At 26.8% G+C, this 72,089-nt stretch overlaps 8 protein-coding genes across 10 annotated transcripts in view; 1 reads left to right on the top strand and 7 right to left on the bottom strand.

Annotated features, from left to right (window-relative positions):
• Window positions 1-772, top strand: part of LOC105247764 (proto-oncogene tyrosine-protein kinase ROS-like) — an 8,265-nt gene extending 7,493 nt beyond the window's left edge. The window contains exons 10-11 of the mRNA XM_025413470.1: window positions 1-103; window positions 334-772. The exon at window positions 1-103 is cut by the window's left edge and continues 371 nt beyond it. Coding sequence (XP_025269255.1) covers window positions 1-103; window positions 334-681 — 451 coding nt within the window. The 3' untranslated portion in view covers window positions 682-772. The remainder of the gene's footprint in view (window positions 104-333) is intronic.
• A 1,419-nt stretch (window positions 773-2,191) lies between these two features.
• On the bottom strand, window positions 2,192-10,405 carry LOC112639475 (proto-oncogene tyrosine-protein kinase ROS-like). The gene is made up of 10 exons (XM_025413512.1): window positions 9,995-10,405; window positions 8,452-8,593; window positions 7,786-7,879; window positions 7,323-7,646; window positions 6,786-7,112; window positions 5,086-6,563; window positions 3,979-4,083; window positions 3,587-3,804; window positions 2,847-3,320; window positions 2,192-2,617 (listed from the first exon to the last, which is right to left on the bottom strand). Exons 1-10 carry the CDS (start codon window positions 10,139-10,141, stop codon window positions 2,270-2,272), a joined length of 3,657 nt encoding a protein of 1,218 aa, XP_025269297.1. The 5' UTR covers window positions 10,142-10,405; the 3' UTR covers window positions 2,192-2,269.
• Window positions 10,406-22,313: 11,908 nt separating this feature from the next.
• LOC105253995 (proto-oncogene tyrosine-protein kinase ROS) lies at window positions 22,314-33,834 on the bottom strand. 2 transcript variants are annotated; one of them, XR_003123526.1, is made up of 11 exons: window positions 32,614-33,834; window positions 31,235-31,373; window positions 30,563-30,656; window positions 30,097-30,423; window positions 29,583-29,885; window positions 27,924-29,359; window positions 24,469-24,573; window positions 24,071-24,285; window positions 23,594-23,810; window positions 23,337-23,522; window positions 22,936-23,113 (listed from the first exon to the last, which is right to left on the bottom strand). XR_003123526.1 is itself a non-coding variant. In XM_025413513.1 (10 exons), exons 1-10 carry the CDS (start codon window positions 32,815-32,817, stop codon window positions 22,766-22,768), a joined length of 3,645 nt encoding a protein of 1,214 aa, XP_025269298.1. In that variant the 5' UTR covers window positions 32,818-33,831; the 3' UTR covers window positions 22,314-22,765. The 2 variants fall into 2 exon arrangements, 1 of the variants encoding a protein (XP_025269298.1); XM_025413513.1 differs by having other exon boundaries at window positions 22,314-23,113; window positions 23,337-23,810; window positions 32,614-33,831.
• Window positions 33,835-41,042: 7,208 nt separating this feature from the next.
• On the bottom strand, window positions 41,043-46,376 carry LOC105253994 (proto-oncogene tyrosine-protein kinase ROS-like). The gene is made up of 6 exons (XM_025413518.1): window positions 45,703-46,376; window positions 44,769-44,910; window positions 43,454-43,547; window positions 42,965-43,321; window positions 42,441-42,751; window positions 41,043-42,217 (listed from the first exon to the last, which is right to left on the bottom strand). The coding sequence occupies exons 1-5, from the start codon at window positions 45,727-45,729 to the stop codon at window positions 42,604-42,606; spliced, it is 768 nt and encodes a 255-aa protein (XP_025269303.1). The 5' UTR covers window positions 45,730-46,376; the 3' UTR covers window positions 41,043-42,217; window positions 42,441-42,603.
• Window positions 46,377-47,210: 834 nt separating this feature from the next.
• On the bottom strand, window positions 47,211-48,824 carry LOC105249879. The gene is made up of 3 exons (XM_011255646.3): window positions 48,694-48,824; window positions 48,355-48,454; window positions 47,211-47,566 (listed from the first exon to the last, which is right to left on the bottom strand). Exons 1-3 carry the CDS (start codon window positions 48,752-48,754, stop codon window positions 47,452-47,454), a joined length of 276 nt encoding a protein of 91 aa, XP_011253948.1. The 5' UTR covers window positions 48,755-48,824; the 3' UTR covers window positions 47,211-47,451.
• Window positions 48,825-51,603: 2,779 nt separating this feature from the next.
• On the bottom strand, window positions 51,604-61,698 carry LOC105249880 (proto-oncogene tyrosine-protein kinase ROS-like). The gene is made up of 11 exons (XM_025413514.1): window positions 61,388-61,698; window positions 60,776-60,879; window positions 59,166-59,301; window positions 57,514-57,607; window positions 57,052-57,378; window positions 56,477-56,785; window positions 54,825-56,254; window positions 53,444-53,548; window positions 52,998-53,209; window positions 52,252-52,725; window positions 51,604-52,021 (listed from the first exon to the last, which is right to left on the bottom strand). The coding sequence occupies exons 1-11, from the start codon at window positions 61,443-61,445 to the stop codon at window positions 51,674-51,676; spliced, it is 3,597 nt and encodes a 1,198-aa protein (XP_025269299.1). The 5' UTR covers window positions 61,446-61,698; the 3' UTR covers window positions 51,604-51,673.
• Window positions 61,699-63,984: 2,286 nt separating this feature from the next.
• Window positions 63,985-67,846, bottom strand: LOC112639476 (protein sevenless-like). The gene is made up of 5 exons (XM_025413515.1): window positions 66,769-67,846; window positions 65,758-65,865; window positions 65,357-65,571; window positions 64,620-65,090; window positions 63,985-64,388 (listed from the first exon to the last, which is right to left on the bottom strand). The coding sequence occupies exons 1-5, from the start codon at window positions 67,712-67,714 to the stop codon at window positions 64,041-64,043; spliced, it is 2,088 nt and encodes a 695-aa protein (XP_025269300.1). The 5' UTR covers window positions 67,715-67,846; the 3' UTR covers window positions 63,985-64,040.
• LOC112639477 (proto-oncogene tyrosine-protein kinase ROS-like) lies at window positions 67,608-71,887 on the bottom strand. Of its 2 annotated transcripts, XM_025413516.1 has the most exons (6): window positions 71,616-71,887; window positions 70,075-70,216; window positions 69,415-69,508; window positions 68,957-69,286; window positions 68,436-68,768; window positions 67,608-68,214 (listed from the first exon to the last, which is right to left on the bottom strand). In XM_025413516.1, the coding sequence occupies exons 1-6, from the start codon at window positions 71,760-71,762 to the stop codon at window positions 67,755-67,757; spliced, it is 1,506 nt and encodes a 501-aa protein (XP_025269301.1). In that variant the 5' UTR covers window positions 71,763-71,887; the 3' UTR covers window positions 67,608-67,754. The 2 variants fall into 2 exon arrangements, with proteins under 2 accessions (XP_025269301.1, XP_025269302.1); XM_025413517.1 differs by lacking the exon at window positions 67,608-68,214 and having other exon boundaries at window positions 68,688-68,768; window positions 69,009-69,286.
• Window positions 71,888-72,089: the final 202 nt, after the last annotated feature.

Below are 72,089 nucleotides of genomic sequence, written 5' to 3'. Positions count from 1 at the left end.
TCGTAATTGTTTAGTATCTTCGAAAAATCGCGAGAATCGTGTCATCAAAATTGGAGATTTTGGACTAGCTAGAGATATCTACAAGGATGATTATTATCGCGTGGTAAATACAATTATGAAAAAAAATTAATGATTAAGAAATGAATTCTTTTGAAAATACTTTTCATTTTATTATAATAGTATCCTGTATTGTTTCATTAAGTAATATATATAGAATATAAATAGTTTTTATTTATATATATATGGCAAGAGATATTTGAACGTTTATTTTGCACATATTCTCAAAATGAACAACTTGAAGAAAATTAAATTTTTGTTAAAATCATGTTTTAGAAAGGACAAGGTTTGCTTCCTATTCGCTGGATGGCACCCGAATCTTTGATGATTAGAATATTTACTTCTCAAAGCGATGTTTGGTCATTTGGGATATTAATGTGGGAAATTACATCGTTGGGTGAGCAACCTTATATTGCCAAGACTGATGAAGAAATGATAAATTATGTTCGTGCTGGAGGCAGGTTGCCGATAGCTCTTAACTGTCCGTCACCATTGTACCAGTTGATGCTACGTTGCTGGAGTGCAGCGGATGCTAGACCAAATTTCAAATTTTGTCTGGAAAATATTATAGCATTAAGAAAGAACATAGAAGATACTTTACTGAATCCAGTTGATACTATTTAGCTGATATAATTAAATTAATGTTTATCTTCTTTTCCGAACGATTCAATAAATCTTAATGCAGGACAAATATTTCTAAAATATTTCTAAATTGATTCTGTTATTTTTAGATTTGATCTTAATATTAGATTTATCAATGAAGATAAAAGAAATTTTGTAATCTTATCGTCCATAAAATTTTGATTATTATTATAAAATATTACATTCATTTTCATGATTGTACAAAATCGAATAAAATAATGATATATACCTAATTTGTGTTTTTGAGTAATCGAAATTTAATGATTGATAAAATAGAAAGATATAATAACATTTTAATGATATGTATTTGCATTGATAATGCTAATATAATTCAAGTTTGTACTAAAAATAAATAATTAACTCTATTAGTAATCTACAATTTCTACATAATAATTATTGCAACTTACTTTTTCCGGTACCTTAGCTTTTGTTTATTTTAGATTTCTCACGTCTTTATGCTGACAATAAAGATGACATTTTACTTTTGCATTCGTCTGTCGAGTGGTTTTTTCATTCCATTCCATGTTGAACGCTAGTACGCACTTAAGTGTACTGGCGACAATGACAATGCAAATCACCGATGCTTGTTGTGTTATTTTTATTTGTTTGAAGCCCGTCCAAACGACACGTGTTTTCCTCGCGTAACATCTTTTAATGTGGCGTAGTAATACCGACAAGCGACGGGACGCAACTCATCGCGCAAACATTTATGTTACGTTTGAATATTCGGTGCGAGATTACGGCAAAGTAGCCAGATTTTCTCCTCAAGCAACATACAAAGTAGTGGAGGGGGGGGGGGAGAGGTAACGAGGATGCAAGCGTAAGGCTGATGGCAGAGAACGGTCATAGTCGTGGACATAAAGTAAGACAGAGAAAAACGTATACGTAAGTAGCATGTATATTTGGCTTTGCCTTATTTTACATCCAATACTACGACAGACGTAAGTGTTAACAGCTATATATCTAGCGGAAAGTACGAATTTTAAACTAATAGCGTGGATAAGGCACCTGATTAGTACGCTGCGTGTCATTGGTTCAAATCTTACCTCAAACTTTTCTTTGTTTTATTATTGTGCTATATATTTTTATTATTTTAACAGACAACTTAATATTTTATATTATAAAATATACTTAAAAATCATTGAATTTAATTATTTGCTATGCAAAAAAATTTAATTAAATAATGGTTACTTCAAAAAGTAATAAAGCAAAATTTAATAATTGCGATTATACATATATATATATATATATATATATATATATATATATATATATATAATCGCAATCATTAAATTTTGCTTCGATTACTCAAAAACACAAATTAGATATATCATTATATTATTTGATTTTGTACAATCATGAAAACGGATGTAATATTTTTTAATAATAATCAAAATTTTATGAAAGATAAGATTACAAAATTTCTTTTATCTTTATTGATAAATCTAATATTAAGATCAAATCTGAAAATAACAGAATCAATTTAGAAATATTTTAGAAATATTTATCTTGCATTAAGATTTATTGAGTCTTTCGGAAATAAAGATAAACATTAATTTAATTATATCTGCTAAATAGTATCAACTGGATTCAATAAAGTATCTTCTATGTTCTTTCTTAATGCTATAATATTTTCCAGACAAAATTTGAAATTTGGTCTAGCATCCGCTGCACTCCAGCAACGTAACATCAATTGATACAATGGTGACGGACAGTTAAGAGTCATCGGCAACCTGCCTCCAACATGAACATAATTTATCACTTCTTCATCAGTCTTGACAATATAAGGTTGCTCACCCAACGAGGTAATTTCCCACATTAATACCCCAAATGACCAAACATCGCTTTGAGAAGTAAATGTTCTGATCATCAAAGATTCGGGTGCCATCCAGCGAACAGGAAACCAACCTTCTCCTTTCTAAAACATGATTTTAACAAAAATTTAATTTTCTGGTTCAAGTTGTTCATTTTTAGAATATGTGCAAAATAAAAAACGTTTATTTATCTCTTGCTATATATAAAGAAACTACTTACATTCTATATTACTTAAAGAAACAATGCACAATACTATTATGATAAAAAAATGGAAAGTATTTTCAAAAGAATTCATTTTTTAATCATTAATTTTTTTTCATAATTGAATTTACCACGCAATAATAATCATCCTTGTAGATATCTTTGGCCAGTCCAAAATCTCCAATTTTGATAACACGATTCTCGCGATTTCTCGAAGATACTAAACAATTGCGACACGCTAGATCTCTATGTACGAAACGCAACTCTTCCAAGTAGCAACAACCTCGCGCAACATCTTCGCACATGGCGAGCAAATCCTGCAAACGCAGAGCAGGCGAATCTGACGCTTGCAAATTTCGACAATCTCTCAAATATTTTAAAAAATCACCAGTTTCCATCAATTCCAACACTAGTAACGGAGAATCCCCATCTAAGCAAACAGCCAACAATCTTAATATATGTTTATGTCGAAAATGATTCATAAGCTTGGCTTCCTTTAATAAATTCTTTTTCTCACGGGAAGAAGCATTTGTCCGAAGCGTTTTTATTGCAATGGATATCTCTGTGCTCGATCCTTCTAAGTTCTTCACCTTTCCTTGAAACACCTGCGAAATATTTCAAACAAATTTACATGCGTCCGTCATTAGAAAATGTATAATTTAATGTCAGGTAATTTTATATTTTACTTTATATTAAATAATTCAATAAAAAATATATAATAAAGTGCATGCTTGTTGTCTGATCTAAATTTTATATTACTTATAATATATTATAAAAATTCATGTAATTTATATCTTTATTTTAAAATACATATCTGTTTTGTTGATCGAGAAATTATTTTAAAACATTGCTTGAAAAAATTAACTTTTACCTTTCCGAATGCGCCGCTACCAATAAGTTTTGTAAATGTAATTTCTTTACGTGCGATTTTAGTTATCCCACATTCATCCGGGTTATTATGTAACATAGGACTATAATTTGTATTGAATTGGGTATATCGGCAAGGCACTTCATGTTGAATCTCCAATTCTATATCGGTCATTGTTGAAGATAAAAATCGTTCATTATTATCTCTGCGTTGACGATACACTGTAAAATTTCGACTTAATTATGTAATAATATGTATTATAAAATATACTATTTTTAATTAAATTAATTCGTTTAGTTTTATATAAATACATTTTCAGTAAATTTTTAAATATTATATCAGATATATATGTGTAATCTACCATTCAAGTCGATACCTATATCAAATATACTTACAACGATAAAAGTAGTAGACGCAGATTATAATAACTATAACGATAAAATTTAATATCAATAATAAGTAATATTCTCTCGCTATTATTCCAGGAGTGCTCGAAATATCTATATTAAGCAAAAATATTAAAAAAAATTTTAATATTTTTAATATTTTTGTGTGTGTATGTTTTTACAAATTGATTTTTAGTTATAATCTTATTACAAAAATTTAATTTTTTTTAAATTTTAGGCCTATTCATATTTAAAAAAATTAGCACATAATATCTAAGCAGCACAGAATGTTACCATTACTTGGTAACATTAATGCAATATTACAAATTGCAATGCAACATTACGGAAACATTGTAGAAATATAAATTAACAAAGTATGAATTAAACATAAGCAAGATTTTTATATTTTAGGAACATTTTAAAACTATAACTCTTTTTAATTTATCTCTAAAAATAATATAATAATATATTTTTTTATATTTATATATATGTGATGAATTTTACATTTTTGCAGAAGTCAAATGAAATAATGATAGAAATAATATCAGTCGAATAAATATAATTCTAAGCTAAAGATAAGCATTGCTATTTTCTTATTAAAATATAGATAACATTTTATATAAATGTTATAATGTATTTTGTGATATATTTCCACTTCATGTACGAATACGGTATTAATCTTCAAAGATAACATATCTTTTTATTATATTAAATATATAGATACTAATATATCTATCATTATATTTTTCTATGTTTTTTATGAATTTTTCACATGCAAATACATATAATTATAACGGATCTTTAAAATTTTTAAATAAAAATATAATTACTAATGTTTAATTAATTCTATAAATATAATGTCATCAAAAACAAAAATATTTTATACGTAATATTATTAAATGGTTGCAATAGCATTGTATTCTTTCCAATATATTACACTGTAATATTGCTACAATATTTCATTGAAAGGAGACATCTTAACTACATTACAATCTTATAACAATAACTCAGCAGAGTTTCGCAATCGATTTGCAATATTACAATGTTTTAATGAAAGTATTCTTCAATATATCCATGCAATCTTATTGTACTGTATGAGTATCTTCGTATGCTTACCAAGTGTTGAAAAAATAAATCTTTCATCAGCTGGCCATGTAAAATTTTCTTCATATTCGGGATATCTCAATATCAAGCGAAACTTGTATAAAGTTCCCGATTGTAAATTTTCGATATGGTATATTATTTGTTTGTTATAATTCATTTTAATATAATTTGTTGTTTGCCACTTTTCTGTTGCATTCTCTTTGTACTCTAACGTAGGAGAGACCGTCAGATTGATGTTTGAGATCCATGAAATGTCCATGCTATTTATTTCGACCTCGCTCAAAGTAATATTGTTTGGTTCTGAATATATGTAAATGATCTTGCTTAAACTCTCATTGTAGAAATCGCTGAAATTATTTGGATACACACGCACGTATATCAAATAATCTTGTACCGGTAGCGACAAGTTAATCTTTGTGAAAAATTTGCCGTTTGCCATACGTTTCGGCATATTGATCAATTGTTTGCTCTTTTGTAGAGTGCCGTTCACTAATGTAATTGACTTCCAATGCACTTCATAAGTCATGACCACGCATTCCGATTCCTTGGGTGGCATCCAATGAACTGCTGCTATAGTAGGCGTCAAAGCTAGGACACTTACGTTTTCTGGTGCATTAAGGTTCTGGTGTTTTACGAGATTGCCCGATTTAGTTTTAATTGGTATCACATTCGATTCGAATGGTTTTACTGATAATTGATCAAAGTAAAAATTGCTTAAAGTATACTTCAACTTATACTCTGAAAATGGTATTAAGTCCTTAATTGTGTAATAATATCCCTTCTGAAGAATGAAATTGAATTTATCAGTTATGTTTAGATTGTTGAGATTGTCTAAACAGCTTACGGAAGTAGTATATGTAGTTGTTGGTAAATTATATTCTTTGCATCCACTCTTTACAACCGCCTCCGGAAAATTCGACATATACATGGTGTTTTCCAGTCTATCCATCCCTGCTGTTTTCTCAAAATTATAATCTTTTTCCTCAGGTGTCAGACATCTCATTGGAGGATATGGTTGTAAAGATTTATCAAAAGCGTAAATTTTATAAAACATATTATTATCTGAACTTATTATTATCTTTTCAACATTTTCGGCTGCATTTACGCTCTTGAGACTTGCATATTTCTTTTTCAAAACGTAGAGTATATATGGAAACGAATCATTTACTAAAATGTAAATGTTTGTTTTATCAATCGTCATAGATTGGAAGTAAAAGGTATCATTAACACTTATGTTTTTCTTGTGTAAAATTGCATTGCACATAGAAATGTTAACGTCTGTTACAACTATGTAACTCTCACTTAACCAGTAAATTAACAGCTCATCATTATTCATGTCATCAATTATCATATCACGAAAAGAATCTATAAAATGAAATATGCAAGACGATGGATTTATCTGAACAGTTTGCACAGTTCTTCCATCGAAATGATGTTGCCTCATATCATATACCTCATTCGTTAAACTGCGTGATAGGGAATATAAAATTCTAAAAAATATATAATTATTTCACTCATTATAAATCATTATTTCAATCAAACCAAAAACTTATATGTAGTGAAAATTCGAAATTATTATAATTATATTATAACTTTTTATTTTTTTTACTTATATCTTAATAATAAAACCACGTAAAATTATAGAAAAATTACAAATTTGCACAAATATTTAATGGAAAATTATTTTTTCAGGTGAACGGTAGTAAACGTACCCCAAAGACGGTGATACACTTAAACCGAGAATATAATTTTCTGATTCGAAAATCTTAAATTCAATTACGGTCTTTAACAACGTAGCCTTTTTCCACGTATTTATCCACATTGCTAAGTCGAATTTTATTATATAAAAGTTGTCGAAGTCTTGAGAGATTATATATAGATTTCTTGCTACCCAGTCAATGCAGAGATTATATGGATACGTATCAAAGGTAGCTATTTTTGTGATATTATTTTCATTAATCTTCAATGTCATTAGGTCATTTCGTGATAGCCAATAAATTCTATGTTCCTGTATCGAATAAGTGGCATGTGTTACTGATCTGAAATTAAAGAGCTATATTCTATTACTGATCTGAGAAAAAGGAACTATAATTGTAAAGCAAAAAATTATAGTTGAGACTTCTAATTTTATAGTTATTACTACTATGATATTGATAATAATAAACCTGTGCATAATAACTTTAATATTATAGCTAGTGTTAAAAATAATTTATGATAAATATAACTATTTTTTTTATCAGTATACGTACTCTGACATTACGAAATTAGTAATGTTTAAATCCACGTCCAATATGTGGATACCTTTTCTCGATGTGACTAATAATTTAGGTATTGGATTTTCATGCGTAGTCGACACTTTGATTAAATCCGTGTAAGGGCCAGCAACAATTTTAGTATGCGCACGTACTCGAAAATAATATGTCGTGTTAGATGTTAGATTGTGCATCGTGTGCTCCAATTTTGTAGTTGTGTTATTTTTATCGTCGCAGGTTTGAATCTCTTTTATGTCCTCGAAAAAACATTGCACTGTGTACCCTTGTATTATTTCATCGGTAAATTCAGGTTGGTTCCATCTGTAAAAAAATAAAATTTTAGCTATTTTATATTTAACAAAATTATAACATAATTAACATTTTTATATATTTATGTCCTTAAATTTAAGAAAAAGAGAAAAAAATGGAAGAATACAAATTAAGAATTTAGATTTCTTACCTCAATGTCACAAAAATGTCGTTTACTTTTTCTGTAAATTGACTGTCGAATTGTACAAATGCTCTGAGAGATGTTGGCTTGCTCAAACTGCTTTCTAGGGATTTTACGATCGTACATATTAACATAATTATATATAAGATTAAGGGATTGTTTCAGTAAATCAGAAAAAAACGATATAATATGAAAATAAAGGAAAGAGAGAAAATAAATATAAACTACAAAATACAGAAATTAGCACAGTATTGATCTTTAAAAAAATAATATAAGAATTTTTTGTGTTATTTATGATTTAGAAAAGTAATCGTTAATCTATGGCAAAAACGAATAAATAACTTTTTATAAAATGACAAGTATTTTTCAATAAATTAAAATAGCTTAAAAAATCATAAGTATAATATTTGTGACTGCTTCAAAACAAAGTATCAAATTAATAAAATTGACTTTACCTTAAATTAGGACAATTTTTATGTACACAGTTATATTTATATTGCTTTATCTGTTATATTATATGCTTTTCTTTTTTGGACAGAATAAAATTTATATTCTTCTGACTACTGGAAGATATTTTTAGGTTTGAATTCCACTCTCTCTTGAATTTAAATTATATTTACACTTTTTCGTCATAGATTTTGTTATTAATGTTTTATGCATTTTTTTGCAACTTACCGATAGATTCTGGGATGATAGAAATATTTGCATGTGTAACTTCTACGTCTTCTCGCTTATTTCTCACGGTACTATCAGAATGACTCCGGTCAGATTTGAAATTTAGTATATGATGATCACTTTTCTCGAACATTGATATATCCTTCATAAAGTATAACATATGAAAATAATTAAGTGAATATCGTTGAAGCGATTGTTTCTGATGCTTTTAATGTTAAATTATATAAATTATAAAATTAAACGAAAAATTACCATTCGTTTTGTGTTTGCTTAATAATACTAATTTGATATATACCATTCCTAAATGATATATATTAAATGCAATATAGTTTTATTCATATTGTAAAATTTATTTTTTATTTTTTTTAAAGACATCTTGTATATCAAATATAACTCATATCAAAAAGAAATCAATTAATCAATATAGGTTAACAAGAGTCAATGAGAATTTATAGCTTTTAGTAAATACTACAAGCAAAAGTGTAGCTCTTTGCAATTATTAAAACAATTTCTTCTATCGATTTGATTCTTTCTCACGATAAGTTAGTTAACTCGAATTTCTTTTCAAAAATTTCTCAATATTACTAAAGTTTTATTAATGTTTGTACTTCAAGAATAGAAAGGTTAAAAATATTGTTTCTTTACAATTATTAAATATTAGCCATAGAATTATATAAATTCTTTTATTTAAAACTTTGTTAAGTTTTTTTTTTGAATGTCGTTATATTTTTAACACAAACAAATCCTAGAAATGATAGTATAAACCGATAGTATGAACCGATAATGCCTCGATAAATATATGTGGATATAATTGTATATAAATGGATATATGTACAATGAAAATTAATATAATTTCTAGCGATGTTATTGAATATATTGTCGATCGAAATATTAGCGTTAACAGATGCAACTTGAAGAATGTTTGATGAATGATTTCTTTATTAGACAGATTTTCTATTTCGATGTTTAGTAGCTCTGATCCGTTATATAATTATCCTAAACACGAAGAAATGATGCTAACTTTCTAAACTAATTTCATAAAATAAAATCTACATTAGTATAAAGCTTATTATATATCACTAAATATTATTATATATATCTAGGAAAATTAAAAAATTTTAAAAATTGAAGAAAAATAACATAAAAATCTGTTGATGTGCCATCGTATGTATATATTAATGTAGCAGATAGTAGACAGAAAACTTCATTAATTTTAATAATTGTTATTATTAGAAATAATAATCATATATATAGAAAGAGAGAAAGAGAAAAAATAATATAGTCAAATTTTAAAATACCGTTTTAATTAAATTTAATATACTATATAACATCCATTTGTAAACAAAATTTCGAAACTTTATCCATCTTTTTTTTACAACATCGTACATACTTTTTTCTTTTATATTGAATTGTTTTATTTTATTTTATCTTATTATATAGATAGAATATATAATTTATTATCATTCATTTTTAGCTACTAATACTTAGCTAACAATGCAATAACATTCAATTGTCTTTTAATCAAGCAAAAAATATTTCTTACCTGCGTGAAATTTAAATTTGGACAAATGGAAACACTTTCATTCTGAAGATTGTTTGAAGTGCTATAATCCTCCGGCGTGATAGTTGCCTTTGTCAGTACTAAACTTTTCAATAAAACACATAAAATTATTTTAAACATAATTTGCATTTTTCGTATACGTTTGCACTCAATAGGTTTCCGATGAATCCTCAATTAGTTGTTTTCATAACTTTTTGTGATATTCATATAATGCAGTTTGAATCAAACGATAAGTAACGCGGTAGCGTATTTTGGCTAACGATTATAATAGTAACTGACTTCGAATAATCAATCTGATCATGTGTTGCCATGACTCAGAAGCCGGATCTTGCTGCCGTTTTCCTCACTCCATGTACATGCTAGCGACCAACGTCGCAAAAAGCAGTAACCGTCTAAGCCGGTCTTAGTGATGGTAGCAAAGTAAGCAGCGTCGCGTAGAAAAAGAAAATATAATAATTTATTATATTTTTTTTTATTTTATATTTTATATAATATATACATATATATTATTTTATTATATTATTTTTATATTTATTATATTATTTATTATGTTTATTATTTTTATTATTTATATTAGTTATTATTATTGTTATATTTATTACATTTATTATTGATATTATTTTATTGGATATTATTTTGTTATATTATTTTATATATTATGTATAATATTAAATAAACATATATTCTATGTTAATATATATATTTTTTTTTCTACGCGACGGTGCCCTCTTTACTACCATCATTTGATCGGTGTAGACGGTAGTGCTTTTCGCGGCGTTCTGCCGCTAGCATGCATTTGGAGTGGGGAAAACGACACCAAGAACCGGACTTTGGCCATGACGTCTTATTAGCTGCATTCCGTTGTAATTTATTTTTCTTTACGGAATTACTTGGTGTTATTCCAAAAAGAATTAAAATCTTTAAAAAATGTTCGACAAAAAGATGATATATGTATAAAACAAAAACAGTTCTATAAATAAAAATAATTATATGTGTTTATTTAATTTGAATTTTGTTAAACTTTTTATATTAATTTATTTCTCAATATCTTCTCTTTATCCTAGAGGCACGTTTACTATATAAAAAGATATTCTGATTATAAAAAGGGTAAGAATGGATTTAAAAGAGTGGTTTATGCGTTTTCTGTACATTCACATAATGCACTTTGAATCAAGCTACGTAACGCTTTTAAACTAGTATAAATAAGTACAAATTTACAGTAGCACATACATAACTAAAATAAACAATATAATTAATTGTACGAGCTATTATTATCATTATTTGCATTAAATAACCTTATAATATATATATATATATATATATATATATATATATATATAACTTATAATATAACTTTAGTTAATATTAACTTAATATAATATACTTAATATATGTAATATAATATAATAAAGAAATTTATAATATTATAATTATTTTATTATTTTAATTCTACTATTGTAATTTTATATACGATAGTCTTTATTATGCACCATTGTGCATTAGTGCATTCAATCAAATTCTATCTTTCTCCCGCTATAAATCACTTACTTTTTCCAAAAAAGTGATAAACACTTTAATTACGAGAAATATAATTGAAAATCATTTTTGTGACTTATTCCAGTCCATTCATTTATTAAATGATATACATTTTTATTTTCAAAAATACTTTTATATTATTAAAGAAACATTCTGCTAAGAATAATTAAGAATAATTCAGTGTGTTAAGAATAATTAAACAAGTATATAATGGTTTCTTTTTTTAAATTCATGCACAATAGTAAACGTATTTTCAAATATTTTATAAATTTATAAAAATTTATTTCCTCCGCAGCAATGATATATGTATGTACAAATATTTATATGTACAGTTTGAAATAAGAAAAAGTTTTAAAACATGAAATATGAAAAAAGCTGGAAAAGGAAATTACAATTGTGCGTTAACATTTATGAATTTACAAAATAGTTAATATTACATTACGAAGTGCAGATCTTATATAATATATAAAATACAAAAGTACACATGTTGAATATCTAATAAGTATCTTAAGAAAACAAACATTCAAGTATTAATACGTGCATAAAATTGTGTCGCAACGATTGATCTTAAAATGCATATTTAGCGATGTGTACAATTTAATCAAAAATCAAAGTGATAGAAATTTAAGATAATAAATAATCATTTCATTGAAATCTTTACGGACAATAATTATTACTTTAATGCTTAGAGTCACAAATATATTTCATCCATGTTACTTTATCATTCTATTTGACAATCTAAGTATAATTTGGGGGAGGGGGATTATGAAAGAACACGAAGTGTTCAATTGAATTGCAAATGCAAATAATTAGCATAACGAAAGACTTCATGATGAATAGTTTAATAAATAATCAATTAATCTTAATCAATAAATTAAAATACTTCTATAATTTAATATTCCTCGCGCAAATATTTTATATTACAGAAAATATTTCGGCAACGAGAGAATTAACACCATATTTGACCCTGATAAACAGTATGGCGCTATTGTTAACATGTTACACGGCTTTATTATCATTCGCACAGTGAATAGTGATGTGACAAACGTTTCACATATTATCAAATTTCTTTATAGTCAACCTTGGCGATATAAACAGTACCGCGATAATGTTTTTGACTTACGATCATTCGCTCAGTGGCTCTTGAGTGAAAGTAGTGATGTGAAATGTATAATATATTATCAAATTCTTTCTCTGAACATAATTGCAAGTGCAACGAAGAACTTTTCGTGAATGAGCTTTTCGCGATTCTCGGCCGCTAGCATGCACTTGGAGTGGGGAAAACGACACCAAGACCCGGACTCTGGTCATGACATCTTATTAGACGCGTGTGTGTGTGTGTGTGTACACATACATTTGTATTGATATTTTTTAATTATATTAAATTGTATTAAATTCTATATAAATTTAAGTACATGCGTGGTCAGAGAAACTTATGAAGTCTCATGTTCATGCATTAAGAGTTCAAGTACTAAATATAAGGAATATTTCTACAGCTTAAGTCTGTATTATTGTTATGTTTACATATTTCGGACCATACTGCGTGAAAAATACTTTCGAACAGTGTTTTCATATTATAGTTCTATCTACACGGAGTCAATAAAATCTATATTCTCTTTTTAACCTTTAACTCTCTTTTTAACCTTTTTAACCTTTAACTTCTTTTACTAATAACTTTTTAACGAACAGCGAGCGACGGCTAAAACCTTTTGGATGTTACTCAAGACAGTAACCTTGATAACGTATATCAAGATCAAGGTAATCGAGGCGGGCTCCTTTTATCGACATATTTACCTTTTTAATAATTTAAACAAGTGTTTATATAATGTTTTCTTTAAATTAATGCACAATAATATATATATATATATATATATATATATATATTTTTTTTTTTTTCAAATATTTATAAATTTATAAAAACTACGTACAAAAATTTATATATATATATATATATATATATATATATATATATGTATAATTTGAAATAGGGAAAAGTTCCAAAACATAATGTAAAAAAGACTTGAAAGAAAATTACAATTGTATGTGTTAATATTTATGAATTTACAGAATAGTTAATACTAGTTAATACATTAAAGCGCAAATCTTACATAAGATACAAAAATATGCATGTCGAGTGTTTAATGAAATATCCTAAAGAACAAACATTCCAATATAAATATCTGTTTACAATTTATTCCTCAATAATTTATTTATATCAGCTTGATAATATCTACTGGATTTAATAAGTCATCTTTTCAATTTTACTTCTTAGAGATATAACATTTTCGAGATAAAATTTGAAGTTTGATTTAATTTTCGCTGTTACAACAACAAAGTATTAAAATCAATGAACAGTTAATTCTTTAACTACGGTTGTCATCAATAGACGGCGAAACATTTTATGAAACACAGCTGTCGTCAATAAGCGTCAATAATTATTTTAAAATGTGCTGTGATGCCGAAATCGCTTATTTCAATTTCAGTTTCAATGGTTCTGTTTGTTTATGTGATGTTATCTAGGGTCTGCAATTATTTATTTTATTCATTCAATAATTCATTTCATTTATTTATATTACGAATCTCTCTCTCTCTCTCTCTCTCTCTCTCTCTCTCTCTCTCTCTCTCTCTCTCTCTCTCTCTCTCTCTCTCTCTCTCTCTCTCTCCCCCCCATTCTAAATTATCTAAATTATTTAAATTTTTAAATTATATTAATATAACATATAAAATATTCTTGATTTTATTTTAATATACTTAAAATATCTATAAAATGTTCTCGTATTAATTAATACTTTTATATAAATAGTAATATTTTATAAACTCCTTCACAATAATATATTATTTAAATATTTTATGCATAAAGCTCCATGATGAATTATTTAATAAATAATCAATTTTAATCAATAAATTAAAATACTTCTATAAATTAATATTCCGCGTTAGTGTATATTTTATAATATATAAAATATTTCGGCAACGAATTATCGATAATATGATGTTCGACTGTGGCAATATAAAATGTAAACAGTAGCGCGCTTTGTCATCATTCGCACAGTAACACTCGAGTAATAAAGTAGTGGTGTAAAACGTCTCGTATATTGTAATTTAAACACGACTAAGATTAGTATCGAAACATTTACTATAATTATTAATAATTAATAATAAATATAATAATAATAATAATAATAATAATAATAATAATAATAATATTATAATAATTATTAATAATAAATAATCAATTTTAATGAATAAATTAAAATATTTATATAATTTAATATTCCGCTCGTGTATATTTTATTGTATATAAAATATTTCGGGACGAATTATCAATAATATTATGTTCGACTTTGACGAAACAATAGCGTAAACAATAGCGTGCTATTGTTTGTATGTAATGATATTGCTATCATTTGCTCGATGACATTCGAGCAGTAAATTTTAGAAATTTTTCCCGATCTGTGGCCGTAAAGTAATATTCTCTATTCTCTAGGGGTAGTTTAGATTTATTTATATTGCGATATTTTGCAATATTTTGCAATATTTTGCGATATTTATGGGCGCAGAGTATTATTCTGTATCTAGGGGTAATTTAGATTTATTTATATTGCGATATTTTGCGATATCTGGGGGCGCAGACTATTATTCTGTATTTAGGAGTAATTAGATTTATTTATATCGCAATATTTTACGATATCTGGGGGCGCAGACTATTATTCTGTATTTAGGGGTAGTTTAGAGTTATTTATATTTCGATATTTTGCGATATTTGTGAGTGCAGTGTAATATTAATTTTTTAGGTTTAATTACAATGCGATATTTTGCGATATTTCGCAATATCTTGGAGCGCAAAGTATTATTCTGTATCTAGTAGGTAATTTAGGTTTATTTATATTGCGATATTTTGTGATATTTTGTGGCGAAGTTTTATATTCTCTAAAGAAAATATCTGAATAGTGATGCAAAATGCTTCGTATGTTAATAAATTGAAAAATAAATAATCGTTTAATTAATCTATAAATTCGAAAATTTCTACAATTTAATATTTTCATATATACGTATATATTATAATACGTAAAATATTTTGACAATGAATTATCATTAACACGGTGTTTGACTTTGGCAATATAAACAATAGCGCAATTTTGTTTATATGTCACGGCTTCGTTATCATTCACATGGTGACACTCGAGCAATAAAGTAATGGTTTGAAACGCTTCGTATATTATCAAATATTTTTTCTAAATACGGTTTAAATTAGTATCAAAACATAATTTGATATAATTATTAATAATTATAAATTAATTAACTTATGATAAAGGACATAAAACTGTATCGCAACGATATATCTTTGTCAAATCGCAGTCATTAATTACTGCGAATAAAAATTGAAAAAGGGAACGTAAAAGAGGATAAAGAAATTAATTTTGTTATGATCTTTCGATTATTAATACTTTTATAATAATTTCTCTAACGATACTTATTAAAGTTAAATAAATTTCGACCAATGCTTTAAATTTTCTTAATCGCCAATCACACATAAAATATTTCAACGACGTTTTATGACTTACGATCATTCGCACAGTAATCTTGAACAATAAAGTAGTGACGTTTCATATATTATCAAATTCTATCTTTACATAGTCAACCTTGACGATATAAACAGTATCGCGGTAATGTTTTTGACTTACGATCATTCCCTCAGTGGCCTTCGAGCAAGAAGATAGTGATGTGAGACGTTCCATATATTATCAAATTCTTTCTCTAACAATTATTTTGAACATTGCTTTATATAATAGATTTTCTCTTATCTTTTATATTTTTATTATCGTTTATATTTGCGAATTAAAATTTATCTAGTATATTACAAAATTAATTATATATTATATATAAAATTATATATAATATAATATAACCCTCCCATGGGGTACACTTTGTCGCGGTAGGAGGGCTTAGTACCTGGACGGTGCCTTGAGGTTTATCTCAAATTTTCCAATTTATGATAAATCTTAAGATGCCTGAATGAGAAGCTAAGTACCCTTTCGCGTCGTCGGTGCTGTCAACGTGCCGCGGACGGCAAGCGCTTCGTCAACGCGTCGCGTTAAGTACATACATATTAGGGAGTGCCGTTAAAGGTATATACATCGCGCGATCAAATATAAGATTTTTAATCGCATCGAAATAGTGCGGGAGTGCCATTCAATATCGCGCGTAAAAAAACGAAAATAGCGATATAAAAATATCGCTCGCGAGTACGAGAGTGTCGTTAAAAGTATCGCGCGTCAACAACATGAGAAGAGAAGGAGGACTGGGAGAGGCATCAGACACCTGTGAAGCAACTCTATGGTAAATAAATTATCGCTTATATAATTATATATTAATTGCGTATGCGCAATTTAAATTAAGTAATTAATCACGTAATTTGATTTTTTATTTACATGACTTAAACAAGAGAAAAAAAGAGAAATTTTTACATAAAAACTGTAATTTAAAAGTTTCTACATTCGAATAGCTTTCAATAGAATTATTAAATTATTACTTATTAGTAGAATTTTTTTCAAAATTTATAAAATTGTTTATCTGCTTATTATTTATGTGCGTTGGATATAAAATTAAATGCATATAATAATCATTTTTTGACCGTGACTACAATTTGAATCTTCTTTGTATGTACAGACCCATAAACTATTGTGAGAGAAAGTGGAGGCCTGGGAGAGGCATCTTGCATCGGCGGAGCAAGCTGATGGTGAATATCCATTATTTATATATTAATTATTATAAATGGTTAACTTATTATAAATGAACAATAATTCGATCTTATTATTTAAACAAATTAAAAAAAAAGATTTTTATAAAAGTCATAAAATTTTTTATTTAAAAAACAGTTTCAAAAAACAGTTTTAAAAAAGAAGAGATCAAGAAAAGAGTTTTTTGTAAAAATTTTACCTAATTTATTAAGTAAAGAACACGCAATAACGATTTTATCAATTTTATCAATTTTTGATGCTAATTTATTTTTATAATACGCACTTATTTTCTAATTGCTCATAGCTTGTCTATCGTAGAATTTGTTTGTAGATATTATTGTAGATTTTTAAACTTTACTTTAACTTAAAGCCAAATGATTAATTAATTAAATAATTTGTAACATGATAAATACACACATTAATTTTATATTTTATTATAAAATATAATATATAGAAATTTGTAGTAATTTGGCTTTACTTCAGTTAAAATAAAGTTATATTCAATATTTAACTAACGAATTTCACGATTTCGTGAAATCGAATGATCGTTACTAAATGAGCGTAAATATTTCACGTCCTTTTGCCGGCAAAAGAAGGAATATTTATCTTCTTCTTTGATCTCTGATTAGAGATAGAAAGAAAATGGCCAGGATCAACAAAAGGTAGATTCAACTGGCCTGAAGAGCACGCAGTTAGGGTACGCTGTTAGGGTACGCGGTTAGGGCACGCGATTAGGATACGCGATTAGGACACGTGAATAGGACATGTAATTAAGGCACGTGATTAGGGCATATAATTAGGGCACGTGATTAAAATATATACATGACTAATTGTAAGTTAGGTGATGATTAGAAATAGGTTCCACAAATCTCGAATAATTTTAGTTAGTCAGGAAGTTGGGTTGTTAGGGCTGTATAAAGTAAGATCATTAGAATTCTTTAATAGTAGGGTTGTTAGGGCTTTTAGATAAAATTCATTCTTTCTTTTAATTCCAATAATCGTAGAGGTGAATTAAAATTATTTTAATTAAGTTGAATTTATTTTTAAAAATGTTGTAAAAATAAATATAACATGGTTTGAAAATAAACATGTTTTAAAAATGAAATTTGAATTATCTTCAGGAATATTAAAGAAATTGCATAATTATTAACGTTTAAGAAATATCTTAACATGTTATATTTTATTTTAAAACTTGAAAATATATGTGTATCAAGTCAAATATTAAATCCAAATGTTAATGCTATCAATATTAAATTATTGATGTTATTAAACATTTGAATAAATCGAATATTATTATTTGATATTGATAGCATCATAAATTTGTAAATTGTAAATAGTTATAATTGTATTTTAATTATAATCTAACATTGATATTTTAATTGTAAAATACAATACGATTATGATTATAATTATATTAAATGAAATTGTATTTACAATTGTAAATTCTTACGTAAATTACACAAAAAATTATCGAAAGTATATGTATAATGATTACATAATAGTAATTAACATAATAGTAATTCATTAAATTAACGTATTTGTTTCTATATTTGTATATATTTTTGAAATATGCATAAAAGAGTAACTGTTATATGTGATATTTTCATATCAAAGAGTCATTAATAAAATCGGGAAATTTTTATATAAAATATAAAAATTCGATGCTAAATTAATGATTAAATATAAGCTTTACAAAATTTGACGAACGCCTTCGTTATAGAATCGCGAGTCAATTATAAATTGAATCATATGCTTTCTGTTAAATTTATCTATTATATTTATAAATATTCTTAAAATAAATTAATAAATTATGATTGCGAAAATATCGTACTCGTTTTTTGCGTTTTTATACAAGATAGTCGTTTTAATACAAGAATTTTATTGCCGTCCATCTCATCAGATATTATTGCTAAATATTGTTAATTAAATATAAAGAAATATCGATTAAGAGTGTGAAGATTCGATGTGATAAGTCAACAATTAAATATTAATTTCAAAAAATTTAACGATTATCTTCGATATTATATAGAATTGCAAGTTAATTGTTATGAATTTAATAATTTGTTTTTTCAGTTATATTTGTATATTTACGAATTTTGTATCGAAAAATATTCATAAATAAATTAATAAATTATGGTTGCGAAAACATCATGTTTTTCTCGCGTTCTTAGACGAGATGGTCGTTTTAATAAAAGAGTTATCGTTGTTTCTTTCGTTAAATAAACGTTAATGAAAATTGCGTGGCTCGTACCGCCGAGGAATCGAATGATTTTTATCATGGAGAATTATTTCTTATCGGTTCTTGTGAGATCCATTCGCGATGTCTAGTTTGGTGCTCTTTTGAAAATTGGAGATTTTTATTGTAAGATTGGAACTAATTCCAGATATACCTGGCAATTTTTGAAAGCAATGATTTCGGTAATAATTCAATGACGAACACCATACGTTTCTTTAAAGTCGAATTAAAATAACATATATTTAGATGAAAGAAATGCATCTTTTCTTTTCTTCGTTAAAAATGTTCTATCATTATTAGGATTGATATTATTATTGCCTAATGCCAGAAAGATTTAATAGTAGATTAAATATGGATATAGCGTTGTGTATAAATTTCTATTTTTCAAGTAATTGCATATTGTAATTAAGTTTTATTAACTTTTATGAGAAAAATGACTACGAACGAATATATTTTATTAATTAATATAATTTATCCTTTTTGAAAGATTATTTCTAGGTACTGGGATTATTAATGTTAGTTTGTTTTAAGAAACTTTACAGATATTGGACATCCATCGCCATTTTAGAATATTAGTTCTTAGATATATGTCATTTTATATATATGCATAATAAAATACATGCACAACTTAACGTATCCAAAATATTTCTATAATTTTTATTAACATTATATATTATGTATACGAAATTATGTATGAATGTTACATAAAATGTGCGAATACTTAAAATTCGAGACAAATCTAATGAATACCCCATCAATAAGATATTGATTAAAAGAAAAGAAATTATTAATTTAAACGTTATAAGAATAAGAATCTAGAGAATTATTCTAGAATTAATTATTTAAAATTATTTAATTTATTTTATTTTGCAAACTATTTCAGTTGAAATTTTAAGTCTTGTTATGGGATTCAATTCATCTCGCGCGCGCGAAAAGGTACCGAAAATTATTATATGTGTTCACACATTCAACACAAACTCTAATGATGCATGGATTTTATTATTTATAAATGTAATCGTTCGTAATTACATTTCTATAAAAAATTGTTATATTCACTTAATTTTCAATAAAGAAGTATATTTCTTAATAATGGAAGAACATGTTTTCTGACGTGAATATCAATTTCATGAATTGAAAATAATGACGAGGGATAATGGTCGTTGAATTATTACTGAAATCATTGCTATTGGGAATAGATCCGGGATTCGTTCTCTCCTACGTTCAATGGATCACTTAACTTTTCTTCGTAGATTGATCGTACGAAATCTGATATAGAAACAAGATGTTAATCTTTCTCCATTTTTAAAATCGCACCTCTTTTTATTACCGGTTTGTCATCCGTGTATCTGATGGCTTCGATTATTATATTATAAAAATTATACGCAATATGAATATTTGGAATATTATCGATTTATTTATTCGTCACGTTTTTTCGCGAATTTTAAATCGTGATTTATTTTGTAATTTAATTGTCGATTTACATCGAAACTCATTTTATTTTTTCGTGTTTTGAATATTTTCTTTGATAAACTACACAAAAGGCGCCAGTAATGCAAATATTTTCTTCTACAATCGAAGAAATGATGAATAATTTTATTAATGACTCCTTTGATTACGATTATTTACGTTACATAAAACTCATTAAATTCTATTATTGCATATCGATTATTAATGATAAATGTCGCGTAATTAATTATCGCTTGTATCAGGCTTGTCTAAATTATATAAAAATTTTTACTAAATTTCGTATTATACGTATATTTTGGACATTTCCGCGTAATAAATTATTCCATGTAATAATTATTTTGTATAGTTTGTATATTTTGTATAATTTGAAACGTATTTTGTATTAAGTTTCAAATTATATTCACTTTTGTATTAAAAGAAAATAAAATGTATTGAAAGAAAATAAAAATAAAATAAAAAAAAATTTTTCTCCTCGATGTATCTCCACTTTAATGGAGGCATTTGCTGGGTGAGGAGATTTGACTCTCGTCAACCTGAGACCTATGCCGGCGATAATGTACGCTAATATTCATATAGACTATTCTTATATTTAAGATCATTTAAGTATATTCTTAGATCGCGTCTTAAGATTTTGTTCAATTATTAAAATAGTTGTACAACATTTTCCAACTTACTTAACTCTTTCTTACTTAAAACGATCTTAAATAGAGTGAATTAAAAATTGGCCGTAGTTACTGGTAGGGTTACGCATGCCGGACAGGTCGAAGGGGAAAAGTCAGACTAAGAGAGATGAATCAAAATGATATATATACATATATGTTATATTAATTACATTAATCTTTTTGAATAAAATGAAAGAAAAAGAGGAATCGAGAAAACAGATAAAAGGCAATTATACAGTGATTTGAATATATCTTAAATATGAGTGATTTAAATATTTCGAAGAACTCTATAGGAAGGAATAAGCATGACAAGTGATGATAATCTTTATGATGTTAATACAAAGGAATACAATAAACCATATAACAATCCAAGAACTCGAATAAAAACATATATTGAATAGAAATGCAATGATTGGAAATGATTAGAAACTAAAAGACTGTATGCACACAACCTTATTAATAATAATACTATTTTGTAATTATATTAAATTTTATAATTTAGTTATATAAAGCACATTAAGCTTAAAAATATTATACTGATATCAAAATTATAATAAAAATATATAAATAAGTGCTATATTAGAATGGTACATATGAATTTTTTATATTTTATATAAAAGAAGAGACATTTAAAATATTTTGCAACATTTATATCAACAAAATTAATCAAAGGCTTAGAGGACCAAAGCAATGATGAAAGTATATTATAGTAAATTACACTGAAGTATATGTATTTTAAATTACATTTAAATACGACAAACGCTGCGTTTCGATTTCGTTCGGATCCTTATCAATGTCTAATAACAATAATAACAATAATAAATGTCAGAATCTAAACATACGTTTCGGAAACAAAAAATAAAGTAAACAAATAGCGCATTACAATGTCAGAAATGTATATAACGGAAAATTTACAAAAATTATGAAAATTGATAAAACAAAGACGCATAGATAATTTACAATAATGGTCAAAAGCCGCAGCAGAAAAATCAAATAAATACCCAATAAGAATCCCATGTCCGTAGTAAAAACAACATTTATATATTTTTCCTACATCAAGATTTATCGAATTATTCGGAAAAGAAGATAAACATTAATTTAATTATATCAACTAAATAGGATCGACTGAACTCAGTGACGTATCTTCTATGTTCTTCCTTAATGCTATAATATTTTTCAGACAAAATTTGAAATTTGGTCTAGCATCCGCTGCACTCCAGCAACGTTGCATCAACTGGTACAATGGTGACGGACAGTTAAGAGTCATCGGCAACCTGCCTCCAACACGTACATAATTTATCACTTCTTTATCAGTCTTGTCCATATAAGGTCTCTCACCCAATGATGTAATTTCCCACATTAATACCCCAAATGACCAAACATCGCTTTGAGAAGTAAATATTCTGAGCATCCAAGATTCGGGTGCCATCCAGCGAACAGGGAGCAAATCTTCTCCTTTCTAAAACATGATTTTAACAAAAATTTAATATTCTGGTTTAAGTTGTTCATTTTTAGAATATGTGCAAAATAAAAAACGTTAATTTATCTCTTGCTATATATAAATAAAAACCATTTATATCCTATATTATTTGAAGAAGCAATGCACGATACCATTATGATAAAAAAATGGAAAGTATTTTTAAAAAAATTCATTTTTTAATTTTTTTAATAATTGTATTTACCACGCGATAATAATCATCTTTGTAGATATCTCTAGTTAGTCCAAAATCTCCAATTTTGATGACACGAATCTCCCGATTTCTCGAAGATACTAAACAATTCCGACACGCTAGATCCCTATGTACGAAACGCAACTCTTCCAAGTAGCGACAACCTCGCGCAACATCTTCGCACATGGCGAGCAAATCCTGTAAACGAAGAGCATGCGAATCTGACGCTTGCAAATTTCGACAATCTCTCAAATATTTTAACAGATCACCAGTTTCCATCAATTCCAACACTAGAAACGGAGAAATCCCATCTAAACAAACACCCAACAATCTTAATATATGTTTGTGTTGAAAATGATTCATAAGCTTGGCTTCCTTTAACAATTTCCTTTTCTCATCGGAAGAAGCATCTTTTCGAAGCGTTTTTATTGCAACGGATATCTCTGTGCCCGAACCTTCTAAGTTCTTCACCTTTCCTTGATACACCTACGAAATATTTCACACAAATTTTTATGCGTCCGTCATTAGAATGTATAGTTTAATGTCAAGTAATATTATACTTTACTTTATATTAAATAATTCAACGAAAAATATATAATAAAGTACACGTTGTTTCATCTAAATTTTATATTACTTGTAATCTATTATAAAAATTTATGTAATTTATATCTTTATTATAAAATACATATCTGTTTTGTTGATCGAGAAATTATTTTAAAACATTGCTTGAAAAAATTAACTTTTACCATTCCGAATGCGCCGCTACCAATAAGTTTTGTAAATTTAATTTCTTTACGTGCGATTTTTTTTATCACACATTCATCCGGCTTATAATGTAACATAGGACTGTAAATCGTATTGTATTCACTGTATTGGTAAGGTTCACGTAGAATGGCCAATTCTACATCAGTCATTGTTGAAGACAAAAATTGTTCATTATTATCTCTGTGTTGACGATACACTGTTATAAAATTTCGACTTAATTATGTAATAATATGTATTATAAAATCTACTGTTTTTTGGTAAATTTATTCGTTTAGTTTTATATAAATAAATTACTATTTTTAGTAATTTTTTAGATATTATATCAGATATATATGTATAATCTACAGTTCAAGTAGATACCTACATCAAATATACTTACAACAATAAATGTAGCAGAGGCAGATTATAGTAACTATGACGATAAAACTTAACATCAGTAATAAGTAAAATTCTTTCGCTATTATTCCTGGAGTGCTCCGAATATCTATGTTAAGCAAAAATATAATTTTAATATCTTCGTATGTGTATGTTCTTACACATTTATTTTTACTTGTAACTTTATTACAAAAATTTAATTTTAGGCCTATTCTTATCTAAAAATATTAGTACATAATATTATCCATGCAGCACAAAATGTAACCACTACTTTGCAACAATATTACAATATTACAAATTGCAATGCAACATTACGGAAACATTGTAGAAATATAAATTAACAAAGTATGAATTGGATATTACAATATAATATTGATATTTTGAAAACATTGGAAAACTATAACACTCTTTAATTTATCTATAAAAATAATGTAATAATTTATTTTTTTATGAAAGGATCAATAGAAAAATTGTAGTCGACCAAACTAGCCAAAAAATTAAGTTTATTAATACGATGTTTCGATCATGTGGTTGTGGTCCTTATCAAGTATACACTAAAAAAGATTTATAAATACATAAATTAACGGTTTGAATACATAGTAACGCACAGAGAATTAAAGTGTGAAAAGATTTTTACCGATATAATAATAATCAGAAGACAACATTAATGGTGAACATGTAAAACCACGTAATCATGTAATACAAAAAACGTTATTTAACTAAATTCAAATTTGAGAGAAGCTGATGCGTCCATGTGAGACTTCATCAATAAACTAAACATGACAGGAAGAAAAGCGGTACTAAGTGACCTTAATAATTTTGTCGTAAATATTATTCAAGTTATCTGTGTCAGTCTGTAAGTTGATTAGATTTTTAGATCTCTTGATAAAGAACATTTCAGCTATCTCTCTTTTACGAACGTACTTTTTATTGTGCAAGATATTCGGTTTCGACCAATCGAAATCGTGTCCGGATTCCAATCTATGTTTGCTAATAGCGGAGTGATTAGACTCATGTAATTTTATATTGTTACAATGTTCTTTCACTCGGGTCCGCAAATGTCTTTTTGTTTGCCCAATGTATGATAAATTGCAATCCCTACAGTTTAATTTGTATACAACACTTGTCTTATCGTTATTGTGTAAGGTATCTGTATCACATCTGATTAAGTTATTAAGTTTTTTTGTTACTTTGTAGACGACGTTGAAACCACTGTTTCGTAGAAGACGGTAGAGATCTTGACTCGTATTCTCTACGTATGGTATAGTGAGTAAAATGAGTTTTATCTGGATGAGTAGAATTGGCGTCATCAGTGTCATTGCAGTCGCGATTGTTTAAAAAATTGATTCTTTTTCGAATGTGTCTATGAATAATATGTTCAGGAAAACAATTATTAACTAACGTATCATATATTAATTTAATATTCTCTTGTTTAAAACAGTCGTCAGATAGTAAAATGGCATGGTCAACTAAATTATAAATCGTATTAATTTTATATTTTAACGGGTGATTCGAGTAAAAATTAATATATCTCCCGGACCATGTAGGTTTCCTAAACCAATTGGTGATAAGTTTTGTTCCCAAACGAATGATTTTAACATTAAGAAAACTAATCAAAGAATCAATTTCTTTCTCGTACGTGAATCTTAAACGTTCGTGGTAGTTATTAAAAATGGTTAAAATATCGTCAATTTTTGTGCGTGGTACAAAAGAGAGATAGCTGAAATGTTCTTTATCAAGAGATCTAAAAATCTAATCAACTTACAGACTGACACAGATAACTTGAATAATATTTACGACAAAATTATTAAGGTCACTTAGTACCGCTTTTCTTCCTGTTATGTTTAGTTTATTGATGAAGTCTCACATGGACGCATCAGCTTCTCTCAAATTTGAATTTAGTTAAATAACGTTTTTTGTATTACGTGATTACGTGGTTTTACATGTTCACCATTAATGTTGTCTTCTGATTATTATTACATCGGTAAAAATCTTTTCACACTTTAATTCTCTGTGCGTTACTATGTATTCAAACCGTTAATTTATGTATTTATAAATCTTTTTTAGTGTATACTTGATAAGAACCACAACCACATGGTCGAAACGTCGTATTAATAAACTTAATTTTTTGGCTAGTTTGGTCGACTACAATTTTTCTATTGATCCTTTGATTACTCGACTAGCGACATTAAATTATTTACATTTTTATTTTTTTATGTTTATATATATGCGATGAATTTTACTTTTTTGCAGAAGTCAAATTAATAACATAGAATTAATAACATAGAAATAATATCAGTCGAGTAAATATAATTCTAAGATAAAGATAAGCATAGCTATTTATTTATTAAAATCGAGATAACATTTTATATATGTTACAATCTATTTTATGATATATTTTCACATCATATACTATTAATCTTCAAAGATACTATATCTTTTTATTATATAGATACTATTATATTTATCATTATATTTTTCTATAGATTTTTATAATATGTATTTTTATATAGTTGTAATTATTAAAAATATAAGACTCGGAACATAAAATTAAACAAATCAGTTTTAATGATAATACGAGTCAAGTATTGATCTTATAACACAGTTATTCATTATACAATCAAATAAGTATGGAACAATGAAAAGATTGCAAACATTTGGATCCTATTTTTGGGCCCTCTTCAGCGGAAATGTTATGATAAAAAAATAAAAAAAGTTTTATCGGAGTCAACTATAAAGTGTGCTATTTAAAGTAAAGATAGATGTTTCGGTATCTCATTATTTTATATATATAAATATATATATATATATATATATATATATATATGGTTATAACGGATCTTTAAAATTTTTAAATAAAAATATAATTAGTAACGTTTAATTAATTCTTTAACTATAATGTTTATATATATATATATATATATATATATATATATATAGTATATATATGTATATATTATATATATCCCATTGTAAAAGTACAAAAAACATTTAAAATAAAAAAAGTGATTTGTAAGTACAAGTTTAAAGTAATTTTGTATAAAAATATAGTATCTTAATTTATATGATTATGTTTAAATACAATTTTGCAATATATTATCTTAGACATGATTATCTTAGGTATTGCAAACTTCTATTTATATCAACTTCTATTTATACTAAGCTTTTTAATTTAATTAAATGTTTCCAAAATATTCATCCATCAAAAACAAAAATATTTTATAACGTAATATTATTAAATGATTGCAATAACATTACATTCTTTCCTATATATTACACTGTAATATTGCTACTATATTTTATTACAAAAAGCAGACATTTTAACTTCATCACAATCTTATAAAAATATCTCAGCAGAGTTTCGCAATCAGTTTGCAATATTGCAATGTTTCAATGAAATTATTCTTCAATATATCCATGCAATATTATTGTAGTGTATAGATATCTTCGTTTGCTTACCAAGTGTTGAAAACATAAATCTTTCATCAGCCGGCCATGTAAAATTTTCTTCATATTCAGGATATCTCAATACCAAACGAAACTTGTATAAAGTTTTCGATTGTAAATTTCCGATATGGTATATTATTTGTTTGTTATAATTCATTTTAACATAATTCATTGTTTGCCACTTTTCTGTTGCATTCTCTTTGTACTCTAGTGTAGGAGAGACCGTCAAATGGATGTTCGGGATCCATGAAATGTCTATGCTATTTATTTCGACCTTGCTCAAAGTAATATCGTTTGGTTCTGAGTATATGTGATCGATTTTGCCTAAACTCTCGTTATAGAAATCGCTGAAATTATTAGGATACACACGCACGTATATCAAGTAATCTTGTACTGGTAGCGATAAGTTAATCTTTGTGAAAAATCTGCCATCGGCCGTAGGTTTCGGCATTTTAATAAATTGTTTGCCCTTTTGTTGCATGCCGTTCACTAATGTATCTGACTTCCAATGTACTTCGTAGGTCACGGCCACGCAGTTCACTTTCTTAAGTGGCATCCAATGAACTACTGCTATAGTAGGCGTCAAAGCTAGAACACTTATGTTTTCTGGTGCATTAAGCTTGCCCGAATTAGTTTTTATTTGTATCACATTCGAATCAAATGGATTTATTGGTAATTGATCAAAGTAAAAATTGCTTAAAGTAAACTTCAACTTGTACTCTGTAAAGGGTGTTAAGTTCCAAATCCGGTAAACTCTCTTGAACGTCTGCACATTGAATTTCACAAACTTGTTGAGATTGTTGTCTAAACAGCTTACAGAGATAGTGTATATAGTAGTTGGTAAATTATATTTTTTGCATCCACGCTTTACAATCGGCTTTTGAAGAGTCACAAGGATGTTGTTTGCCGTTGCATTCACATTCTCAAAATTGTAAACTTTTTCGTGAGGTGTCAGACATCTCATTGGAGGATATGGTTGTAAAGATTTATCAATAGCATAAATTTGATAAGACTCATTAGTATATGAAATTATCTTTTCAACATTTTTGGTTGCATTTATGCTCGTGAGACTTGCATATTTCTTTTTCAAAACATAGATATATTTAGCATTATATGTATGGACTTTATATGCTAAAATGTAAATGTTTGTTTTGTCAATTGTTATAGATTGGAAACGGATATCACTTAAATATTTCGTGTGTAAAATCGCATTGCACATAGAAATGTTAACGTCTGTTACAATTATGTAACTCTTACTTAACCAGCAAATTAACAGCCCCTCATTATTCATGTTATCAATTTTCATATCACGAAAAAGATCTGGTTTATAACGATATAGACAAAAGGTTTTTATTGGAACAATTAGGTTAATTTTTTCATCGAGATGATATTTTATCATTCTATATGAATGCCTCGAAGTGTGATGATACGATACGTGATATAAAATTCTAAAAAATACGTAATTATTTTACTCATTATAAAACATTATTTTAACAAAAACAGAAACTTATATTTAGTTAAAATTCAAAATTATTATAATTATATAATAACTTATTATTTTTTTTACTTATGATCTTAGTTATAAAACCACGTAAAATTATAGAAAAATTACAAATTTGCATAAATCTTTAATGGAAAATTATTTTTTCAAGTGAACGGTAGTAAACGTACCCCATAGACGGTGATACACTTAAATGGTGAATATAAGTATCTGATTTGAAAATCTCATCAAATTTAATTATGCCATTTTCCCACATTGTTAAATCGAACTTTATAATATAAAAGTAGACTTTGATGTAATAGGTTATATATAGATTTCTTGCTACCCAGTCAATGCAAAGATTATGTAGATAATGATCAAAGGTAGCTATTTTTGTGATATTATTTTCATAAATCTTCATTGTCATTAGGTCTTTTGATGTTATCCAATAAATTCTACCTTCCTGTATCGAATAAGCGGCACATTTTGCTGTTCTGAAAAGAAGGAGCTATATTCTATTACTAATCTGAGAAAAAGGAACTATAATTGTATAGCAAAAAATTATACTTGAGACTTCTAATTTTATAGTTATTACTACTATGATATTGATAATAATAAACCTATGCATAATAACTTTAACTTTATAGCTAGTATTAAAAATAATTTATGATAATTATAACTATTGTTTTTTATCAGTATACGTACCCTGACGTTACGAAATTAGTAATGTTTAAATCCACGTCCAATATGTAGATACCTTTACTCGATGTGACTAATAATTTCGGTATTGGATTTTCATGTGTAGTCGACACATTGATTAAATCCGTATAAGGACCAGCAACAATTTTAGAATGTGCACGTACTCGAAAATAATATGTCATGTTAGATGTTAGATTGTGCACCGTGTGCTCCAATTTTGTAGTTGTGATATTTTTATCATCGCAGATTTGAATGTCTTTTAAGTCCTCGATGAAAAAACATTGCACTGTGTACCCTTGTATTATTTCATCGATAAATTCAGGTTGGTTCCATCTGTAAAAACATAAAATTTTAGTCACTTTATATTTAACAAAATTATAACAGAATTAACATTTTGATATATTTATGTCGTTAAATTTAAGAAAAAGAGAGAAAAATGAAAGAATACAAACTGAGAATTTAGATTCCTTACCTCAATGTCACAAAAATGTCGTTTATTTTTTTTGCGAATTTCCTGTCGAATTCTACAAATGCTCTGAGAGATGTTGGCTTGCTCAAACTGTTTTCTAGAGATTTTAAGGTCGTACATATTAACATATTATATATAAGATTAAGTGGATTATCTCAATAAATCACACAGAAAGATTAATTAAATGTGAAAATAAAGGAAAGAGGAAAAATAAATCTAAATTGCAAAATATGAAAATCAGCATAGTATTGATCTTTAAAAAATAAAATAATATAAAAAATTTTTACGTCATTTAAAGCTTAGAAAAGTAATTGTTAATACATAGCAAAAACGAATAAATAACTTTTAATATAATGCCAACTTTTCGAAAAACTCCTACAGTTAAAGGAATCAGAAGTATAATATAATATTTGCGATTGCTTTAAAATCAAGTATCAAATAAAATTGACTTTACCTTAAATAGTGACAATTTTTACAATGTTATATTTATATTATATTTTTCTATTTCTTTATTCACAGAACTTTATAACAGAATATAGAACTTATATTCTTTCCAATAGAAAATATTTTTAGATTTGTGTGATTTCACTCTCTCTTGAATTTAAATCGTATATATATTTAAATTATATTTCTAATTTTCCGTCGTAGATTTTTTTATTGTTTTGTGCCACTTACCGATAGATTTTAGGATCGTAGAATTACTTGCTAGTGGAACCACATTGACTTCTCGCTTCTTTCTTACAGTCATACTATCAGAATAACTCCGATCAGATTTCAAATTTCGATGATCATTTTTTTCGAACATTAAAATATCCTTAAATAAAGTATAACATACGAAAAGAATTAGGTGAGTATCATTGGGATAGAAACGCAATTGTTTTTGATGCTTTTAATGTGCTAAGATTATATAAATTATAAAATTAAACCATTACAAATTATCATTCGTTTAATTAATAATATTGGTTTAGTATATATACTATTCCTAATTGATAATATGTTAAATATAATGTAATTTTATTTTTGCAAAATTTATTTTTTATTCTATTTTAAAACATCTTGTACATCAAGCTTGTATATCAAGATTCACATATCAAAAGTGAAGTCATGTAATAGGTTAATAAAAGTCAATAAAAATTCATAACCGCTACTTGTAGCAAATAATATAAGTGTACGTAATGAAAGTGTAGTTCTTTGCAATTGAAATAATTTTGCATAACAATTCGATTTTTTCATGATAGGTTAGTTAACTCTTCTCCAATTATACTATAACTCAAAATTCTTTTCAAAAATTTGCTCGATATCATTAATGTTTTAATAATGTTTGTACTTCGAAAATTAAAATGTTAAAAATATTCTTTTTTTATAGTTATTAAATATTAGTCAATATTAGAAATTATATAAATTCTTCTATAATCTTGTCAAATTATTTTCGATTATCGATTATAATTTTAACACGAACAAATCCTGAGAAACATGATAATGCCGACCATAAGAATATGTGCACGTATTTATATATAAATGGATATATATATATATATATATATATATATATATATCAATAAATATTATTATAAATATCTCGAAAAATAAAGAAATTTTAGAAATTGAAAAAATAACAAAAATCTGTTTAAGTGTCATCATATGTATATGTATATAAATGTAGCGGCAAGTAGACAGAGAACCTCATTAATTTTAAAAATTTTTTGTTATTTTTAGAAATAATTTTATATATATATGTGTGAGAGAGAGAGAGAAAGAGACAAAATAATACAAGTCAAGTAATATATATCGTTTTAATTACACTTAATATATGATATAACATCGATCTATCAACAAAATTTCGAAACTTTATACATCCTCTTTTTACAACATCGCACATATTCTTTCTTTTATGTTGAATAGTTTTATTTTATTTTTTCTTATTATTATATAGAGACAGTATATCATTTATTATCATTCATTTTGAATTACACTACTAGCTGCAATAAAATGTTTGAATTACACTACTAGCTGCAATTCAATTGTTTCTTAATCAAGCGAAAAATATCTCCTACCTGCGTGGAATTTAAATCCGGACATATGGAATCACTTTCTTCCTGAAGACTGTTTGAAGGAGTATAATCCTTCGGTACAAAAGTGATAATTGCCTTTGTTAGTACTAAACCTTTCAATAAAATACATAAAATACATAAAATTATTCCAAACGTAATTTGCATTTTTCGTAAATATTTGTACTCAATAGGTTCCCGTTGAATCATATATCAATAGTTAGTTGTTTTTTTCACTCTACTAATTCTTATGTACTAATCGCGAACTGATATTAATTTATATATATATATATATATATTGTTAGATCCGAGTCGAGGACTTCGAGATATAGCGAAGACGCGCACCAAAGAGAACGGCTGTCGCGGATCGCGTTAAATAAATAAACACTTTTAGAAAACACATAGGAACTTTAATGCGAACACATACGAACAACAAATTAATAACACAACGGATTAATAATGCAATAATGACTCGTATATGAAAACGCGTCCAGATAGCTTGACAGCTATCTCTCGACTCAACTGTTCTTCTCCTCTTAACAATCCTTGACAATCAAATGTTCGTTTGCAATTGTCAATTTTAAGATTGAGTCATCACAGATATGTTCGTTTGCAATTGTCAATTTTAAGATTGAGTCATCACAGATATGTCGTCGGAGTCAGTTCGCTCTTTCTGAATCCCTGTTATTTTTAACCCTTTCCCGACTTTCCCATATATCATCTTTTATCTTTAGGACATTTTTTATTACGTTCATTCTTTTGGACATTTGTTTTTTCACCATGTAATATTTGGAGCTACATATTTGGACCGTTATGCTTCTCCATCATGCTAGAGGTTCATCTGTACAAGCTTCCCTCACGTGATTGTCCGTTTTACCCCCTTTTTTTGCAACCACGCGTTCTTCACGCTTTCTTCACTCTTCGATATCATAAGCGACATGTTATTCTGTCGTTTTTGCGAGAGTTAAATTTAGATTTTCATTTACTAATCATAATTATGCGTGCGTCTCATCATGTCACCATTCTTTCTGCGATTTTGCGTTTTTTGTAACACACTAAAATGACCATCTATTTTTGCTTGATTTGATTTTGCCCTATGTTTGCGATCTCTTTTGATATTTAATGATATTTAATTTGTTATTGTAATGTGAGACATTGAAAATGACCCAGATCCGGATTGAAATGTTTGTCTTTCCTTGAATATAACAATTTGAAATTATTTGTTGTCATTTTTTTTGTTTTTCTTTTGCGTTATCTTTGCGCTGTGGTTTTCTGTCTATTGACTTTTAATATTTGATTTATATGATACAACTACTTTTGAATTAATATTATCAATTTTAAGATTGACAAATTGATATTTCATCACAGTTACTTTCAAGATCAATTTTAAGATTGAGAGAGACCAAGCGCTTATATATGTATAGTACTCTGCGACACTTTGTATATACAATAAAAAGGATATTTGCATATAACTTGCTACAGATTACAATTTATGCACGACATTTGTTAAATCGATATAATCAAAAGCTAACAACATAAAATGTTTATGCAAATTGATGTAGTGTCGTAAAATTTATAAATAATATAAATATTTTCATAATACATTCTTTGTCTCAAAAGCATCGAAATGATAGATTTATATCGATAATATAATGGGTTTCATCGTCCATTTCCAGATATAACCATAATATATTTTTTTCGTCTCTCCAATATATGCAAATGAAATATTTGTACTGAGGCGTCTTTTTCTAATGATATTCATTGGAATATCGTGATCAGATATGATAAATGTAAGATATATGATAAATGTAAGATATATAAATAATTTCATCACTTTGGAAAAGGCAATTTACTTACTGCTATAATTTTTAAAAAATGTTGCTTTGTACATTTCACATTATTGAAATATTTTTCAATTAAAAGAAATATTTTTGAGTCAAACAGTAAAATTAAAGGATAATATTAAAGAATTTAAAAAAAGAAACTTGCCGGATAAAAACTATCTCGTAAGGGAAAAGGGTGAGAAAAGAAAAAAAATTACAAAAGAAGAAGCAATTAAAGTCAAAATAAAGCAGCCTACGATAATCACCGATACATTAAAATCTTCTTTCAATAAAATAACTGGAAACATCGTAGAATCTTCACCAAAAACCGGGAAAAATAGCAAAAATAGCAAAATTTTAACACTCCAAGATCAGTTGAAAATTCTGCATGAGAATATCTTTATCACATCAGGAATCCAAAATCAAGGATTTTTGTAGTCCGATTTACTCGTACACTTGAAACATCGAAAGCGATATTAATAGATCCAGAAAAAATTTCCGTTAATAATTTAATGAAGGAAATTTCTAAATTATTAAAAATTTACAAATTTTGTAATTCTTATCTCTACAATCAAATGAATTATTAGAAAGATCTGATTATATAATAGAACATTTTAAATAATGTACAAATGAGCAGAAACAATGGAATAAATGGATTGATTTCACATTCAATTATAATATCAACATATATGAAACAATTAAACATACTCCATTTATGAAATAAGTTTTCATGATAGCACGAGTTTCATCACACGAGTTTTTCGTCTCAGAAGATAATTTAATAAATACTTAATAAACTCTGTAATATATCTTTCAAGAAAGTCTTTTTACGTAATTTAAGGAAATATTCATAATGTCAAAGCAGAACTCAGATCTGAAGAGCATTATCAGACCACTCAAAATTTTAAATCAGAAAATCAAGTATTTTCATTGAAGAGATCGAAAGCGAGAAGATTCAAAGATCAGTATACAAGACTTCATAAAACATTGAAGAAATTAAAAAAGAATAATGCAAAAATTAAAATAAAAATAAACAATCTAATCGCGCACTTTAAAACCGTTTATGAATTTTTTCATTAAATCCAAATCCAATGAGATAATCTTCAAAGAATTAAAGGAGTGCTGCTCTTTAACGCTAAAGATAATAAATAAATTTAGTTCAATGCCTAGATGAAAACAATTCTCAGAATCAGGAGATCTTTATCTTTTACTACTTTTAAAGGAAACTTCTATCTAAAGTATGACCAGCTAAATATAAGCCATGAGAATACTTTCTATTTTTATACTTATAACCAGTCAATGATCTGCTGTGACATCGCATAGCATAACTATAATATATTTAATTGACTGTTGGAAGCAGAGCGCTTACTAGACCTTGAAATGCAATTTAGCGACACCTACGTCAAGAATAAATTCGTTTAATGTAACGCGTCACTATCTGTAATATATATTGTTAACATCGCGCTGAAGAAGAATCAAAAGATGATCTAAAACGTTCTCTTTTTGTTATTATAATGTGTTTTTTAATGAATTAATACTGAAAAGAAAAAGAAGTGTTGTTGCTTCTCTGCGCTCCAACTACCGCGCGTTCGCTCTTATGCCATTTTCTCTTTAATTTTTTAAATTATATTTATACTTTTTCGTCATAGGTTTTGTTATTAATGTTTTATGCATTTTTTTGAAACTTACCGATAGATTTTGGGATGATAGAAGTATTTGTAAGTGTAACTTCATCGACTTCTCGCTCATTTCTCACAATATTATCAGAATGACTCCGGTCAGATTTAAAATTTAGTATATGATGATCACTTTTCTCGGACATTGAAATATCCTTTATAAAGTGAACATATGAATTAAGTGAATATCGTTGAATCGATTGTTTCTGGTGCTTATAATTATAAAATTAAATGAAAAATTTCCATTCATTCTTTGTTTGCTTAATAATATCAGTTTGATATATATCATTCCTAAATGATATAAATTGAATGTGATGTAATTTTATTCATATTTAAAATCTATTTTTTATTTATTTTTTTAAAGACATCTTATATCTCAAACATAAATCATGTCAAAAATAAAATCAATCAATAGGTTAACGAGAGTCAATGAGGATTTATAACAGCTTTTAGTAATACAAGCGAAAGTATAGCTCTTTGGAATTATTAAAACAATTTTGTTTAACGATTTGTCTTTCTCACGATAGGTTAGTTAATTCTTCTGAATTTTACCGTAACTCATATTTCTTTTCAAAAAGAATCCCGCACTAACCTTATAGAAATTGGGACTCGACGGAATTTGATAAAATTTTGGGAAAAAATACAGTTCAACATTCTGATCAAAAGTTCTCATGGGACCAACTCGATGCGAAATGATATTTTGGCCTTGAAAGACCCCTAATGTGACACAACATCGGATAGACGGTAAAGAAAACTGTTACCTGAGAATATCATGAATTATGTTTTACACAGAAAAAAATTTGTGTTAAATTTAACATATTTCACATGTCCCAATTTATCCACTCTAATTTTAATGTTAATTTAACAGAAGGAAAGTATGTAAATAAATAACACAAGTAATATGTTTAAATATTAATACAAAAGTGTAACACTTAAACTTTATCTGGAAATAAAATTTATGTTAAATTAATATATTTATAATGTTAAATTTAATTAAAAGAAAATGTTATTTTTACATTTTTATGATAAATAACAGAAGAGATATGTCGATTTAACATATGGAAACTGTTATACAGACAAAAATATCACAATTTATGTGTTAATTTTAACATATAACATATTTCAAAATTTCATGCATTTACATATTAATTGTGTTGTTTTAACTCTTAGAAACGGTGAATACTAACTCAACGCAGAAATGTCAAAATAACGCAACGATAATATGTTACATTAACATAAGAGTATGTTAAAAATTTAACAGAAAAATTTTTACACGAAAAAATTTTAACAAAAAGTAATAAAGCTTTCTGTAAATTCAAAATTAAAGTGATCAATTAGGCGTAGAGAGCTGAAGTCCAAAATCAATAATGTAGATTAGTTAATCAAAATATATATTAATAATTCATAATACAAGCTCAAAACAAAACAGATATAATATATATAGATATTAAAGATGTGTGCTGATGTTTCGACTTACTTTTAAATCATCTTCATCGCAAATTTTGTAACGAAGATAGAGCATTTTATAAAAAAGTTCGCAGAGAAAGAAAGTAGTAAAATTAAACGCAGAAAGAATATAAACTAATCTTAAAGGAGATACAACTCCAAACGCAACGATTGTTCATAGTTAAATGTAGACAGCTTACTAATCTTAAAGGAGATAAAACTCCAGACGCAACGGTTGTTCATGGTTAATTGTAAACGGCTTCCAATTATTTGCATAAGTGAAACCACTCTCGTTTGGGTTAATTGGCCCAAAGTTGAGTATGGTTTCTTAGAAAATATTGCCATAAGGAACAAAGTTGAACATGTATGTCGTTAAAAGAATCATCTGATGAACAATTATGTTAACATTTTTAAAAAATTCTTCTGTATCACTTTTTCTTACGAAGGCAAGAATATAAATGTCATTTAACATTTTTAAAAAATTCTTCTGTATCACTTTCTCTTACGAATATTAATATTCTTGCCATCGTAAGAGAAAGTGATACAGAAGAATTTTTATATATAAGATAACATAATTGTTCATCAGATGATTCTTTTAACGACATACATGTTCAACTTTGTTCCTAATGGCAATATTTTCTAAAGAACCATACTCAACTTTGGGCCAATTAACCCAAACGAGAGTGGTTTCACTTATGGAAATAATTGGAAGCCGTTTACAATTAACCATGAACAACCGTTGCGTCTGGAGTTGTATCTCCTTTAAGATTACTAAGCTGTCTACAATTAACTATGAACAACCATTGCGTTTGGAGTTGTATCTCCTTTAAGGTTAGTACTAGTTTATATTCTTTCTGCGTTTAATTTTACTGCTTTCTTTCTCTGCGAACTTTTTTATAAAATGCTCTATCTTCGTTACAAAATTTGCGATAAAGATGACTTAAAAGTAAGTCGAAACGTCCGCACACATCTTTAGTATCTATATATATATTATATCGGTTTTATTTTGAGCTTATATTATGAATTATTAATATATATTTTAATTAACTAATCTACATTATTGATTTTGATCTTTAGCTCTCTACGCCTAATTGATCACTTTAATTTTGAAAAAATTTTAATAAATACAAAATGTTTTTTACCGTGTACTAAAGTTTTATTAATGTTTGTACTTCAAGAATAAAAAGGTTAAAAATATTGTTTCTTTATAGTTATTAAGTATTAATTATAGAATTACATAAATTCTTTTATTTATAATCTTGTCAAATTTTTTCTCGACTGTCGTCATATTTTTAACAAATAAATTCGGGAAATAATAAATTATATTATATTTTTATATAATTAATATTTATATAAAAAAGGCATAGAAAAATATAATAATATATTATATTTTTCTATGCCTTTTTATACATTTTTCACATGCAAATATATATAATTATAACGGATCTTTAAAATTTTTAAATAAAAATATAATTAGTAATGTTTAATTAATTCTATAACTATAATGTTTATATACAGGATGAGTCATTTTAATCAATACACTCGAATATCTCGAAAACAGCACTCTTCAGAAAGAAATGTTTCAAACAAAAATTGTAGGGTGTGAAGGGGGACATAAGATGGTAGCATTGGTTTGACCTTGGAAAGTCATTTGAAGGTCACATAAAAGTCACCTTCAATTTCTTAAATTGAACCCACTATTTTTCATTACATATTCTTGTAGCTTATCTCGAGAGCTTTCCAAAACACTACAGACAAATGTTTTTTCATTAAGTACTTTTTGAGTTATAAGGCTTCAAAGTTTGCAGTACTTCGATATAAAATGCAAAATATCTCGTAAAATATTTAGTTTTCGGTAGTCTTACCCTAATACTTTTATGCACAGGATAATGAGACAAAACTATTGGTACAAAGAAAACGCATGATTGTTTATAACAAAAAGTGCATTGCAAATTACACATTTTTTATTATAAACAATCATACGTTTTCTTTGCACCAATAGTTTTGTCTCATTATTCTGTGCATAAAAGTATTAGGGTAAGACTACCGAAAACTAAATATTTTACGAGATATTTTGCATTTTATATCGAAGTACTGCAAACTTTGAAGCCTTATAACTCAAAAAGTACTTAATGAAAAAACATTTGTCTGTAGTGTTTTGGAAAGCTCTCGAGATAAGCTACAAGAATATGTAATGAAAAATAGTGGGTTCAATTTAAGAAATTGAAGGTGACTTTTATGTGACCTTCAAATGACTTTCCAAGGTCAAACCAATGCTACCATCTTATGTCCCCCTTCACACCCTACAATTTTTGTTTGAAACATTTCTTTCTGAAGAGTGCTGTTTTCGAGATATTCGAGTGTATTGATTAAAAATACCCCATTATAAGAGTATAAAAAACATTTAAAATAAAAAAAGTGATTCGTAAGTAAAAGTTTAAAGTAATTTTGTATAAAAATATAATATTTTATGTTATGTGATTATGTTTAAATATAATTTTGCAATATATTATCTTAGACATGATTATCTTAGATATTGTAAACTTCTATTTATATCAAGCTTTTTAATTTAATTAAATGTTTCCAGGATATTCATCCAAAAACAAAAATATTTTATACGTAATATTATTAAATGGTTGCAATAACATTACATTCTTTCCTGTCTATACTATCTATCACTGTAATATTGCTACAATATTTCATTGCAAAAAACGGACATCTTAACTTCATCACAATCTTATAACAATAACTCAGCAGAGTTTCACAATCGATTTGCAATATTGTAATGTTTCAATGAAATTGTTCTTCAACATATTCGCAATCTTATTGTAGTGTATAGGTATCTTCGTTTGCTTACCAAGTGTTGAAAAAATAAATCTTTCATCAGCCGGCCATGTAAAATTTTCCTCATATTCGGGATATCTTAATATCAAGCGAAACTTGTATAAAGTTCCCGATTGTAAATTTTCGATATAGTATATTATTTGTTTGTTATAATTCATTTTAACATAATTTATTGTTTGCCACTTTTCTGTTGCATTCTTTTTGTACTCTAATGTAGGAGGAATCGTCAGATTGATGTTTGAGATCCAGGAAATGTCCATGCTATTTATGTCAACCTCGCTCAAAGTAATATTGTTTTCGATTTAGTTTAATTCACGCGCTAGCTGAAATAATCGCGTTTCATTTTCCATAGTTATAAACAAATAGACGAGGGTAGTATCGGTGTGGGGCTGAATAGCTCAGTGGTAAGAGCAGTCGCCCGGCAAACGAAAGACTCGGGTTCGATTCCCGATTCAGCGACTTCGCCCCGATATTTTTCTCGTCTCTTCAGGGGGGTAAAGAGGGTTTTATAGAATTTCTCAAAAATGAGAATCTATATCTTGGTTAAATGCACCAAGTAAAATATATGCATATGCCGTGTTTTCGTTTAAAATTTCGCGTACAATTAAAAAGAATTTTTCAGGCATTTACCATCCGCTGTGGCTCGTAGACGCTAGTTTTCTTATCATGTTATTTAATATTGTTTGGTTCTGAATATTTGTGAACGGTCTTTCTTAAACTCTTGTTGTAGAAATCGCTGAAATTATTTGGAAATACACGCACGTATATCAAATAATCTTGTACCGGTAGCGACAAGTTAATCTTTGTGAAAAATCTGCCGTCTGCCGTACGTTTTGGCACATTGATAAATTGTTTGCCCTTTTGTTGCGTGTCGTTCACTAATGTAACTGACTTCCAATGCACCTTGTAGGTCACGGCCACGCAGTTCAATTCCTTGGGTGGCATCCAATGAACTACTGCTATAGTAGGCGTCAAAGCAAGAACACTTACGTCTGTTGGTTCATTAAGCTTGCCCGACTTAGTTTTTATTGGTATCACATTCGAATCGAATGGATTTATTGATAATTGATCAAAGTAAAAATTGCTTAAAGTAAACTTCAATTGGTACTCTGTAAATGGTGTCAAGTTCTGAATCACGTAATATCGTTCGACCGTCTGCACATTGAATTTCTGAGACTTGTTGACATCGTTGTCTAAACAATGGCTTACAGAGATAGTATACATAGTAGTTGGTAAATTATATTTTTTGCATCCACTTTTTACAACCGCCTCCGGAAGATTCACAACGATGCTGTTTGCCGTTGCATTCACATTTTCAAAATTATAAACTTTTTCGTCAGGTGTCAGACATCTCATTGGAGGATATGGTTGTAAAGATTTGTCAAAAGCGTAAATATTATTAAATGTTTCATGTGACCTTATTATTACCTTTTCAACATATTCGGCTGCATTTACGTTTTCGAGATCTACATATTTTTTTTTAAATTTGTAGATATGATTAATATACTGTTCAGATGCTAAAATATAAATGTTTGTTTTGTCAATCGCCATAGAATCGAAGGAGATGTTATACCTATATTTTTCTTGTTTAAAATCGTATTGCACATAGAACCGTTAATGTCTGTCACAAATATGTGTAGAGAACTTAACGAGTAAATTAATGGCTCCTCACTATTCATATCATCAATTATCATATGAAAAGAAATTTTGTAATGGCAAAAGGATGCATTTATTCGACCAATTTCCTCGATTTTTCCATCGAAATTATATTTCATTATACCATATTCTTTCGTGAAATTGCATGAAATGTAATATAAAATTCTAAAAAATATGTAATTATTTTACTCATTATAAAACATTATTTTAACAAAAACAGAAACTTAGATGTAATGAAAATTCGAAATTCTTATAATTATATAATAATTTATTATTTTTTTTACTTATGATCTTAATTATAAAACCATGTAAAATTATAGAAAAATTACAAATTTGCATAAATCTTTAATGGAAAATTATTTTTTCAGATGAACTTTAGTAAACGTACCTCATAGACGGTGATACACTTAAATGACAAATTTCATTTCTTGATTCTAAAATCTTATCAAATTTAATTATGCCATTTTCCCACATTGTTAAGTCGAACTTTACAATATAAGATAAAGAATAATATTCCTTTTCAGAGGATATATATATAGATTTCTTGCTACTCAGTCAATGCAAAGTTTACGTGGACGAAAATCAAGGCTAGTTATTTTTGTGATATTATTTTCATTAATTTTCGATGTCATTAAGTCATTTCGTGATAGCCAATAAATTCTATGTTCCTGTATCGAATAAGCAGCATGTTTTACTGATCTGAAATTAAAGAGTTATATTCTATTACTAATCTGAGAAAAAGGAACTATAATTGTAAAGCAAAAAATTATAGTTGAGACTTCTAATTTTATAGTTATTACTACTGATATTGATAATAATAAACCTGTGCATAATAATAATAACTTTAACTTTATAGTTAGTATTAAAAATAATTTATGATAATTATAACTATTTTTTTATTAGTATACATACCCAAACATTAAGAAATCAATAATTGTAATGTTTAAATCCAAGAACCAATCAGTAATGTAATTTAAATCCACGTCCAAAATGTGGATACCTTTATTCGATGTGACTAATAATTTAGGTATTGGATTTTCATGTGTAGTCGACACATTGATTAAATCCGTGTAAGGACCAGCAACAATTTTAGTATGCGCACGTACTCGAAAATAATATGTCGTGTTAGATGTTAGATTGTGCACCGTGTGCTCCAATTTTGTAGTTGTGATATTTTTATCATCGCAGGTTTCTCTAAAGTCCTCGAAGAAAGAACACTGCACTTGGTACTCTTGTATTATTTCATCTGTAAATCCAGATTGGTTCCATCTGTAAAATAATAAAATTTTAACCATTTTATATTTAACAAAGTTATAACAGAATTAACATTTTGATATATTTATGTTGTTGAATTTAAGAAAAAGAGAAAAAAAATGAAAGAATACAAACTAAGAATTTTACCTCAATGTCACAAAAATGTCGTTTACTTTTTCTGTAAATTGACTGTCAAATTGTACAAATGCTCTGAGAGATGTTGGCTTGCTCAAACTGCTTTCTAGAGATTTTAAGATCGTACATATTAACATAATTATATATAAGATTAAGTGGATTATTTCAGTAAATTGGAAAAAACAATTTAATATAAAAATAAAGAAAGAAAATAAAGAGAAAAAATAAATATAAATTTCCAAATATGGAAATTAGTACAATATTGACCTTTAAAAAGATAATATAAAAATTTTTTGTGTCATTTAAAATTTAGAAAAGTAATCGTTAATTCATGGCAGAAACGAATAAATAACTTCTAATAAAGTGACAAGTACTTTTCGAAAAATTCTTATATCTTAAGAAATTAGAAGTACAATATTTGCAACTGTTTTGAAACAGAGGGGCAAATTAATAAAATTGACTTTACCTTAAATTATGACAATTTTTATGTACAATGTTATGTTTATATTATGCTTTTCTATTTCTCTTTTGGACGGAATTAGAATTTATATTCTTCTCATTACTGGAAGATATTTTTAGATTTGATTTCCACTATCTCTTCAATTTAAATTATATTTAATAATTAGAGATTTGGCTCAAGCAATCAAAAAATTAAAAAGAAAATGGCATAAGAGCGAACGCACGGTAGTTGGAGCGCAGAGAAGCAACAATACTTTTTTTTTTTTTCAATATTAGTTTATTAAAAAACACGTTATAATAACAAAAAGCGAACATTTAGGATTATTTTTTGATCTTTCTTCAACGCGATATTAACAATATATAATATGATACAGATAGTGATGCGTTACATTAAACGAATTTATTCTCGACAGGTAGGTGACGCCAATTACATCCCGCGGAAATCTAGTAAACGCTCTGCTTTTCAACAGTCAATGACCTGCTGTGACGTCGCACAGCATAACTATAATATATTTAATTGACTGTTGGAAGCAGAGCGCTTACTCGACCTTGAAATGCAATTTAGCGTCACTTACGCGTCGAGAATAAATTCGTTTAATACATATAACGCATCACTATCTGTAATATATATTGTTCACATCGTGCAGGAAACGGATCAAAAGGTGATCCAAAACGTTCTCTTTTTGTTATTATAATTGTTTTTTAATAAACTAATATTGAAAAGAGAAAGAAGTGTTGTTGCTTCTCTGCGCTCTAACTACTGCGCGTTGGCTCTTATGGCATTTTCCTTTTAATTTTTTAAATTATATTTACACTTTTTCGTCATAGGTTTTGTTATTAATGTTTTATGCATTTTTTTGAAACTTACCGATAGATTTTGGGATGATAGAAGTATTTGCAAGTGTAACTTCATCGACTTCTCGGTCATTTCTCACAATATTATCAGCATGAATCTGGTCAGATTTGAAATTTAGTATATGATGATCACTTTTCTCGGACATTGAGATATCCTTCATAAAATATAACATACAAGAAGAATTAAGTGAATATCGTTGAAGTGGTTGTTTGTTTTAATAATAAATTATATAAATTATAAAATTAAACGAAATATTTCCATTTGTTCTTTGTTTGCTTAATAATACTGGTTTGATATATATATCATTCCTAAATGATATAAATTGAATGTGATGTAGTTTTATTCATATCGTAAAATCTATTTTCTATTTATTTTTTTAAAGACATCTTGTATATCAAACATAACTCATGTCAAAAATAAAATCAATAGATTAACGAGAATCAATGAGAATTTATAACAACTTTTAGCAAGTAGTACAAGCGAAAGTGTAGCTCTTTGGAATTGTTAAAACAATTTTGTCTAACAATTTGTCTTCTTTCCCATGATAAGTTAGTTAACTCTTCAATTTTATCGTAACTCAAATTTCTTTTGAAGAATTTGCCGTTATTAAAGTTTTATTAATGTTTGTATTTCAAGAATAAAAAGGTTAAAAATAGTGTTTGTTTACAGTTATTAAATATTAATCATAGAAATTATATAAATTCTTTTATTTATAACCTTGTCAAGTTTTTTCTCGATTTTCGTTATATTTTAACAAACAAATCCAAGAAATAATAAATATAAACCGATAGTATAAACCAATAATGCCTCGATAAGAATATGTGCATATAATTAAACTTCTGGACAGGAATATAGATAAAATATGTAATTTATTACCATTCATTTTTAGTTACACTACTGCAATAACATTCAATTGTTTTTTAATCAAGCGAAAAACATCTGTTACCTGCGTGAAATTTAAATCCGGACACATGGAAACACTTTCTTCCTGGAGGATGTTTTGAAATGGTATAATCCTTTGGCGTGATAGTTGTCTTTGTCAGTACTAAACCTTTCAATAAAACACATAAAATTGTTCCAAACATAATTTGCATTTTTCGTAAACGTTTGCACTCAATCAGTTTTCGTGGAATCCTCAGTTAGTTGTTTTTCTCACTCTACTAATTCTGATGTGTTAATCGAATTGATATTAATTCATATATATAAATATATTTTTAAATAGAACTTCGAGATATATCGAAAACGCGCACCAAAAAGAAAGACTGTCGCATATCGCGTTAAATAAATAAATACTCTTAGGAAACACAGGAACTTTAATGCGAACACAGAACACACACGAACAACAGATTAATAACACAACGGATTAATACCACTATAATGGCTCGTATATGAAAACGCGTCCGGATAGCTTGACAGCTGTCTCTCGACTCAGCTATTCTTCTCCTATTAACAAGCCTTGACAACCAGATATTCATCCTTTGCAATGCCGATTGACAAATTGATATTTCATCACAGTTACTTTTAAGGTCAATTTTAAAATTGACAGAGGCACCTTTAGAAAAGACGTTTGATACAAAAGTTTCTTATTTTTTCACGTACAATTCGAATCTGTAATAAATAGTATCATGTTCCCCTAAAAAAATTCAACTTCTGATCTGGATGGCGTATTATATATTTCCGGTCGGAATCAAAAGTTAAAAATATTACCATTTGATGGAGCGATTTACTTAAAAATTGTTGGTGATTTTTGATAAAAGCCATTTATTTTTATTTTAAAAGAAATGTACGGATGATCTGAGACACCCTGTATATATATATATATATATATATATATATATATATATATATATATATATATTTCCGATAAATTCTTTCAAACTCGGTTTTAACGTATCACAATCGTTGTCGTACTATACATATTACAATACGTACATTTATTAGCATCTTGAATTATTCTTAAAAAGAATGTCTTTAATTACCAGATCAAAATAATTATTCCTCAATGAAGAAGTCATAAAATCTATGCTAGCGCGAGGATGATCAATTGTATTCAGCATTCTGCATAATTGAGAAAATCACAAGATAGATTTTAAAAGATATTATAATCTATTTTATGTATATATTCCAATTATGAATAATTATTATTATTAATTAATAATTAATTACTGATTAAATTATTATTATTAACTAGTATATTCTACTAGCATATTCTTTTTGTAAAAATCAATTCTCTGGAAATTAATTATTACTATACTACATATATTACTATATATATTATTTTATAAATTATCGAAAATTAATAATAATTAATTTCAACACAAACTTACACATTTTATATTTTACATTTTACCAGAACCGGTTTTCTTGAGTTGATTAAAAACCAGAATTTTTCTATTTATAAGTAAATATCTTTTTTTTCGAGATAACAATTTTATTTTATTTTGTATTTTTACTTTGTATTTTTGAAGAACGTTGTTATTTCTCGTCAATTTCGCGAAATTTCACGAGCAAACGAGACTTCGGACAATGATTTAATTGAGTTAATGCTAATGTTTTTTATTTATCTTTGCGGAATTCGAAATTTTAATAACAGAAAAGAAGCGATCTTGTATCTTTTTAAGTTTACGAGAACGATATTTTTATTTTAGGAAAATATTTGATATAAGAGAAGATCTTATCATGTATAAAAATTTTCTTAGGATCCTTCCTCTTTACAAATCGGTCCTTCGCAGCACTCTGGGAAAGGCTTGCTGGGATCCACGTCGCGATAACCGATTTGCTTCCCTTCCGGACATTGGTATAAAGGACACCTGAAAAGAAACAATAATAATAATATTAGAAATAATAATAATAATAATAATAATAATATAAATATTAGAATAATATAAATATTCTAATATAAGTATTAGAATAATAATTATGATAATAATAATAATAATAATAATAATAATAATAATAATAATAATAATAATAGAAATAATAGAAATAATAATAATTGAAATTGTCGAAATTCAACGAAATTAGAAAACAGATAAAGTAAAATTGAAAATAGATAAATAATTTTGTAGAGAAAACTTTATTTATTAAATAGAGATATCATTAGTGTTATTATATTTATTAGAAGAAAAAGATGTAAAATTTGCAAATGTTAAATAATATATAAGATATCTTCCTTATTTTATGGAGTATCATCTTGTTACAGTATAACTAAAAAATAAACTATAGTCTCTTTAATTTATTGACAAATAAATCGTGCTCTAGAAATCATATACTTTCTCTGCGTCGTAATCTCAAGTAGATTCTTTTCGATTATTATTTTTTAATTGTTTTTAAATTAGATGATCAATCATGTATCAATTATCGTTGTTGCACATTTCGTAGAAATCTATTTTTGCAATCAATTGCAAAGTGAAGGGTCGGGATAACCGGTTATTAAAAGTTCGTTATATAAGAACCGGTTTTCTTGAATAGAAAAATAAATGCTCAAAAACGTCAATTAAAAGCAACGTGATTTTTTCTTTCAGGATATCACAAAGTTTTAATGTAATGAGAAGATATTTTAAGAAGGATTACTTTGATAGATAAAATCTGGACTTACGCAAGTAATGATATTGAACCTTGCGGGTAACAAGTAATGCGTAAACATCGACGAATGTGTTCACCCACACTTAGAGTCTCGTTCTCAAACAGACAGTTACCTATGTAAATAAAATCCTGGTATTATATATTTACCTATGGGAATAAAATCCTTACTGGTATATTTATCTATGGGAATAAAATCCTATAGTAGAAAGGTGTCATCCACTCGTATAACATATTAATTAGAAATTAGAAATTAGAATTATAAATTAACTCATAAATTAGAATTTCGTCACATCCGGAGATCAATATCTCTTCTGCATTATATCTTTCTATCATCAAATTATCGCAAACTTACCCAGGACGGTATAAGCGAACACGCATACGAGCAACAAGATTGTGAAACGTTTCTTCATCATTTTTCTTTTCTTACTTAGAAAGACATCAGGAAGCGAAGGCGACAGTCAGACTAATTGTAAAAAATATCTCTTCAGCTCTTATATATTGTCCCTCTCCTCCATATATACAGGATGTTTCATAATAAGTGTGAAAAATTTTAGGAGATGATTCTTTGTCAAAAATTAAGGGAGATTTTTCATATAAACATATACTCCTATCCCTACCCTGTCGAGTTACACTCCTCCAAAAATGGGGGTAAAAATTAAATTTTTTTAGGTTTTTAGGTTTTTATTATAATTTTGTTTTTGTTCCATTTTTCCCAACATTTATTCTAATTTTATTTTTATTTTAAAATTTAAAATAAAATTTCTCGTAATTCAAAACCTATGTTATTTAACATCGTGTTGTGCACGATAACATACTTTATTTTTTTTCTTGAAAACTACTGATTTTATGAAAAAAAATAAAAAAAATAAAAAAGTTTCTAAATAAATCAAACTTTTTAATGCATATTTTTAGATGATTATATTCCGGCCTTTAAAAAGTTCTAATAAAAAATTGAATAAGAGTTTCTAGTTTTATCATCTTATAACAATACTGGAAGCTGAAAAAATATTAATAAATAATCTTTTTACTGGTAAAAAACATCCACCTAATTTCATTTTTTTAACTTGTTCCAAATTTGAAAAAAAAATAAAAATCTAATTTTCACCTCCATTTTTGGAGGAGTGTAACTCCACAGGAAAAGATGTAGGAGTATATGATTATATGAAAAATCACCTTCAATTTTCGACAAAGAATCATCTCCTAAAATTTCTCGCACTTAAGAAACACCCTGTACATACATATTTTACTTTATTTCTATAATAAAAAAACAAGCGTAGACATTTCAAGGCTTGAGTGAGGAATACATATGGAAATTATGCTTAATTAAAAAACTACTATAATTATCTATATTTATGAGATGACTTCTCCAGCAAAAATTTATTAAGATTTAGAAGCCAATAATATTTACATAAATGTATTTTTATCTCTTTAATCTTGCCGAACAAGAAATGGAAATGTACATATACAAAACATCAAGAAAATACAAAGATCCGCAAACAACTTTGCTTTATAAATGTGGAATTTAATCATCCCAATAGAATTACTCATTATATGCTCTTTATCAACTATTTACAACATGTGCATATTTTATATTATATATATATAAATTTTAATTATATTTTGTTATATCAAAGTTGTTCTACAAAACATAAATAATCCTATAGTGATAAGATAGATGGTGTGCAGTTGGTGAGAAATGGAGAATTTTGCTTCTTGTTTTCGGTATTTATTATTCTACTAGCTAGATTTGAATTATTCTTTTTTTTATGTGCCACACTGTAGATCATTTTATCTTATTCGATGATAAAGATTCCAATAAAATGTTCAAGTACTTCAGTCCTTAACATTTATTTGATATACAACGAACATAATCAGTTTATATTCGCATCATAATTAGGAAGAATTTTATTTATTCGCGCAATAGATATGTATTTTTCTTATCATCTTCATTTTTCATCCCATGAATAAATTCGTCTCGCGCGCGCCTGCGGTTTGTTTACATCGCATGCAAATATCGTAATCCTACTGATTCTAAATCTTGTACACAATTCGAAAATCTCCGTGATATAAATTTTGTAAGAACAATTTAATAAAATAAATAATATAAACTTTATCTATTAAAATAAATGGGAGAAATAAATTTTTTCCATAAAAATATGCTTTAAAGCTCAAGGTATAATAATTAATTGGAAAATATCAATCACTCTATGCATTAGGGAGGTATACCTTATTTTTATATTTATTATTTTTATATTTTTTCAACCTATATCTCTAAAGCTATTTGAGTCCGACCCTTATTTATACAGGGTGTTCTAATAAAATATGTCAAAAATTTAAGGAGATATTCATCACACCTGAAAGATGAAAAAATGTTATATGGACATAGGTGCGGAATAGGTGCTCCTTAAATTTTTAGCATACCTTATTAGAACACCTTGTATATACGAAATTACTCGGGAAGATCTCTCCTATAACATATTTAAAAATAAAGCAAATCGGTAAACAAATAAAGTAGAATCTTTATGTCAATATTTCTCACATTTATTTGTTAATAATTTTTGAATAAAGAACGACCGCAGGCTAAACCTTCAGAATGTTAATCAGGCATAACATCTTCACAATACAACATACGTCAATAACACATTTGTGCGAAGGTGAACCCTTTTTATGCATAATTACCTTTAATTTTTTTACCATTTAATATATTCTGCGATATAAAAAATTAGAATAATCTTTAAAAAAGTGTTCCGCAAATCAGCATAAACGGTCTGTAGATAGAAGTAAGATATGAAATTATGGAGTATCCAAAATGTTTATATCTCGAATAAAATATCTGTAGCTGCTTATTGCAAATTACATTTTTTTTTCTTAAATATGTTTCTATTCTACCAATGGATTCCTTTCATTGTTTTGTGCATACAAATATTGAGGTAAGATCAGAAAAAGAATATATTCTAGTTTATATAAAATTAAGAAATTCTTTCACGTCTCATAACTCGAAAAGTAATTAAATTCCGCACACAAATATAATTGCAACTATTAGATTTCGCTTCGATTACTCAAAAATACAAATTAGATGTATTAGATATATTAGATTGTATTATTTGATTTTATACAATTATGAAAACGGATGTGGTATTTTTTAATAATAATCAAAATTTTATGGAAAATAAGATTACAAAATTTCTTATATTTTCATTGATATATCTATTATTAAAATTAAACCCAAAAATAACAGAATCAATTTAGAAAGATTATAGAAACATTTTTTTTACATTAAGATTTATTGAATCGTTTGAAAAACAAGATAAACATTAATTTAATTCTATCGGCTAAATCGTATCGACCGGACTCAGTAGGGCATCTTCCATGTTCTTTCTTAATGCTATAATACTTTCCAGACAAAATTTGAAATTTGGTCTAGCATCCGCTGCACTCCAGCAACGTAGCATCAATTGGTACAATGGTGACGGACAGTTAAGAGTCATCGGCAACCTGCCTCCATTACGTACATAACTTATCACTTCTTCATGAGTTTTGGTAACATAAGGTTGCTCACCCAACGATGTAATTTCCCACATTAATACCCCAAATGACCAAACATCGCTTTGAGAAGTAAATATTCTGAGCATCCAAGATTCGGGTGCCATCCAGCGAATAGGAAGCAAACCTTGTCCTTTCTAAAACATGATTTTAACAAAAATTTAATTTTCTGGTTCAAGTTGTTCATTTTTAGAATATGTACAAATAAAAAACGTTCATTCATCTCTTGCTATATATAAATAAAAACTATTTATATTCTATATTACTTAAAGAAACAATGCACGATACTATTATGATAAAAAAATGGAAAGCATTTTCAAAAGAATTCAATTTTTAATCATTATCTTTTATTAATAATTGTATTTACCACACGATAATAATCATTCTTGTAGATATCTCTAGCTAGTCCAAAATCTCCAATTTTGATGACACGATCCTCGCGATTTCTCGAAGATACTAAACAATTACGACACGCTAGATCTATATGTACGCAACGCAACTCTTCCAAGTAACAACAACCTCGCGCAACATCTTCGCACATGGCAAGCAAATCTTGCAAACGCAGAGCAAGCGAATCTGACGGTTCCAAATTTCGACAGTCTCTCAAATATTTTAAAAGATCACCAGTTTCCATCAATTCCAACACTAGTAACGGAGAATCCCCATCTAAACAAACGGCCAACAATCTTAATATATGTTTGTGTTGAAAATATTTCATAAGCTCGGCTTCCTTTAACAATTTCTTTTTCTCATCGAAAGAAGCATCTTTTTTAACCGTTTTTATTGCAACGGATGTCTCTGTTCCCGAACCTTCTAAGTTCTTCACCTTTCCTTGATACACCTGCAAAATATTTCACACAAATTTACATGCGTACTTCATTAGAAAGTGTATAGTTAAATGTCAAGTAATATTACATTTTACTTTATATTAAATAATTCAATGAAAAATATATAATAAAGTGCATGTTTGTTATCTCATCTAAATTTTATATTATTTATAATCTATTATAAAAATTCATGTAAATGTAATTTATATCTTTATTAGAAAATATATATCTGTTTTGTTGATCCAGAAATTAATTTGAAACATTGCTTGAAAAAATTAATTTTTACCATTCCGAATGCGCCGCTACCAATACGTTTTGTAAGTGTAATTTGTTTACGTGCAATTTTTTGTATCGCACATTCATTCAGATTACAATGTAACATAGGATTGTAAATTATATTGAATTGAGTGTTTCCGTAAGGTTCTTCACGTAGAATCTCCAATTCTACATCGGTCAATGTTAAAAATTGGTCGTTATTACTTCTGCGTTGACGATACACTGTTATAAAATTTCGACTTAATTATGTAATAATATGTATTATAAAATCTACTGTTTTTTAGTAAATTTATTCGTTTAGTTTTATATAAGTAAATTACTATTTTATACACTAAATTACTATTTTTCTAATTTTTTAGATCTGATATCAGATATATATATATATATATATATATATATATATATATATATGTATAATCTACAATTCAAGTCAATACCTACATCAAATATACTTACAACGATAAAAGTAGTAGATGCAGATTATAGTAACTATTACGATAAAACTTAACAACAGTAGTAAGTAAAATTCTTTCGCTATTATTGCTGGTGTGCTCGGAATATCTATATTAAGCAAAAATATAATTTTAATATCTTCGTATATGTATGTTTTTACAAATTGATTTTTACTTATAACTTTATTACAAAAATTTAATTTTTTTTAATTTTAGGCCTATTCATATTTGAAAAAATTAACACATAATATTATAACATCTATGCAGCATAGAATGTTACCACTATTTTGCAACAATATTGCAATATTACAAATTGCAATGCAACATTATGGAAACATGTAGAAATATAAATTAACAAAGTATGAATTAAACATTAGCAATATGATACTTATATTTTAGAAACGTTTTAACTCTAACTCTAACTTTAACTCTTTTTAATTTATTTATAAAAATAATAATATATTTGTAATAATATATTTTAATAATATATTATGTAATAATATATTTTTTATATTTGTATATATGCGATAAATTTTACTTTTTTGCAGAAGTCAAATGAAATAATAACACAGAAATAATATCAGTCGAGTAAATATAATTCCAAGCTAAAAATAAGCATTGCTGCTTTTTATTAAAATGTAGCTAACATGTTATATTAATGTTTTAATATATTTTATAATATATTTTCACTTTATGTACGAATACGATATTAATCTTCAAAGATAATATATTTTTTTATTATATTAAGTATATAAATACTATTATATATGTCATTATATTTTTCTATGCATTTTTATGTATTTTTCACATGCAAATATATATAATTATAACGGATTTTTTAAATTTTTAAATAAAAATATAATTAGTAATGTATAATTAATTCCATAACCAATACGTATATGTACGTATGTGTGTATAAAATATCCATTATAAGAGTGTATAGAACATTGAAAATAAAAAATGTGTTTCGTTAGTAAGAGTTTAAAATAATTTTGCATAAAAATATAACATTTTATGCATTTATATGATTATGTTTAAATATAATTTTGCAATATATTATCCTAGATGTGATTATCTTAGATATTGCAACCTTCTGTTTATATCAAGCTTTTTCATTTAATTAAATGTTTCCAAGATATTCATCCATTGACTAAAATATTTTATACATAATATTATTAAATGGTTGCAATAACATTGCATTCTTTTCAATATATTACACTGTAATATTGCTACAATATTTCATTGCAAAAAGCGGACATCCTAACTTCATCACAATCTTAAAACATAATAATAGAGTTACGCAATCGATTTGCAATATTGCAATGTTTCAATAAAATTATTCTTCAATATATCCATGCAATCTTACTGTATCTTCGTTTGCTTACCAAGCGTTGAAAAAATAAATCTTTCATTAGCCGACCATATAAAGGTTTCCTCATATTCGATGTATCTCAATAGCAAGCGAAACTTGTATAAAGTTGCCGATTGTAAATTTTTGACATGGTATAGTACTTCATTGTTATAATTTATTTTAATAGAATTCATTGCTTGCCACTCTTCTGCTTCAATATCTTTGTACTGTAGTGTAAAAAAGATCGTCAGATTAATGTTTGAGATCCATGAAATGTTCATGCTATTTATGCTGACGTTGCTCAAAGTAATATTGTTGGGTTCTGAGTATAAATGAACGATCTTGCTTAAACTCTCGTTGTAGAAATCGCTGAAATTATTTGGATACACACGCACGTATATCAAATAATCTTGTACCGGTCGCGGCAAGTTAATCTTTGTGAAAAATCTGCCGTCTGCCATACGTTTCGGCGCATTGATAAGTTGTTTGTTCTCGTGTTGCGTGCCGTTCACTAATGTAACTTGCACTTCATAAGTCACGACCGCACAGTACACTTTCTTAGGTGGTATCCATTGAACTGCTGATATAGTAGGCGTCAAAGCTAGAACACTTATGTTTTCTGGTGCATTAAGCTTGCCCGAATTAGTTTTTATTGGTATCACATTCGAATCGAATGGATTTATTGATAATTGATCGAAGTAAAAATTGCTTAAAGTAAACTTCAACTTGTACTCTGTAAATGGTGTCAAGTTCTGAATCTCGTAATATCGGTCGGCCGTCATGACATTGAATTTCTCAGACTTGTTGAGATTGTTGTCTAAACAGCTTATGAAGATAGTATATATAGTAGTTGGTAAATTATATTTTTTGCATCCACTCTTTACAACCGGCTCCGGAAGATTTACAATGATGCTGTTTGCTGTTGCATTCACATTCTCAAAATTGTAAACTTTTTCGTCAGGTGTCAGACATCTCATTGGAGGATATGGTTGTAAAGATTTATCAAAAGCGTAAATACTATAAAATTCATTTTTCTTATCTGAATTTATTATTATCTTTGCAATATGTTCAGCTGCATTTACGCTCTCGAGACTTGCATATTTCTTTTCCAAAACGTAAAGAGTAAATTCAGACGAATATTCGTATATACTTGCTAAAATGTAAATGTTTGTTTTGTCAATCGTTATAGTTTGGAAGTGGATGTCATCACTTATGTTTTTCTTGTCTAAAATCGTGTTGCACATAGAAACGTTAATGTCTGTCACACGTATATACTCATCATTAAACCAGTAAACTAACGGCTCCTCATTTATGTAATCAGTCATCATACCGATAGGATCTCTATAATGAAATAGGCAAAAGGATGCATTTATCCGATCAATTTGAATGTTTTCCCCATCAAAATGACTTTTCATTATATCATATACTTTATCCTTCGAATCGTATGATGGGTGATATAAAATTCTAAAAAATATGTAATTATTTTACTCATTATAAAACATTATTTTAACAAAAACAGAATCTTATATGTATTGAAAATTCGAAATTCTTCCAATTATATAATAACTTATTATATTTTTTACTTATAATCTTAATTATAAAATTACTTAAAATTATAGAAGAATTACAAATATGCATAAATCTTTAATGAAAAATTATTTTTTAGGTAAACGATAGTAAACGTACCCCATAGACGGTAATACATTTAAACGGTCATTATCATTTATTGATTTAAAAATCTCATCATATTTAATTATGCCATTTTCCCACATTGTTATGTCGAACTTTACAATACGAGCGTAACTGTCTGAGTCTCGATATTTGAAATATAGATTTCTTGCTACCCAGTCAATGCAAAGATTATATAGATGATTTTCAAAGCTAGCCATCTTTGTAACATCATTTTCATTAATCTCCAATTTCATTAGGTTTCTTCCGGATATCCAATAAATTCTATTGTCTTGCATCGAAAAAGCGACCCGTTCTATTATTATTCTGGAAAAAAAGAGCCAAATATAATTATATATAGTAAAAAAATTAAAATTATATATAGTAAAAAAATTATAGATAAGATTTCTAATTTTATAGTTATTACTGCTATGATGTTGATAATAATAAACTTATGCATAATAATAATAACTTTAATTTTATAGTTATAATAATAATAACTTTTATAGTTATAATAATAATAACTTTAATTTTATAGTTAGTATTAAAAATAATTTATAATAATTATAACTATTTTTTATCAGTATACGTACTCTGATGTTACGAAATTAGTAACGTTTAAATCCACGTCCAATATTTCCATACCTAGACGCGTTGCGAGTAATAATTTAGGTATTGGATTTTCATGCGTAGTTGACACATTGATTAAATCCGTGTAAGGACCAACAACAATTTTAGTATGCGCACGTACTCGAAAATAATATGTTGTGTTAGATGTTAGATTGTGCACCGTGTGTTCCAATTTTGAAGTTGTGATATTTTTATCGTCGCAAATTTGAATCTCTTTTAAGTCCTCGATGAGAAAACATTGCACTGTATATCCTTGTATTATTTCATCGGTAAATTCAGGTTGGTTCCATCTAAAAACATAAAATTTTAGTCATTTTACATTTAACAAAATTATAACAGAATTAAAATTTTGATATATTTATGTCGTTGAATTTAAGAAAAAGAGAAAAAAATGAAAGAATACAAAGAGAATTTAGATTCCTTACCTCAATGTCACAAAAATGTCATTTACTTTTTCTTTAAATTGACTGTCGAATTGTACAAATCCTCGGAGAAATGTTGGTTTGCTCAAACTGCTTTCTAAAGATATTATGATCGTACACATTGACATAATTATATATACGGTGTTAAAAAAGTCTGGACACGGTCGAATATCTCGATAAGGAAAAGTTTTACTAGAAAGTTTCAGACAAAAATATGCCTTCGATGGGGATATAAGACGGTGCCATTACTTTGACCATTAACAGTCACCTGAAGATCACGTGAAGATCATCTCCAACTTTTTAAATAGGAAACCCTATATACTTTTGCATATTCTTTAGCTTATCTTGAGAGCTTTCCAAAACACTATAATTCAGTATCTTTTCGTTAAGTACTTTTTGAGTTATAAGGCTTAAAATCATTTCTTAATTTTACATAAACCATAAAATATTTAGTAAAATTCATTTTTCGATTATCTTACCTTAATACTTTTATGTACAAAATAATGAGAGGAATCAATTGGAGTCAATTGTAAAGAAAACATACAGTTGTTTTTAAGAAAAAATATGGAATTGTTAATTAGAAATTACATATTTTTTCTCCGAAACAATTATATGTTTTTTTTACACCAATCGATTCCTCTCATTATTTTGTGTATAAATGTATTAAGGTAAGATAATCGAAAGATGAATTTTGATATTTTACAAGATATTTTACGGTTTATGTAAAATTAAAAAATCATTTTAAGCCTCATAACTCAAAAAGTACTCAGTGAAAAAATACTTTATTATAGTATTTTGGAAAGCTCTTGAGGCAAGCTATAAGAATATGCAAAAGTATATAGGATGTCCCATTTAAAAAGTTGGAGATAATCTTCACGTAACCTTCAGGTGACTCTTCAAACTCAAACTAATGGCATCGTCCTATGTCCCCCTCGAAGCCATAAAACTTTTGTCTAAAACATTTTCTAGTAAAACTCTTCCTTATCGAGATATTCGACCGTGTCCAGACTTTTTTAACATCATGTATATGACTAAGTAAATTATCTCAATAAATCAGAAAAAAACGATTTAATGTAAAAATAAAGGAAAGAAAAAAAATAAATATAAACTACAAAATATAGAAATTAGCACAGTGTTGATTTTTAAAAAAATAATATAAGAATTTTTGTCATTTAAGATTTAGAAAAGTAATCGTCAATTCATGGTAAAAACGAATAAACAACGTTTCCTAAAATGACAAATACTTTTCAAAAAATTCCTATAGCTTAAGAAATCGGAAGTATAATATTTGCGACTGTTTTAAAACAGAGTAGCAAATTAATAAAATTAACTTTAACGTACTCGAAAATAATATGTCGTGTTAGATGTTAGATTGTGCACCGCGTGTTCCAATTTTGTAATTGTGATATTTTTATCATCGCAGATTTGAATCTTTTTACTCTTTATCTCTTAAATTATGACCATTTTTATGTACAATGTTATGTTTATATTATGCTTTTCTATTTCTTTTTTGGACGGAATTTGAATTTATATTCTTCTCATTATGGAAAGATGCTTTTAGATTTGATTTCCAATCTCTCTTGAATTTAAATTATATTTACACTTTTTCGTCATAGATTTTGTTATTAATGTTTTACGCATTTTTTGCAACTTACCGATATATTCTGGGATAACAGAAATATTTGCAAGTCTAATTTCATTGATTTCTCGCTCATTTCTCACAGTATCAGAATGACTCCGGTCATATTTGAAATTTAGTATATGATGATCACTTTTCTCGGACGAAATATCCTTGATAAAGTATAACATACGAAAAGAATTAGGTGAATATCATTAAAGCGGTTGTTTCTGGTACGTTTAATGTTAAATTATATAAATTATAAAATTAAACGAAAAATTGCCATTTGTTTCTTGTTTGCTTAATAATATTAGTTTGATATATATTATTCCTAAATGATATAAATTGAATGTGATGTAATTTTATTCATATCGTAAAATCTATTTTTTATTTATTTTTTTTAAGACATCTTGTATATCAAACATAATTCATGTCAAAAATAAAATCAATCAGCAGGTTAACGAGAATCAATGAGTATTTACAACAGCTTTTAGCAAGTAATATAAGCGAAAGTGTAGCACTTTGCTTTTATTATTTAATTATTAAAACAATTTTGTCGAAGGATTTGATTTTTTCTCATAAGTTAGTTAACTCTTCTCAATTTTACCGTAACTCAAAATTCTTTTCAAAAATTTACCGATATTACTAAAGTTTTAATAACATTAAATATTAATAAATACGTAACATTAATATATTTGTACTTCAAGAATAAAAAGGTTAAAAATAATGTTTCTTTATAGTTATTAAATATTAATCATAGAATTATATAAATTCTTTTATATATTATCACGTCAAGTTTTTTCTCGAATGTGTGTGTGTGTGTGTGTGTGTGTGTGTGTGTTATATTTTTAACACAAACCAATCCTATAATAATATAAACCGATAGTATGAATTGATAATGCCTCGACAAAAATATGTGGATATAACTGTATATAAGTGGATATATGTACAATGAAAATTAATATAAATTCGAGTGATTATTATTGAATATATTATCGACCGAAATATCAGCGTTAATAGATACAATAACTAGAAGAATGTTTGATGAATGATTTTTTTATTAGACAGAGTTTCCATCTCGATATTTAGTAGCTCTGTTCCGTTATATAATTATCCTTAACACAAAGAAATGATGCTAACTTTCTAAATTAATTTCATAAAATAAAATCTACATTAGTATAAAGCTTACTATATATCAATAAATATTATTATATATATCTAGGAAAATTAAAAACTTTTAAAAATTGAAGAAAAATAACATAAAAATCTGTTGAAGTGCCATCGTATGTATATATTAATGTAGCAGATAGTAGACAGAAAACTTCATTAATTTTAATAATTATTATTAGAAATAATAATTATATATATAGAGAGAGAGAAAAAGAGAGAAAATAATACAGTCAAATTTTAAAATACCGTTTTAATTAAAATTAATATACTATATAACATCCATTTGTAAACAAAATTTCGAAACTTTATCCATCTTCTTTTTACAACATCGTACATACTTTTTTCTTTCATATTGAATTGTTTTATTTTATCTTATCTTATTATATAGATAATATATAATTTATTACCATTTTTAGTTACACTACTGACTGCAATAACATTCAATTGTTTTTTAATCAAGCAAAAAATATCTCTTACCTGTGTGAAATTTAAATTCGGACATATGGAAATACTTTTTTTCTGAAAGTTGCTTGAAGTGGCATAATCCTCCGGCGTGATCGTTGCTTTTGTCAATACTAAATCTTTCAATAAAACATATAAAATTGTTCCAAATATAATTTGCATTTTTCGTAACCGTTTCGTAAACGTTTGCACTCAATCAGTTTTCGTGGAATCCTCAGTTAGTTATTTTTCTCACTCTACTAATTCTGATGTGTTAATCGAATTGATATTAATTTATATATATATATGTATATATATATATATATATATATATATATATATATAATATATTTTCGATAAATTCCTTAAAACTCAGTTTTAACGAATCGTTTAACGAATCTTCTAATATTATGTTTTTAGATTTCTCTTTATGGTCACGATCACAGTATTTATTTTAAGATTAAATTAGGGAATTCCTAGTAAGTAAATAATTTATATTTTTTTTAGAAGGACAAATGACAATGCAAAATGATAGATATTCATTGGATTGTATAGCGAACACAAGAATATAATTAGTATTATTATTCCTTCTTCATTAATATTATAAGAGAAAAGTAGTCAATAAAAAGATATCCACAATCAAATTACAAACGATAATAAGAAGTTGTAGAATTATAGATCTTGTAACATTTTCAGCCATATTCATCCACACGCAGCGTGTAATCGAATTCACTTCAATATTTGCTATATCTTCTATTAAATATGTAATTATGACAATTCGTGCGATTGTTATTACATTCAATTGTGTTATTAGGTATGCTTTTCAATATCCATTATTGGTGAATAAAAATTAGTATATAAATCCACTCTTTGTACATAATATTTTATGATATTTTATAATGCAGTTGGAATCAAACGATAAGAAGCGCGATAGCTTGTTTTAACTAGCGATCATAATAGTAACTGACCTCGAATAATCAGTCTGATCATGTATTCCCATGACTCAGCAACCAGATCTTGGTATCTCGTTTTCCTCACTCCATGTGCATGTTAGCCGAACGTATAGCAAATCGATGATAGCAAAGACGGCACCATCGTATAAAAAAAGAAAATATAATAATTTACTATATTATTTTATATTTTATATAATATATACATATATATCATTTTATTATATTATTTTATATATTATGTATAATATTAAATAAACATATATATTCTATGTTAATATATATATATATATTTTTTTTTTTGCTACGCGATGGTGCCTTCTTTGCTACCACCATTAGACTGGCATAGACGGTACTGCTTTTCGCGGCGTTCTGCCCCAGCTTGCACTTGGAGTGGAAAAAATGATCCGGATCACCAAGATTCGGACTTTGGCCATGACGTCTTATTAACTGCCTTTGGTTGTAATTTATTTTTTTCTACGGAAATACTTGGCGTTATTCCAAAAAGAATTAAAATCTTTAAAAATTGTTTGACAAAAAGTTTATATATGCATAAAACAAAAATAGTTCTATATATAAATGTTCTATAAATAGTTCTAATAATAGTTCTATAAATAATTATATGTGTATATAATTGTTTAATTTGAATTTTATTAAACTTTTTATATTAATTTATTTTTGAGTATCTTCTCTTTACCCTTTATTAGGGGCACGTTTACTATATAAAAAGATATTCTGATTATAAAAAAAGTAAGAATGGATTTAAAAAAAGTGGTTTATGCGTTTTCTGTACATTCACATAATGCAGTTTGAATCAAGCGATACGTAACGTCGTCTCGACTATTATAAATGTAATAGTCAGTACGATGTTACGTATCGCTTGATACTATTATATGTTATTACAAACATTATACATAAGTGCACTATTATAAATAAATGCACTATTACAAATTTACAGTAGCACATTTTAGTACACAACTAAAATAAGTAATATAATTAATTATACGAGCAATTATTATCATTATTTGCATTGACTAAACTTATTATATATATATATATATATATATATATATATATATATATATAACTTATATAATATAACTTTAGTTAATATTAATATAGTCTAATATACTTAATATATATAATATAATGTAATAGAAAAAATTATAATATTAATTACTTTATTATTTTAATTCTATTATTGTAATTTTATATACGACAGTCTTTATTATGCACCAGTGTGCATTAACGCATTCAATCAAATTCTATCTTTTTGCCGCTATAAATCATTTACTTTATTTCCAAAAAATGTGATAAACACTTTAATTACGTAAAATATAATTGAAAATAATTCTGTGATGCTACGTTCTCCTTTTGTGATTTATTTAGTTCATTCATATATTAAATGATTGTTATTTTCAAAATGTTTTTATATTACTAAAGAGACATTCAGCATAAGAAAATTTTAAACATTAAAAAATTTAAACAAAAAATTTAAACATTAATGTAACGGTTTCTTTTTAAATTTGTGCATAATAATAGATGCATTTTCAAACATTTTATAAATTTATAAAAACTTTTTAGTCACCAACAAAGATATATATACGTGCAAGAATTTTTTCAAAATGATAAACTTGTGTGTAAATATTATACATTATTAGCTTCATTAAATAGTTAGTAGAGATAGAACAACAAATATAGTTCAGTTTTACAACTGCATACTTTTTTAATTATCAATATAATTTGAATATATAATAAGTTATTAAATATAAAGATAAAATATATGTATATACTTACTCCGAATGATGTAAAAATTTATACATGATAACTGTTATAAATTCAAAAATAATTTTATTATTATATATATTTATATATTTACAACTAATTAAATATTATTCCCGTTTCCTCTCTTGCTCATAAATTTTACAATCAGTTTGTAATTATCGGTCATATATAATGTCAAAAATTAATTATACTACCATATTGAAAAAAAATATTATCTGTATATATATATGTATGTATAGACAATATTTTTTTCAATATGGAAGTATAATTAATTTTTGACATTATATATATATATATATTGCTTCGATTACTCAAGAACACAAATTAGATATGTCATCATATTATGATGTTTACAATTAAAACGGATGTGATATTTTTTAAGAATCAAAATTTTATGGAAAATAAGATTTAAAAATTTCTTTTATCTTCATTGATAAATCTAATATTAAGATTAAACCTGAAAATTACAGACAACAACATAGAAATATTCTAGAAATATTTTTTTCTACATTAAGATTTATTGAATTGTTCGGAAAAGAAGAGAAACATTAATTTAAAAATATCGGCTAAATAGTATCGACTGGACTCAGTAAGGTATCTTCCATGTTCTTTCTTAATGCTATAATATTTTCCAGACAAAATTTGAAATTTGGTCTAGCATCCGCTGCAGTCCAACAACGTAGCATCAATTGGTACAATGGTGACGGACAGTTAAGACTTATCGGCAACCTGCCTCCAGCACGAACATAATTTATCACTTCTTCTTCAGTCTTGTCCATATAAGGTTGCTCACCCAACGATGTAATTTCCCACATTAATACCCCAAATGACCAAACATCGCTTTGAGAAGTAAATATTTTAATCATCAAAGATTCGGGTGCCATCCAGCGAATAGGAAAATAATGTTCTCCTTTCTAAAACATGATTTTAACAAAAATTTAATTTTCTGGTTCAAGTTGTTCATTTTTAAAATATGTGCAAAATGAGAAACGTTCATTTATCTCTTGCTATATAAATAAAAACTACTTATATTTTATATTACTTAAAGAAACAATGCACGATATTATTATGATAAAAAAATGGAAAGCATTTTCAAAAAAATTCAATTTTTAATCATTTTTTTTTTTTTTAATAGTTGTATTTACCAGGCGATAATAATCATCCTTGTAGATATCTCTAGCTAATCCAAAATCTCCAATTTTGATGACACGATTCTCGCGATTTCTCGAAGATACTAAACAATTACGACACGCTAGATCTCTATGTACGTAACGCGACTCTTCCAAGTAGCAACAACCTCGCGCAACATCTTCGCACATGGCGAGCAAATCCTGCAAACGCAAAGCAGGCGAATCTGACGCTTCCAAATTTCGACAATCTCTCAAATATTGTAACAGATCTGTTTCCATCAATTCCAACACTAATAACGGAGAATCCCCATCTAAACAAACAGCCAACAAGCTTAATATATGTTTGTGTTGAAAATGATTCATAAGCTTGGCTTCCTTTAACAATTTCTTTTTCTCATCGAAAGAAGCATCTTTTTTAACCGTTTTTATTGCAACGGATGTCTCTGTTCCCGAACCTTCTAAGTTCTTCACCTTTCCTTGATACACCTGCAAAATATTTCACACAAATTTACATGCGTACTTCATTAGAAAATGTACAGTTTAATGTTAAGTAATATTATATTTTACTTTATATTAAATAATTCTACGAAAAATGTATAATAAAGTGAATGTTTGTTATCTCATCTAAATTTTATATTACTTATAATATATTATAAAAATTTATGTAATTCATATCTTTATTGGAAAATACATATCTGTTTTATTGATCTAGAAATTAATTTGAAACATTGCTTGAAAAAATTAATTTTTACCATTCCGAATGCGCCGCAACCGATACGATTTGTAAGTGTAATTTGTTTACGTGCGATTTTTTTTATCACACATTCATCCGGCTTATAATGTAACATAGGACTGTAAATCGTATTGTATTCACTGTATTGGTAAGGTTCACGTAGAATGGCCAATTCTATATCGGTCATTGTTGAAGACAAAAATTGTTCGTTATTACCTTTGCGTTGACGATACACTGTTATCAAATTTTGAATTAATTATGTAATAATATGTATTATAAAATCTATTGTTTTTAGTAAATTTATTCGTTTAGTTTTATATAAGTAAATTATTATTTTCAGTAAATCTCTAGATATTATATCAGATATATGCATATTTATAATGTACAATTCAAATCGATACGTAAATCAAATATACTTACAATAATAAAAGTAGCAGACGCAGATTATAGTAACTATAATGATGAAACTTAACGTCACTGACAGATAATACTTTGCCTCTATTATTTCAGGAATATTCGAAATATCACCTATATCACGGAAAAATATAATTTTAATATCTTCGTCTCTGTATGTTTTTACAAATTTATTTTTACTTATAACTTTAATACAAAATATAATTTTTTAAATTTTAGGCCTATTCATATTTAAAAAAATTAGAACATAATATCTATGCAGCACAGAATGTTACAACTATTTTGCAACAATATTGCAATATTACAAATATATTTTTACTTCATTTACGAATACGATATTCATCTTCAAAAATAATATATCTTGTTATTATATTAGGAATAGAAACTATTATATCTATCATTATATTTTTCTATGCATTTTTATGTATTTTTCACATGTAAATAAATATATTTATAACGGATTTTTTAAATTTTTAAATAAAAATATAATTGGTAATGTATAATTAATTCTATAACTAATATATGTGTGTGTGTGTGTGTGTGTGTGTGTGTGTGTGTAAAGTATCCATTATAAGAGTACATAGAACATTTAAAATAAAAAAGTGATTTGTAAGTAAGAGTTTAAAGTAATTTTGTATAAAAATGTAACAGTTTATGTCATATGATTATGTTTAAATATAATTTTGCAATATATTATCTTAGATATGAATATCTTAGATACCGCAAACTTTTATTTACATCAAGCTTTTTAATTTAATTAAATGTTTCCAAGATATTTATCCATCAAAAGTGAAAATATGGTTGCAATAACATAGCATTCTTTCCAATATATTACACTGTAATATTGCTACAATATTTCATTGCAAAAAGCGGACATCTTAATTTCGTCACAATCTTATAACAATAACTCAGCAGAGTTTCATAATCGATTTGCAATATTCCAATGTTTCAATGAAATTATTCTTCAATATATCCATGCAATCTTATTGTACTGTAGGGGTATCTTCGTTTGCTTACCAAGTGTTGAAAAAATAAATCTTTCATCAGTCGGCCATATAAAATCTTCCTCATATTCGATGTATCTCAATAGCAAACGAAACTTGTATGAAGTTCCCGATTGTAAATTTTTGACATTGTTTACTATTTCATTGTTATAATTTATTTTAATAGAATTCAATGTTTGCCATTCTTCTGTTGCATTCTCTTTGTACTGTAGTGCAAAACTGATCATCAGATTAATGTTTGAGCTCCATGAAATGTTCATGCTATTTATGCTGACGTCGCTCAAAGTAATATTGTTGGGTTCTGAGTATAAGTGAACGATCTTGCTTAAACTCTCGTTGTAGAAATCGCTAAAATTATTTGGATACACACGCACGTATATCAAATAATCTTGTACCGGTAGCGACAAGCCAATCTTTGTGAAAAATCTGCCGTCTGCCATACGTTTCGGCACATTGATAAATTGTTTGTTCTCGTGTTGCGTGCCATTCACTAATGAATGCACTTCATAGGTCACGGCCGCACAGTACACTTTCTTGAGTGGCATCCAATGAACTACTGCTATAGTAGGCGTCAAAGCTAGAACACTTATGTTTTCTGGTGCATTAAGCTTGCCCGAATTAGTTTTTATTTGTATCACATTCGAATCAAATGGATTTATTGATAATCGATCAAAATAAAAATTGCTTAAAGTAAACTTCAACTTGTACTCTGTAAATGGTGTTAAATTCTGAATCTCGTAATATCGCTCGCACGTCACATATCGCACATTGAATTTCTCAGACTTGTTGAGATTGTTGTCTAAACAGCTTACGAAGATAGTATATATAGTAGTTGGTAAATTATATTTTTTGCATCCACTCTTTACAACCGGTTCCGAAAAATTTACAATGATGCTGTTTGCCGTTGCATTCACATTCTCAAAATTGTATACTTTTTCGTCAGGTGTCAGGCATCTCATTGGAGGATATGGTTGTAAAGATTTATCAAAAGCGTAAATACTAGCGTAAGATAAAGCCGTAAAATAAATTTTTCTTATATGAGCTTAGTATTGTCTTTTCAAAATATTCGGCTACATTTACGCTTTCGAGATCTACATATTTTTTTTTTAATATGTAGATATATTTAATAGACCCTGCATATGCCAAAATGTAAATGTTTGTTTTGTCAATCGTCATTGTTTGGAAGCGGATGTTATCACCTATATTTTTCTTGTTTAAAATCGTATTGCACATAGAAACGTTAATGTCTGTCACAAATATGTGTTCACCACTTAACCAGTAAATTAATGACTCCTCACTATTCATATCATCGATTATCATACTACGATAAGGATCTTTGTGATGAAATAGGCACAAGGATGCATTTATCCGAACAATTTGCTCGATTTTTCCATCGAAATGATATTTCATTATACCATATTCTTTATCCGTCCAATTGTATGATGTATGATATAAAATTCTAGAAAATATGTAATTATTTTACTCATTATAAAACATTAATTTAACAAAAGCAGAAATTTATATGTAGTGCACATTCGAAATTTTTCCAATTATATAATAACTTATTATTTTTTTCTACTTATGATCTTAATTACAAAACGTAAAATTATAGAAAAATTACAAGCATGCATAAATCTTTAATAGAAAATTATTTTTTCAGATGAACGGTAGTAAACGTACCCCATAGATGGTAATACATTTAAACGGTCATTATCATTTTTTGATTTGAAAACCTCATCAAATTTAATTATGCCACTTTCCCACATTGTTAAGTCGAATTTTATAATACGAGAGTAGTCTGAATCTCGATATTTGAAATATAGATTTCTTGCTACCCAGTCAATGCAGAGATTATCTAAAGCTGGATAATTATGAAAACTGGCTATGTTTGTGATATTATTTTCATTAATCTTCAATGTCATTAGGACTCCACTCCAAATATTATAGGTTATCCAATAAATTCTATTTTCTTGTATCGAATAAACGAATAAGCTTCGATCGTTCATTAGTATTCTGAAAAAAAGGAGCCAACTATAATTGTACAGTAAAAAAATTATAGATGAGATTTCAAATTTTATAGTTATTACTACTATAATGTTGATAATAATAAACTTATGCATAATAATAATAACTTTAATTTTATAGTTAGTGTTAAGAATAGTTTATGGTAATTATAACTATTTTTTTATCAGTATACGTACTCTGACGTTTCAAAATTAGTAACGTTTAAATCCACGTCCAATATTTTTATACCTTGATTCGATGCGAGTAATAATTTAGGTATTGGATTTTCATGTGTAGTCGACACTTTGATTAAATCCGTGTAAGGACCAGCAACAATTTTATTTACAATTTTACTATGCGCACGTACTCGAAAATAATATGTCGTGTTAGATGTTAGATTGTGCACCGTTTGTTCCAATTTTGTAGCTGTAATATTTTTATCGTCGCAAGTTTCTTTAAAGTCCTCGAAGAAAGAACACTGCACTTGGTACTCTTGAATCATTTCAGTAAATTCAGGTTGGTTCCATCTGTAAAAAAATAAAATTTTAGCCATTTTATATTTAAAAAAATTATAACAGAATTAACAACTTGATAAATTTATGTCGAATTTAAGAAAAGGAGAAAAAAATGAAAGAATACAAACTAAGAATTTTACCTCAATGTCACAAAAATATCATTTACTTTTTCTGTGAATTGACTGTCGAATTGTACAAATGCTCTGAGAGATGTTGGCCTGCTCAAACTGTTTTCTAAAGATTTTAAGATCGTACATATTAACATAATTATATATAAGATTAAGTGGATTATCTCAGTAAATCAGAAAAATACAATACAATGTAAAAATAAAGGAAAAATAAAAATAAATGTAAACTATAAATGTAAAATACGGAAATTAGCACGGTATTGACCTTTAAAAATATAATATAAGAATATTTTGCGTCATTTAAGATTTAGAAAAGTAATCGTTAATTCATGGCAAAAATGATTAAATAATTTTTAATAAAATGACAAGTATTTTTCGATAAATTCTTATAGCTTAAGAAATTAGAAGTATATATAATATTTGCGACTATTTTAAAACAGAGTAGTAAATTAATAAAACTGTCTTCACCTTAAATTATGACAATTTTTATGTATACTGTTATATTTATATTATGCTTTTCTATTTCTTTTTTGGACGGAATAGAATTTATATTCTTCTCACTACTGCAAGATATTTTTAGATTTGATTTCCATTCTCTCTTGAATTTAATTTATATTTACATTTTTTCTTCATAGATTTTATTAATGTTTTATGCATTTTTTTGTAACTTACCGATAGATTCTGGGATGATAGAAATATTTGCATGTGTAACTTCATGGTCTTCTCGCTTATTTCTCACAGTACTATCAGAATGACTCCGGTCAGATTTAAAATTTAGTATATGATGATCACTTTTCTCGGACATTGAAATATCCTACATAAAGTATAAACACATACGAAAAGAATTAGATAAATATCGTTGAAGCGGTTGTTTCTGGTGCTTTTAATGTTAAATTATATAAATTATAAAATTCAACGAAAAATTCATTCATTTTTTGTTTGCTTAATAATACTCGTTTGATATATACCATTCCTAAATGATATATATTAAATGCGATGTAGTTTTATTCATATTGGAAAATCTATTTCTTATTTATTTTTGTTTAAACAACTTGTATATTAAATATAACTCATATTAAAAAGAAAATCAATTAATATAAGTTAACATGAGTCAATGATGATTCATAATAGCTTTTAGCAAATTGTACAAGCAAAAGTGTAGCACTTTGCAATTATTAAAACAATTTTGTCGAAGGATTTGAGTCTTTCTCACGATATTAGTTAGCTCTTCTCAATTTTACCGTAACTCAAAATTCTTTTCAAAAATTTGCCGACATTATTAAAATTTTAATAACGTTTGTACTTCAAGAATAAAAAGGTTAAAAATAATGTTTCTTTACAGTTATTAAATATTATTCATAAAATTATATAAATTTTTTTATTTATTACCATGTCAAGTTTTTTCTCGAATGTCGTTATATTTTTAACACAAACGAATCCTGGAAATGATCGTATAAACCGATAATGCCTCATTAAATATATGATATAATTATATATAAATGGATATATGTACAATGAAAATTAATATAAATTGTAGAGATTGTTATTGAATATATTGTCGAAATATTAGCGTTAACAGATGCAATTTGAAGAATGTTTAATGAATGATTTTTTTATTAGACAGATTTCCTATCTCGATATTTAGTAGCTCTGTTCCGTTATATATAATTATCTTAAACACAAAGAAATCATGCTAACTTTCTAAATTAATTTCATAAAATAAGATCTACATTAGTATAAAGCTTACTATATATCAATAAATAAATATCATAAATAGAAAGATAAAGAATATCTAGAAACATAAAGAAATTGAAGAAAAATGACATAAAAATCTATTTATCGTCGTATGTATATATTAATGTAGCAAATAGTAAACAGAAAATTGCATTAATTTTAATAATTGTTATTATTAGAAATAATAATTATATATATAGAGAGAGAGAAAGAGAGAAAATAATGCAGTCAAATTTTAAAATACTGTTTTAATTAAATTTATTATAGTATATAACATCCATTTGTAAAGAAAATTTTGAAACCTTATCCATCTTTTTTTTACAACATCGTACATATTTTTTTCTTTTATATTGAATTGTTTTATTTTATCTTATCTTATTATATAGATAATATATAATTTATTATTATTCGTTTTTAGTCACACTACTAACTGCAATAACATTCAATTGTCTCTTAATCAAGCGAAAAATATCTCTTACCTGCGTGAAATTTAAACTTGGACACATAGGAACACTTTCTTTCTGGAGGTTGCTTGAAGTAGTATAATCCTCCGGCGTGATAGTTGCTTTTGTCAATATTAAACCTTTCAATAAAACAAATAAAATTGTTCCAAACATAATTTGCATTTTTCGTAAACAGTCGTAAACACGTTTGCACTCAATTGGTTTCCGTTCAATCCTCAATTAATTATTTTTCTCACTCTACTAATTCTGATGTGTTAATAGAATTGATATTAATTCATATATATACATATATTTTCAATAAATTCCTTAAAACTCAGTTTTAACGAATCGCAAGTTATTATTTTTTAATATTATGTTTTTAGATTTCTCTTTATGGTCACGATCACAGTATATATCTTAAATTTGAGAATTCTTAGTAAATAAATAATTTCTATTTTTTTTAGAACAAATAACAATATAAAATAATACATATTTATTGGATTGTAAAAC

The sequence above is a fragment of the Camponotus floridanus genome, unplaced genomic scaffold (genome assembly GCF_003227725.1).
Source record: "Camponotus floridanus strain SB8 unplaced genomic scaffold, Cflo_v7.5 scaffold67, whole genome shotgun sequence".
Taxonomy (NCBI): Eukaryota; Metazoa; Arthropoda; class Insecta; order Hymenoptera; family Formicidae; genus Camponotus; species Camponotus floridanus.
The sequence above is the reverse complement of the archived record's forward strand: the minus strand, read 5'-3'. Positions and strand labels throughout refer to the sequence as shown.

Bases quoted from the DNA above. Each gene is read 5' to 3' on its own strand.
- LOC112639475 (XM_025413512.1), bottom strand. From the start codon at position 10,141: ATGCAAATTATGTTTAAAATAATTTTATGTGTTTTATTGAAAAGTTTA. The intron at 6,564-6,785 runs GTACGTTTACTA...TATATTTTTTAG, and splicing joins AGTGTATCACCGTCTTTGGG to AATTTTATATTCCCTATCAC. The intron at 3,321-3,586 runs GTAAAAGTTAAT...AATATTTCGCAG, and splicing joins GTAGCGGCGCATTCGGAAAG to GTGTTTCAAGGAAAGGTGAA.
- LOC105253995 (XM_025413513.1), bottom strand. From the start codon at position 32,817: ATGATTCAACGGGAACCTATTGAGTACAAATATTTACGAAAAATGCAA. The intron at 31,374-32,613 runs GTAGGAGATATT...ACTTTATTTAAG, and splicing joins CGGATTTAAATTCCACGCAG to GATATTTTAATGTTCGAAAA. The intron at 29,360-29,582 runs GTACGTTTACTA...CGTATTTTTTAG, and splicing joins AGTGTATCACCGTCTATGGG to AATTTTATATCACGTATCGT.
- LOC105253994 (XM_025413518.1), bottom strand. From the start codon at position 45,729: ATGTGTCCGGATTTAAATTTCACGCAG. The intron at 43,548-44,768 runs GTAAGTTTCAAA...TAAAATCTCTAG, and splicing joins TATCATCCCAAAATCTATCG to AAAGCAGTTTGAGCAAGCCA. The intron at 42,752-42,964 runs GTATGTATACTA...CTTTAATTTCAG, and splicing joins ATTGATTTCTTAATGTTTGG to ATCAGTAAAACATGCTGCTT.
- LOC105249879 (XM_011255646.3), bottom strand. From the start codon at position 48,754: ATGATGAAGAAACGTTTCACAATCTTGTTGCTCGTATGCGTGTTCGCT. The intron at 48,455-48,693 runs GTAAGTTTGCGA...TTATTTACATAG, and splicing joins GTTCGCTTATACCGTCCTGG to GTAACTGTCTGTTTGAGAAC. The intron at 47,567-48,354 runs GTAAGTCCAGAT...GTTTCTTTTCAG, and splicing joins GGTTCAATATCATTACTTGC to GTGTCCTTTATACCAATGTC.
- LOC105249880 (XM_025413514.1), bottom strand. From the start codon at position 61,445: ATGAATATGGCTGAAAATGTTACAAGATCTATAATTCTACAACTTCTT. The intron at 57,379-57,513 runs GTAAGGAATCTA...TTATGTTTTTAG, and splicing joins GACATTTTTGTGACATTGAG to ATGGAACCAACCTGAATTTA. The intron at 52,726-52,997 runs GTAAAAATTAAT...AATATTTTGCAG, and splicing joins GTAGCGGCGCATTCGGAATG to GTGTATCAAGGAAAGGTGAA.
- LOC112639476 (XM_025413515.1), bottom strand. From the start codon at position 67,714: ATGAGATGCCTGACACCTGACGAAAAAGTATACAATTTTGAGAATGTG. The intron at 65,866-66,768 runs GTAAGCAAACGA...TCCGTGATATAG, and splicing joins ATTTATTTTTTCAACACTTG to GTGATATTTCGAATATTCCT. The intron at 64,389-64,619 runs GTAAATACAACT...ATCATGTTTTAG, and splicing joins AGGATGATTATTATCGCCTG to AAAGGAGAACATTATTTTCC.
- LOC112639477 (XM_025413516.1), bottom strand. From the start codon at position 71,762: ATGCAAATTATGTTTGGAACAATTTTATTTGTTTTATTGAAAGGTTTA. The intron at 69,509-70,074 runs GTAAGTTACAAA...TAAAATCTTTAG, and splicing joins TATCATCCCAGAATCTATCG to AAAACAGTTTGAGCAGGCCA. The intron at 68,769-68,956 runs GTACGTATACTG...CCTTTTTTTCAG, and splicing joins ACTAATTTTGAAACGTCAGA to AATACTAATGAACGATCGAA.